Below are 72,089 nucleotides of genomic sequence, written 5' to 3' on the forward strand. Positions count from 1 at the left end.
GCCTCCAGGCTGTGCAAGAACTTAGTAGGAGCCTTTGTTCCTAGAAACCAGAGACCACATCCTGAGCCATAGCCAGGCTCCTGCTGAGCAGCCAGGTGGGCACCATATGGGGCTGGTTGAAGAGCTCAGGGCTGCCCACCACAAACTCCAGCCCTCAGCTTGGCCTGGAGGCAACAAAAAGGGAGGAGGCAGCGAAGACCGAGGCTGTGACAGGTACTTGAAGTCTATTCCCATGTCTGGATGGTCTGTTTAATATTCAAAAGAAAATAAATGGACGTTTTCTGGCCTTTTGGGAACGACTTTACCATTCCCTTTCCAGCTTTACAAGCCATATTAAACTCAGAATTCAGCAGAGTTCCTTAGCTTGTGAAGCCTTAAACACTTTTCCTAGAGTTTTTGCATAGTTATATAATTTTAGATTTCCCCTCCCAAAGTGCAAAATAAGATTTTTAGCAGGACTACTTCTCCTCTTTTCTTTTTGTTCTTTCTTTAAATGGATCTCACATCCTTCTTTCTGAACATTCATCATTCTTATTGCCCTCGAGTCAATATTTAGCATTTTCCAATCAGTGAATCCTCTTTAAAGTGAACATTCAGGATTCCTGTGGTGTGGAAGCTTCCTGTTTTTCACTTTAGGCTCTGCAGTACTTTTTGCTACTGGTTTGGGCAAAGCTCATCTATTTAATCTACAATCTCCCCAGCAAAACTTGTGAAATCAAATGACTGAGGCGAGGAGGCAGAAGAGTAAATACAAGCCAGCAATTTGTGTAACCTGTTCGTCAGTCTGGCAAGCTCCTTGACCAGAGGTTTGCTGTAGTTTAGCTGGATTTTTCTCCTTTCTCTGACTTTTGCAGTTTTGGCAAAGTACTTTGGGAAAGAAAACAGCTGAAAGAGAAGATTCGCTCTCCTGAAGTTACTCAGAAATGGCAGAGATGCTTTCTAACAGCACATGGGGTGGGTTCTATGTGTCCTCATTCTGCTGCAGGGGAGGGGTCTATGGAGTTTGGAGCTCATTACACAGTTTCTGGCATTGTGCAGAGAGGCCAGGTGACAAGGAATGATAGAGGCAGCCTGGCTAGGGAGATAAGCTTCAGAAGATCCTATGGTTATATTTCCAGAGTCAGTTTCACTTTGTTCTATCTGAAGGTGTTAGTTTCTGGGGTTTCACACCCACATTGCAGTCCCAGGATAAACTGCAATGCTATATCTGAAAAAGAATACCTGAACTGCAGAATCAAGGAAGTTGATGGAAAGAAGAATGCTTTTTTTTTTTTTTTTTTGGTTGGAAAACCATCTTTTTCTCTAAACCATTTTGAAATGCAGTCTTCCAAACAGCCCAGTGTGCATTCACAAGTGAAGATCCAAAGAAAACAACTACCTGTGCTTTCACTGCACTTCTCTGCCCAGACTCTTCAAAGCGACAAGCCCAGCCTGTCTTCATGGCCCAGTTACAAGGAGTGTAACTGATGCTTGTGTTGTGAATAGGATATGATTTGCAGGCAGCAAAAGTTCCTCCCTCCCTCCCTCCCTCCCTCATGTGTGTCTTCACCAGCTGTGTGCTCTAAGAGCCATGGAGCAGTTCAAAGAAGTCTGTGCAGAATCAGACCAAAACCACCCTGGTGGTTACAAAGACTCTGACAGCAATCCTGGTCCCTCCAGACTGACAGCCAGGGGATATTTCTCAGCAGAGACATTTTAGATGATAAACAGCTCCCTGAATCCATTCATCAGCATGTCTGACACACAAGCTACCACTTATTGTCTAGCTGCAAAATAATCTTTGACAGCATAATGCACCACCTTTTCCACGTGGGAAGAGTCCTGACATTTTAAACAACAGAGGTGCCAACACTCTGCCCTGTTTTACAGATGGCAGGATGTGACCAGGCGCTTGGTGTTCTAGGCTGCTGTCACAAAATCAGGGCTCAGTAAAAACCACTTTATTTTGTAGCTTCATTTGTGTATGTGCATTGAACCTATGGGTGGAACATGGTGTTTCAAACTTGGTTAGCTAGAAAGTTGGCTTTTCAACCAAATTAGATGTTTTGCAAAACCCAGTTCCTTTGGTGCTTTTCCCCCTTCCACAGGCTCTGTGCAGAGTAAAACTGGTGAAAAAGCCCAAAGTTCTCTCACTCTTTGTTAGATAAGTGTATCACTTCTCAATGCTGCTATCTCCACTTTAGGAAAAAAATAGATGTTTTATTCAGAAAGATTCCTACTAAAATATATTTTGGGGATCACTGACTTACACGCAAGTAAGATTTTTTTCTATATCCACTTGATTTCTGAACAGCTTTAACAGCTTTTTAGGCCTGAACCCAAACACATCATCATCATCAGTCAGATCAGCTCCTTAAATAAAACAAACCTTAAGCTATCCCTTCTCTCTCTGCTTACTTGTAGTAGGTTATAGTTGTCATCTGTCAATGGTTACCTCAATTTCACTTAAAAATCATTAAAATATTGATGCTCCAATGTAGAAGCAGTAGGAAAGGAATAGGAAGAGAACTTCATCTTCAGCAGTTACAAATGTAAACAGCTGAGAGGTGCTCACCTGACTTTAAAGAAGTCAATCATCCAGGCTCTGAAGAAGGCAAACATCTCCTTCTATGAAGCCCAGAAGAAAGGAAAAAAGTCTTACTTCCTTAATGAAAATGTTACTGGGAGTCAAAGTCCTGGAGCTGTGGATGGATAAAAGTGCAGCATCATAGGTTATAAAAATTATTTTGAAACCTGGCTTATTAGTCCAGCCACTTCTCCTGGCCTAGACACCTATCCAGTCTTGACATCTGCTGGTTAAAATCCTTATAAACACCTTATTTTCCACCATAAAAAAAAGAATGGATATTGTGAGGTTTATTTTGAAGTTTAAATACTGTGGTCATGCCTAGTTCAGGAAAAAACATGTGTGGTAATAATGGAGTGTAGGTGCATTTAACTGCCAAGGCTAGAGGCAAATCTGATCAGATCAGCACAGTTAGAAATGTGACAAGCTATTATTAATATCAGGTGATTGCCTGGTTTCACTACTGATTTATTTAACAGAGCTGGAAATAAAAATGAGATTAGAAGAATCCCACACCTCACACCCCAGGTGGACTCTATGTGTCCTTTCTGCCCTGGGTTCATACCAGCTGGAATGTAGCTCCAGCAGCTCCAGGCTCACAGGGCTGTGTGCCTGCCAGCTGCTCAAGGCATGTGCGGATTTCACTGTGGATATTCCCAGCCTGATGTGTTCTCCTGCTTTCAGGAAAAGGCAGCCTGGGAGTTGAAGCTGTCCTTGGCTCCCAAAATGAACTGGCCCAGAGGACCTTTGATTTAAAGGGCAATCAGCACCTCCTTTTCTGAACAGGGCTTTAGGGATATAGCCTGGAAATGGCTTGGCCCAGTTTGGTTTTTAGCCCTGTGTTGAGTGCAAGGCTGTGAATACGCACACTCTTCAGGGAGCTCACCCCCCTCTCTTTCTGGATGGAACAGCTTCCTTGCCCCATAATCTCTCAGTTCCCCCTTGGGCCTTGGCAGCAGTACGAATTTATAAACTCCTGTGACAGGATACTTCTGAGGAGAACAAACAAGTGAATGTTGGGATTTTAGAACCAACAGATGCCCATTTTATCACTACAGAGTCCTGACAAAGAGTACTCTGCTCATGTACTTTGCAACAGGCTTTGGAGGCTACACACCTGTCCCTGTTGTCACCACCCATTTCCTCCAGGCAGACCTTTGTGACCATCACTCCATCTCTGTAGCTCCTGACCTACAGAGTGAGTCTGTTCTGGTGCCCTTCATCCCATCTCTGGTGTCAGCAGGACTTCCAGGGGAGGCTCATGCCTCTGGGGTACATTCCTTCTCCACACACACTGCTCTGGAATGCTGGATGGATGTCAGGACCTGCCTTCACAGGCCATTAGTGGGAGCTCTGGAAGAGCTCTCTGCTCTCTCTGGAAGAGAACAGTTCCTAGGACTGAGGTGATCAACACGTGATAGACAAAGCAGGCACTGACTGAATGGAAAAGTGTCTTGTTCACTGCTCAGGCAGTCACAAGGTGGGCTTCACCTCCAAGGGATCCAGCTGATCCAGCACAGAGAGTGCTCAGCTTTTCCATTCTGGGGACAGTCTCAGGCTAGAGACAGGACTGTGGGCACAGAGAGCAAGGAGCTGACTTTGGTAAGAGGGAGAGGTCAGCAGATTTGGTGTGTGCTCTGGCATTCAGCAGAAAAACCTACCCTTCTTGCCCCACCATTTTTTTTGAAGTCTCTAAAAAATATCCCACCATCATCACAGAGCAGCCAGACAAAGCCACCACACTTGCAAACCACAGCCTGCATCTCATCTTTTGTCATTATGTACAGCTCCAGTTTGAGGGGGTACAGACTTCCTTCCTTCCTTCCTTCCTTCCTTCCTTCCTTCCTTCCTTCCTTCCTTCCTTCCTTCCTTCCTTCCTTCCTTCCTTCCTTCCTTCCTTCCTTCCTTCCTTCCTTCCTTCCTTCCTTCCTTCCTTCCTTCCTTCCTTCCTTCCTTCCTTCCTTCCTCCCTCCCTCCCTTCCCTCCCTCCCTCCCTCTCCTACTGCAACTTTACATTAACACAGACATGCCCCCCTTTCATTTCCATTTTAAACATTAGGTCAGGCAGTGGATCTTTCTGCCTCTATGGTTATCCCAGGAAAAAACAACTTTTCCCCCTTTTTGTTCCTATCTCTGAGCAAGGAGATAGCAAAGACCTTGCAGCCACATGTAACATGTTTTTTCCCCTTTAAATACAGATTTTGTTTGAATCTTGCAAAATTGCTTTTATGTCTTGTAATTAGAACATTTCTGTTCAGAGAAACACTGCTTGAAGCTACCCTCATACCCACTCAGACAGCCTCTTGCAAATTCAAATTCCAATGAAATTCGGAAAATTACTCATTCTGGGTATTTCTTTTGATTTGTTGAGGTCTTTCTCTATTTTTTACACTGTGTTTTCTAAATGCAATCCACTAAGAACTGTCTTGTTTCCCTTGTAGGTTCCACCCTGGTTCTGCACAGCAGGGTACAGAGTTCAGACCACTTTCCCAAGTTTGTGCAAATTTTTTGAGGCACTACAAGGTCAGGATGACCCAGGAGACATTTTATTTCTCCCACTGGGGCCTCTGACTTAAAGATCCCACAAACCTTTCTGTATTCCTTGACCTTAGAAGCCTCAAAGCTCTCCCAAATGATACAAACGAGATTCCTCAGGCTTTTTTCCTATATTTTCTAAGAGACTTCAGACATATCATTGTGCATACCAAGGCAGCTTGTGGCAGTACCTGCAGGGTCGGAGCTTCCACCAGGCTTAGGCATGAGAGGAGAGCAAGATGCTCTGTGATTCAGTTATAGATTTCCAGATTCAGTCTGGGAAGGAGTTTTCTCTACACGGTAAATGTTAAGGAGGGCTGCAATATGATAAACAGAACTGAGGGATTTTTGAACATGCCCTTTACTTATTTCAAAGGTGATGAGTTTGCAGTCACTTTTCATATGCAAGTTTTCATTTCGGAACTACTGATGCTGTGGGGAATACCACACAGCACACATGACCACGAGTATGACATACGTTTGTTTGTTGTTAGACTCCCAAGTTCACAGAGAAAATCCTTCAGACTTGGCTCAGTTTTCAAGGACAGAAAACCCTCACGCACTGTCACCAAGTGGTCAAACAAATTGCACCTGTGTTCACCAACAGGCTCAGGGTGAAAGAGGCAGCCTACAACAGGTCCACAACAGACTCCTGCTTCAGTGCCAGAGCTCCAGGGGAAGAGCTACCATCTCTTACGTCCTTCGCTGTAGTGATGAATAGATGCTGAGGCAAAGTCATGTGGCTCTCAGAATCCACAGGTATCACACTACTTTTTGAAAAACAGATTTCGCCACTACAAATGAAGCCTGAAAATGTTATACCCAGAGCACTGGCATCTGTGGAAGAAGAACTATTTTTTCACATGCAGTAAACAAGTTTTTACCCACCAAATTAATTCCTTGCTCCAGAGCTGGTCCTGGGGGACCAAAGCAATCCGCGTTGCTGCTCGCTCGGTGCAAACCCAGCAGAGGCTTTGGCAAGGCTTCCCCACACGGGTGTCTGGAGTGCTTGAAGGGATTCCATTGAATGCACAGCAGGGATTTCACACTTTCCCTCCAGCTCCTCACATACAGCTCCTGCCTTTGAAAGCAGCCCCTCTTCCCACAGGCCACAGCGGGAACAAACCCTGGAGCTGCTGCCACAGCACTCCCCAGGGACATGAAGCCCCTTGTCAGGAATGTGCTGCCAGGGGTGCCAGACAGAGCGAGCTCGGGGAGCACAGGATCCCTCAGAAGGCTCCCAGCACCTCCTGCAGAAGGGGACCAGGAGCAGGAGCGGGCAGCCAGCCAGTAAATGCCTGTGGAAATCACAACAACCCAAAATAGGTTTGCCATCTGGGACAGGCCAAGAAATTACTTGGGATCCAGGCAATAGGCCTGGCTTTTCTTCCAGGCGGGAGTAAAAGGACTGGAGGAGAAATAAGAACTGCAAAGGAAAGTAAGAATAGAGAAATTATCTGAACCAGAATATCTTCTCCAATAGGTAGGAGACCAAGGTATGGAAAGTATGAAAAGATGGGAAGCTTATTGCTCCTGTCACACCATCCCTGTTTAGACTGGGAGTGGAGAAGGAAAGAAAGGGCGTTCCCTTAAAAAACGTAATTGAGTGAGACATAAATCAAGAGTCAGTTCACTGGAGTAAATTAAGGTTGGCTGCTGTGAAGAGTGAGGAAGTGAAAACCTTTGGTTGGCTGCCCAAGGGAAGGGAGGAGAGGAGATAAGATATGAGGTAGGTGATGAAAGGGATGCAGGAGCACAGAAATGTGAACAGGTTAGAGCTGATAAAACATTGTGCTCTAGGTCCTACTTTTCCCATTCCATTGGCTTGGAAGTGTGAGACAGAGTTGACAAAAGAGCCTGCAACAAAGAGACAGAGACACCAGGACCACTTTTGAGTTATAAGCTTTTTCTTTTTTAGAATTCAAGCTTACACAGTTATCTATGCCCACTATATTCATAATTACATTTTAATATCTGCATACAAAAGCTATGTAAAAATTATTTTCTTCCCCAAATATACAAATTTTCTCTTTAGATAGTTTAAAACATTTGTGATCACAGATTTTTTTTAATATATTTTAGGCTGAAAAAATATTACCAATCTAGCATAACTCTTAACACTGTTTGCAAAAAAATACATCATCCAAGGTACTTTGTTTTTTACTGTACGGTGTAATGTTTGTCTTACCCTCAGGGCATGAAACTGATATAAAAAAATAAAACAAATAAGCAAAACCCACAAACCTCATAGACAAAGTAGTAAGACCTCCCAATCAACTTCATAAAAACAAATAAACAACCCAAACCACCCTCCTCTTTTAAAAAATTATGAATTACTAATTTGATGTATTTATGAGCAAACTGAAACTGTAGAGTGCTAAGGAAGTAGGAAAAGAGAAAAAGAAATTACAGTATGTCAGCTAGTTCATGCCCTGATACTATCTTTACCAACATTAAATGTGTAATTAAATAAAGTGTCTTCTAATGTTTTACATTGTGCTCAGTAATTTACATAAATTTAATCCACACCTGGGTGCTGATGTAGATTTACATTTGATTGTCTTGTGCATAAACAAGGTTAGCTTTTAAAGAAGGTAAACTGTGCAATGGACAGTCACAAACAACTTATTACCTGCACAATATTGCTTTTTGAAGGCGACATCAGTCAATGTGGATACACACAAATAATGCATACTCTTTGCGTTTGCTAACATCTATACTAAAACTTTGTGATAAGGCCAAACCTTTTTTTTTTGTTTTGTTTTTAATTTTAAAGCAAAAATATACCATAGTAAAAAAAAAAAGCAAAAACGTGCTTACACCGTTTTGAGTCTTTAAGTGGAAAATAAATCTCTATCACACTAGAATAAAATTCTCTATAAAATTTAAATACAGATCACTTCATTACTATATCAAAAGGAAACTGGCAATCATTTCCAGATGATCACAATAACAAGACACATTTAGAGGCTCTGTTGTCTCTTCCTTTGTGAAAAGATAAATGTTGAGCACTTTCAATTGCCCTCACAGTGAGAGTAAAACGTTCCTTGGTTGTGGATTTTGATTCTGTCAATGAAAAAGGTTTAGCCTTAGGAATGCTGGCTACATCTCAAAGCCATAAGACTGATTTTTAAAATTTATGATTCATGCAGCAAGAAGTCAATATGACACATACAGATTAGAGTTCCATAGCATAAAAATACACCACTAGCAATGACATGCTCTGCTTGTGATTAACAGCCCTCTCTTGGCAGATTTCTGATATAAATGGTCTTTCTGGACAGTTTTTTCCTCTTTTTGATACATGCCTCTGAAGAAGCAAGCAGTCTGCTCAGGTATGATTTTGGACCTGGGAGGTCTAACTCTAACATCTACATTTTGGCAGAATGTAAACAAAAAAATCATTAGCACGCACCATATATGTTATAATAAATATCACAACTTATCTGAGATTACACATGAAATGAGTATCTAAATGCACATGTTACTCAGGGCAATACCATGAATGTTGACAATCAGGTTTGACAGGAAAAACCTTCTGTGTAAGACCCACATGTAGACCACAAAGCAAACATGAGAGCCATGTGGCACCAGGAGAAGCAAGACTCTGGACTGCACTAGAAAGCACAAGTTTGTTACTTCACTCAAAAGGCCAGTTATTACAAAGGGTGTTGACTGTGGCACTGGTGTCACTGGTGCCACCGAGGTGGTCAGTCCAGGGGCTCAATCCCACAATGGCTTAAGACCACTGATACTAAGAAGTATGTCTTTGCAGAGCTATGGTCAGTTAGTTTTGCTCTCACAATCACATAAATCAGCAGTCGTACTGAGGAAGTAAAGGAAATGACACCAAGTAAGACTGGTAGGAGATCAGAGGCCATTAGATATCAGTACATCAAATCTGTCCAACTACAAGCTTAGTTTTCAGTCAAGGACTACTACTAGCTCAGTCTGTTAATTAGTGCCAGACTCCAACTTAACCTGAAAAGCTAGAAAAATATGTTGATGTATATCCTTTCTGCTTAGAGCACTGCCAGAACTTTCTAAGTTAGTTGCCTGATTTTAGGCACTTCAGTCGTTCTGCAATCACCTGAGGAAGGCGGCCTGCTTTTCTGAACCCTGGCTAAGCACTGTTTCCAAACTGCATTGGTATTTTGGAAACAGAGGAGATGTGATGCTTCTTCTCCTGGGCCTCACCTGCAGCACAGTCAAAAGCTTGAATGCCTACTCAAGCCCACATTAAGCAAACAGGTGAGGTACTTGCACTGGCTTCAGGAGGAATTCCATGCTCAAATCCATGGCAGAACAGGGCTTCAAAAGACACACACATTTCTCTTTTCTTTGCAAGCCACTGTGAGCATAGGCACTGATGCCTAAGCTTTTCATATATTTGTCATATATTTGTAGATTTGCAGATTTCTGATACATGGCTGTAGCTCCCACCCCTTTTCCCACCCCTTTTCCCCTACATTTTAGACCAATAAGATAACCTTCTAAGACATATTATGCTACATTCATGAAATATTTTTCAGTCTTGCCTCTTTAGCCAAGGATGTCCTATTTCCTTTTACCATGTATCTTGGACATAATAAATATGAGGCTAGAAACTCAGGAGGGGTCCAAATGGGCAGAACCAAAAAGGGCGATCACTTAACTAAATGCTCTTCTATTTGGACACTATTGTTAAATATGCTAATTTGTTAAACGTATAAAATTGTAAAGTCCTGTATCACGTGTGCATTTTGCCATATTTGCACCTGGAGATCTCCAATTCTGCTTTTATATTCCTTGCTATATTAATACTGTCTTGAAAGTGTGTTGTTTTGTTTCTAGATTGTGAAGGCATCAGTGCAAGTAAGGAATGGGCTGCTTTTCTGAGTTCCCTATTACATGCTGTAAGTACTCCATCAAGTCACCCCAAATCACCTATCCAAAGAGCCAGTTTCTGACTCTTTGTCCCCAAGACAGTGCTCTACAAGGAATTTGGATAGAGATGTTGTTTAGACACACACTTTAAGATGGAGCAAACACAGCCAGCAAAAGAGGTTCTACACCAAATATTTAAGAATTAATCTCCAATGTTGTGTCTTCACTGATACCTGAAAAAAAACTGCTAAACACCCCAATGTGTTTCATGTTCTGACAAAAAAACCCCTAAGTCCTCATAGCTCATCACAGGTGCATATGGTATCAAACAATAGGGAGAACAAGATTCCACATCCCTAAAAACATGCCAAATAGCACTCCAAAGGCTTTATCAATGATGTAGGGTAAGGAGGGTAGAAAGGATTTAACTCCTGACACGCATACATCATGCTCCATCTGTAAGTTTTCCTGAGTATCCTGCTTTCTTGAAGGGATAAGCACATAACATATGGGTTCAGATATGGGCCACGACCTTTGAAAGTCAACACATCCACTCTAAACAATGCCCACAACTTGCTGGGCAAGTGGGTCAATAAATAGCAGAGAAAGAAACTAGCACAAACCAATGCAAAACATGAAAGAATGTAAGGTATGAGGCAGTGCACGAAATATGAACTAAGTCTCTGGTTCCCAGGAATAACAGAAAGATGTTTTAGATGTGTCACACAAATTCAGAGGATGGTTTAATATCAAGTTTATAAAACCCAGGGACAACATCCCTGAATGGAGATGGTGACAGAAAAGAACCTCTACCTACAATGTCCTCATCACTGGCCTCCAAACATTCCAGGACTGTGAGTACTGGCTTGCAGACTTTGTCAGCAGGACATTTTGTCATTGCTCAGTTTGGTTCCTGCTAGTGCAGTTAGTGGAAATAAATTAAAAGAATCAAGAGAGCATCTAGCCTAAGGAAACACATACAGACACACTGTAGGGAGGGAGAACTCAGCTGATCTACATGCACACCTGTACACACACACACACACAGAGGACAGAGTCAGAGAGAAGATAAAAATATGGAAATATGTTTAAGACATCTGCTGAAGATTTGTAATTATATATATATATAAAATTATATATATATACGTGCATATAAACTTTATATATATATATGAGACAAAGGATTACTGCCGAGCAACACTATTTGTATTACTGGGATAAAGCTCTACAGTCTTGAGTGTTATTAATAACACAGTTAGTTTCTGTCCCATCTGAAGGTCACCCCGTATGTTTCATTCTGCTTGCCCTCACTCTGTAAGTCCTCATGTCCCTGAATAACTCTGAGACACTGCCTGCTATCCTGACAGAGAGCCTTCTCCCTCAGAGCAATGGATTTTCCACACATCTCAGAAAAAGCCCCTTCACGATAAGGAAAAGTACCTCAGAGGATCAAATTTCCCTCTTCACTCCAACAGACCTTCCACTGAAGTTACCTGGAGTCTAAGTTTAGTAACTGAAGATCTTAATATCTTACACACATGGAAAAAAAAAAAAGACTCAGTCCCTTCTAATACTCTGCATTATTTTAAGCAGTTGATTTATGGGGCACAGTTAAACTGCATCTCCTGGAAAAAAACCTCAAAGAATGATGGGAACATGGTGATGAAGATCCTAGATCATAGCGGTAATTATTACAATAGAAACAATCACAAAGACCAGAAATTTTGTCTGAGTGAATGCATTTGTTGTACCCTGATAAAAGGAGGTAATACAAGACAGAATTGTCAGGATCAAATTAACAATAGGTGTTTTAACTTAAAGGCCAATTTATTTTTCTGCCACTTCAGTCTCTCTCCCCTATTTTCCAGGCAATGATGGGTGTGAGCTGGTGACCACGCAAATGCTGGTGAATGAGATTGGTCTGTTTGTATTTTCACTGTTAAGCTGTCAAAGCAACCACATCAAAGGACTGAAGAACAAATTGCAATAGTCACAAGTACCCGCATTAAAGGGATGTTTTCATCCATGTGTATACAACTGCCCCCCAGCAACCCCAAAAGAAAACCCAAACAAAACCCCAGCCCCCGTCTCAAGAAACAGAAGACCACGAAAGAAGAACAAAACAGGTGAGAAGAGCTGGGCAACGGGATGAAATGACAGCCAGTAGTGCGACAGGGGTGTGGAGAACCACTTCAGTCTCTCTAATCCTCAAACACTTCCAGGAACAACGGAGGGAACAGTTCTGTGGGGCACTCCACCTTCATGTGCAGGAAGCGGCTGGCATGGCAGGCTCCGATCATTCGCAGGTCTGTCACTTTCATCAGCAGTTTTGGCCAAAAGTGTGCAACATGGTGTTTTCTGTAATTAATGTAGTGTTCAAATGCCAGGAGGAAGCCCTCTTGACATTTTTCTATTCTCTCGACGCAAACAAGGCCTGGGCGATCTGTGGATACAAAGCAGCAGAATAATCATTCTTACTTTTTTGCTTTAATAAATGCCTCATCATAAATCATGAAAAATGGTATGGTTTTGATACTAGGAAAGAAAGGAGAGGGAGCGGGGACATTTGTGGCTCTGCCACAAACTTCTTTCACTCTGGTCAACTCACTTGTTAGTACTATCCCCATTAAAAGAAAGAGACAATCCTTCCTTTCTTCATCCTTTGCCAGCTTTGCTCACTTAGAGTGAGCTGTTTGGGAAATATTTCCTTTCAGTGACTAGAGCATCAGATCCCTGATTTCAGCTAAGGCTTCTATCTACATTTTTCTGTAAAACAACTAATAAAGAAACAAAAAAATTCCTTGTCAGATATCTAAATTACAGTTCCTTTCTATATGTTTTTCTACAATCTGATCAATGGTTTGATCATGCTTTGATCCCAGGTGAGCTCTTATGGAGCATCAAGGAACAACCAAGGCCAAAAATTTGGCTGTCTCAACTGGCACCTAGACAGGGACTGGGAAAGCCCCTTTGACAAGTCACTTTTCAGGAGACACTTCTGGGAAAGCAGGTCCTTTTTGAATTGCCTTCTGAAAGCCCTGCTCCTGTATCACTGTGTAGGGACCTAAAAGTAAATCAAAATGTTTTGATGGGGAAGATGAAGTGCTGTGTTTTGATTAATGTGGAGACCTTTTTATCTCAGATACAGTTAATGCTTGTAAATCACTGACTGTGTATTGTTATTCAGTGCCCAATCTTCAAAGTCATCTTAAAATAAAATCTTGCCAAATCTGCCACTGCCCAAGAATGGAATTTCCTCTTTGGGCTGGCACAATCGCTGGAAGCATATTTGAAAACATACTCAAATTGAGAAGGTTAGAAACTCTTTGGAAAACATAGGAAGTTGTCTGTACTGCTTTTGTATCATGACCAGTTGCAAACCGTCCCAGTGTAGGGAAACAGCACAACTTGTAAATGCCCATTAGGAAGCAGTGGTGCTGTTAATTAGGAAAACAATAGGGCAAGTCAAACTAAACACATGAGACTGGTGGAAATGTGTATGAACGCCCAATGTATAACATTACTCAGGGGAAGAAGGAACTTACCATATGGACCAGTGTTGCTAAATTATAAACTTTTCATTTAAGGCAAACTGGCTCAGAATCAGAACTGATTTCTTCTTGATGATCATCCCTGGCTCATTCCTAAGTATCAAACTGAGCAAGGTGTGTTACCAAAACCACTTTTATGTCCATCTCTCTGAACGCCCTCAATTTTTTTCCTAGTGCTCACCAAAATAAGTCACTGGGGTTTCAAGGGAAAATTTCTCCCACATTACTCTAGTCAGTGCTACAAGATCTGACCAATCTTACTTCTTTTACCAAGGGGCTTGTGACAAAGACCAAAGAGTTACAAAATTGTTTGGATCCCAATATATTTCTGTTCTCACCTGATGACATGAGCAGAACAGCCTGAAGAAGGGCAACCTCAGTGTCATCCAGGTTAAATGAAGAAAGAGACATGCCCAGGTCAAAAATGGCATCAGACACTACGCCAAGACCCCCATTTTTCAGCTGGCCCCTTGTCACCGCCATCTCCCCATTTAGTGTTAAAGTCTCACTCTCAGGGTCATAGCGAACTGCTGCTCGGAGGGACATGATCTCCATACAGCAGCCTTTCAGAAGGATGATCTGGTCTTCACATGGCAGCTGCAGAAATCATAAACAGCAAAGAAAAATTCATGTTTGTTAAACTGAATGGCTTTTGCAACTACAATAAATCCACAAGCACAAAGCTGCAGTTCACAGCCCCACATAGTGCAGCTCTCCTCCAAACATGCAGCTCTGCACAAACCCCCAGGATCTGCGTTCCATCTTTCAGGAACTGCCTGCAGATTAACAATCCCTGGTTAACATCCCAACACACCCTTCAGAAATCTAGCAGTAACACAGCTGTTGGCTCCCTCAGCTTACTACTTATCACAGCAGAATAAACTATAACTGGGGCTGGTGCAGACCTCAGCCGCCCCAGTTAAAATTCACTACCAGCCATAGTTATTTCTTACCTGGCCAGAGGAAAAGAAAGACATTTGGGAGGGTCTGTAAGAGTGGACTGTGTTTTAAATGAAAGGAATTAAATAAATGTTTATATCTAGGGGATATACCCCAATCAGTGGAGCAGTAATTATCACTGCCCATTTTAACAACAGAGAATTTATTAATCTATACTTAATCTAGTAAGTCCATGTTCCCTGATCTCCCTACATTATTGCTGGACAGACAGAAAATCTATGGTATAGCTACAGCTTTTATGATGGTGCATAAGATGTGATCTTCAGGACACGTGTCTTTTCCATGCCATTAACAAAGGCAAGCTGTCCAAATTGTTAGATGTAGGTTCTGTATTTACAGAATATAACCAGGATGCTGACACATGAGCAGAACATGTTCTATAAAGCATGTTTTCATAGGTTACTCAACAATAACAAAACCCACCAAGACAATTTTGAGACTGTTCATGTATGTGAATAGCAAGGTTCCCACAAATGAAAGAGCAACACACTTCTACTTGGCTTGAAAGGAGATGAAAAGCCATTTATTTGTGATTTATATAAAATTATTATATTTACCTGTTTTTCATTTCAAAATGAAACCCCATGAAATATAGGTTTACATGGCAATGGTGTGCTTCCAAAGCAAGAGAATTGATTTGGTGTGAAATGATGCAGAGCTACCTAATACAAGTGGAAAGCAGTTCCCTGTTAGAGAAGAGTTTTAAGCACAAAGCTAGCCATGGTCAGGAAAATGAGTTGAGTCATGCAGCTACTTTTCCAGCAATGCCAGCTTCAGGTGTGAAGTGTTTAACACACAAGAAAATTGACTCATCCTGTTCAGGGCAAATCAGTTTCCCTACCGATGACCCTCAACTCAGCAAGCAGCAGTGAGGGGAAGACTGCACAGGCACAGCAGCAGTCTTGCTACCCAATGACAATTCCACTGTTTGGCAGCAGAGACTGAAGTAGGGAAAGAAACAGAGTTTAAAAAAAAATTAAAATGAGAATAGATGTGTGAGAGGTTATTCACTGGAATAAGCAATGGCAGTAAAAAAAAGACATGAAAGAAAGGAAGAGACAAGGGACAAGAAAAGAGAAATGAAAAAAACACCAAGCCTCAAAATAGAAGGAAGAATAGTAGAAAAGAAACAGATAACAGTTGAGAAGATATTTTGTGATACTTCAGCTGCTTTATTAGTGAGCCATGAAACTATTGAGGATTTCTCTTTCTACATGATCCTTCTTAAAACTTCTTCATGGTAGTGATGGTCTGACTATGCCTGTCCTTCACCCACTTTCCTAATTCTGAAGGATACATGGGATACCTGTTTCACAGATGCCAGGTCTCAGGTCTTATCTGCCAGTAGCAGGAGTTACCAGAGACAGGAGGCTTGAACATCAGTTCTACTCCCAACTGTGCAGATTTTAATGCTATCTACACCCATTACTTGTTGCTACCAGAGCATCTTTCAGTTCAGGATCAACAAATGTGACTGAAACTCTGCTGTGGGTTGATCTTTCCTCTGTCTCTGTAGGCAGAAAGAAACCTGAGGTGCTCACCTCTGCAGGACACGTGCAATGCAGCACCATGGAATTGAACTGAGCTGAGCAACCACAAAGAGTATTTACACAGCTTCACCCACTGTGGAACCACTGATGCCTTGACATTTAAAACTCACACCAAACTTATTACATTCTCCTCAATCTCCATCTCTTAAGCAGAAAGAAAAGCAGGACAGAAACAACAGAAGAAATGATGAGAAGCAAATGAAGTTTTCCTTATACTTTGATTACTCTGGGATTGGACATTTGTTTTCAGGCAGGGGCCAGTGGATGCACACAAACTAAGCTGGGCACTCACAGTGATTTGCTGGCTTCTACATGTGTCCAAAGATGCGAAAAAGAAGGAAAAGTAGCCATGAAAAAATAAGTGGCCATGGATGTTCCCTGTCATGTCCCTCTCACAGAGATTTACTACATTCCTAGACAGATTCTGGAATTATCAACTGAGTTAATATTTAAATGCTCTGCAGGTCCTATGGAAAAATTGAGTGTTTTTTCTTGTAAAAAATCAACAGCCCACACAGTGTTGCTTCTAAGAAAAAGATATGCGTTAAAAACCATAATGTAAACAAACTTAGCAGGAGGGTGCCCCTTCAAAAAGGAGCAAGCATTTATAATTTTCTTCATAATACAGCAAGTGCTATACGACAACACGGAGGAGTTGTTCATGATGTTCATGATGTTCCTCATGTGTTCATGAGGAGATGTCCCTCACGCTGCCATCAGGTCTTGCTGTATATGGGCAGGTATCAGGTTTACACAGTGGCTCAGCTGTAAACAAAACCTGTCCAGCTGAACCACATAACATGCAGAGGTCATGCTCAATGATGCCTTGACTTCTTCATCCATGCTTCCTGCCTAGCTCTGACACAAGTGGGCCCATGGTAGCCAGGAGGGGTAGGAGATGTCAGATGGGCACTGAAGTTTGTGTGTGACTGGCAGAGCTTTCTAAATTAAAAAGACTACCTTGGTATGTCGCTGCAATTTCCCACCAACAAATGCCAGATCAGAGGAGACAGACTCCCCCAGATGCTAAATGCTGCAGGGCCCTCATGATCTATGGACATATTCCTCATATTTTAAAATCTTCATGCTTGGCTACTATTTCACGCTTCCTTGACTGATGGTGCCAATGCGGAGACTGGCCAGGGTGAGATATTTACTCTATGACAGCTATTGATATTTTCCTCCTCTTGTTGTGTACTTTCCAGAGGACACATATAGCTCTCCCTGACTGACTTTTCCTTAGAAGCTGCCAGCCACAGTACAGTAAAATGTTATGGCTGCCTTACCCTTCCTTCCTGGCAGGGTGTTGACCTCAAAGGGTGCAATGGAAGGTGCTCTTGCTGACAGCAGGGGGATTGGAACTGGATGATCTTTAAGAAAATCTTTAAGGTCCCTTCCAACCCAAACCATTCTATGATTCCACGAAAACTCTTTAGAACACTATGACTGAAATATTATTTCAGGCTGCAGTTCTTATACCATTTATTAAATTGGTGGAAAAAAAAATCAGCTATTGCATCTGGTCCTTCAATAAAAATGATACGTTTGTACAAATAAGATTAGCGTAAGGCCTCTGTATCTCTAATGTGCAACCAAATATTTGAATCTATTTACTGTATATTTTATATGTGAGTATACACTTGGAATGACAATCCATTACTTTCACAGACTCTTATCCACAGTCTCCCCATTCAGGAAAACCAAGCCTAGGGAACACAATGAGGCAAGTGCCACTCCTGGACTGGGGTGCTTTCCTGAATTTGAAGATTTTTTTTAACTGCATAGACCCAACTCTACAATACTGTGCCTGCCAAGGAACCAGAAGATACATAGGGAACCATGTGCGAGAAGATTTTATCAAATATATTCATGATGCTTCTAGACAATATATTTTTGTTCTTTGCTTGTTCAAGGCCACCTCTAAAGACATATCTGAGTCCCTAATGAACCACAGTGACTTCCAGATTAACAAATTCAGGGTTTTAGCAATCACAGGAAAAAGAAAATTCATAAAAATCCAGATTATTTTAGTCCCATCGATTTTGAGTGTCTTTAATTTTTTAATTTTAGACACACTGAATTTTTAAGCTCCATGCCAGAATATTTTAAGTAGTTTATAACAACAGGCATATAAATGAGGAAAGCAAGAAAGTCTTCTTACCTCACAAAACATAGGCAACTTTTTGGCAAAATCCACCACTCTTGTAATCGCTGGTGTGATAATTTTTGTAAACTGGCTGAAGGCTTCTAAATCCACTTTCCCACCTTCTGGGGCATTAACTATTGGTGCCTGCCCAATATCTTCTGGCTAAGGATATAAACAAAGATATTTAAAGGAGCAGTCTGTCTTAGAGCAACTATTTTATACTCTAAAAAGTCCTTGGTGATGGATGGTTGCTAAAATAAAAAGCAACACTATTTGCTTTATAAGTAAAGTCCATTTACATCACAAAATGTGAATTTATTTGTAAGGCATTTGAGAAAGAGGTGACTGCACAGATAAATGGATGACTGGTATGCTTGTACCCATTCTTTGTGGACAGCTGGATTGCTGTGAACAGTTTCTTCCTTGTGTCTGTATTCTATGTATTTTATGGGTGTAGCACATGCAGCTTTTGCTTTAAAATACAGGCATGTTTTTCCTTACAGGAGCTGAAAACTCTCAAGTTTCTCTAAATGCAAAGACAGCTGAGGAGACATGTTACCCATGAAACAATGATGCAAGCTTTGCAGAATTAGGCTCTTTTGCCTACTCAAAGCTCAGAAAGTTTCCCCAGAACAGACTGTCAGGTATCACAGGGCCTCTCCAGGCAATTGCCAAGACCAGTTTCCAAAAGGGTAAAACAACTTATGCGCAAAGCTAAAACAACTTATGAGCAAGCACAGGCTAGCCTAAAGGTGCCCTGGATAATATAAATAGAATTTGAAATCATCTGGGTAAAATTTTGGCTGAAAACCGCCTGTTGCATGTTTTCAGCTCAAGGCTTCTCCAAATGAGAAACAAATAATATTTTGAGGATTTCAATAGGGATATACAATGAAATAGTTTCAAGCAGAATCTGTAATGAGAGCTGTTTTTTTTTTTCCCAGCTGCACTTGAACTTGGTTTTTATGCAGCTGGTCAATGTGACCATGTATTTTAAAAAACAGGCACATCAAAGCTGTTTTGTTTGTTAAGTGTGGCATTGCAGTTACAAAACACCTACCAAAAACCACGCAGAGATTTTATTCTGTTCACATTAAAGTAAAAAATTAGATAAAATCCAGAGAGGTAGAATTTTTAGACTGATGGGCCCCATGACATTTATATAGGACACTTAAACAGGGGAGGTGCTGAAAGTGCTGTCTGTAACAAAAACTTGTGTTCAACTTCTTTTTAAAAGAAACACATAATAAAAGATCATTCCACAGCTTTGTAACCAATCTGAATCCAAATCTAACTCTTTACAAGAAAAGACTCAGCAATGTGTTAATGAAGCAACAACAATTATAAAGGAACAATGAAGAAGACTGGGCTCTATTATCTGATGGTTTCTACTAAAAAACTCACTCATTTCTTGGCTCTCTCCCTCCCTGAATCTTGGGTAACTAAATCACATTGTCTATGTGCTCATGATAAACAACTTTCATCGCTTCCAAGCAAGAAGACCAAATGCTTAAACCCACGCAAACCATTGTTACAGAGAAAAAAGAAAGAGCACAGCATTTTCTTGGGAAAGGCAAAGCAAGTCAGGAGAGCCAGCTAAAGCTAACACACAGGAGGGGAGTCCTTTCCACCCAGCTCAAGAGGAGGAGAGGTGAGGACCAAAATGAAGGCCCTGTTGTCAAAGATCCAGCCTCAGCCACATAAGGACAGAGCCATAGCTCCTGGGGCAGACTCTCGGCTTCTCCCTCTCTTCAACAGTTCATTCCCAACCCCAGCCTTGACCTCCCTAGGTTTTATCCCAAACCAGCTAATACCCGAGGAACAGTACTCCTGTCTAAACAACCAAAAGTACTACCGCAGCTGCTTCTTGATCTCCTCACACCTTGCTCCACAACACCCCTGGAAAGTGCTCTCTTGCTTCTTGCCAGTGACGACTGGCTGTGGTTTCCTGACTGTAGAGTACTATGAACATGAGCCATTCATATAGAAATTTACATGGTGTCACTAGAATTAAAAAAAAACCCCAACATTATAAAAGAAATCAGCTGCTTTGAATACATAATTTCTCTTAGCAATTCAAAAGTGAGTTGAAATTCCCATGGTGAATTATGCAGTAGGAGCCTAGACTTGTGAAAGATGAGTGTGCTCTACCTGATTTGGTATACACTGACTGTTAAAGACCCCTGTGCATTTCTGAAATGCACTCTCTAATCCCTCTTCTGTGCTGTACAAGCATTTTGCATTCTGCACTTATTTCCCTTAAAAATCAATTTAGAAAAATCAAATAAATCCTTTTCTTAAGGTTGAGCATCACAAATCACCATTTATTTTCTGACCCTTAGTTATAGTATGAAAATCTAAGTTTTCTTGTAGGCTGCAATCCCAGTGGTAGAGTGTATGTATCATTTTGTTCTCACTGAAATTAATTTTCTTTGCCTAATTTATTTTCATTAATGTATCCACCACTAGCCAAAAGAGGTAAAATCCTTCAGTTATTAACAAAAAATACCAGCTTTCATCTAGAACATTATATTGTTTTAACACTTTCAATATGTTTTATGATAGTCCCTAATAAGGACTACTACCCCTAGATAGAATATATTTTAAAAATACAGTATGCTTTATAGACTGCTTCTGTTCTCAATCAGAAGTAAAACAATTTTTCTACTTTTTCTTACCATAGCACAATAAAAGCGTGTAGCTGAGTGTTACAGCTGAGTAAACCTTAACATAGCAACACACTGTTTTTCTTCTGAAATATATGGTCTGATCAAACACTGAGGTTCAGGCACGAAAAATGAAGTAATAACTACGCAAAATCATCCTTTTTCACAAACATCAGTACACTGGGAATAAAATTTCTTTGGGGCTGCAATGCTGGGAAGGCACTGCAGAAGAAAGAACAGAAACTGGCTCTAAGAGCAGTGTACAAGGCCACAGCCCTTACCAGAAATTTCCTTTTCTGCTTCCAGTGGCTTCCTTGTGCATTGGTGGCCACGTGTGCTTCAGTAACAATTTTGATGAGCTCCCATTCCTCATCTGTTGGCTCTGGTTTGTGCCCAATAGTTTTCTGCAGCTCTTCCCGACGTCTCTTCTCTCGATTTTCTTCTATCAGCTTCCTCTTTGCCAACCTCTTGCTGTCATCCAACACCACTATCAGGGGAAAATATACAAAAATGGCAGGAGGCTCTTAAGACTGTCAGAACTTTGGTCTTTTCTGTGCCTGAGGAACGAGTTGCTTACAAACACCTTAACTAATCAGTAAACACCTTAACTAATCAGTAAGGAAGTACCTTGGCAAGACCCACAGTTGAGACAGTTCTCTTATTTCTCCCTCCAAACTTCATTTTCTCAGAAGAAAGTGTCTCCTTTATTCTATTTCATTGTCTCCTTTATTCTATTTTCCTCTAGACAGAGGGCACTGTTATGCATTACATTAACAACAAAAATACTAAGTTAGACTATTTTTCTGTTGTTTACTGTGCCTGTTTTCCTGTTAGTTCTTCTGCAAAGGATTATACTGGCAACAACCATGAAGGCACAAGGGGATTTATATGACTTCTGGGGGTTTTATGTGACTTCCTCCCATTTGTAGTAATTGAAGTTATTGGTGTAAATTCCTGTGCAACGACAGGAAAAGAAGACCCCTAAGGGTTAATCTTACAGCCATATTTTCTAGTTCTTTAGAATGAGAGTTGAAATCTTTGCAGCAGATAACTTCTTCAGGGCTAAAAATAAAACAAACAACTGCAGGATGATTCATACAATGACATTCAATTTCACATCCTCCAGAATTTTCTAAACAAGATGTTTTTATCACAAGCAAAGTGTCCATCCAGATGCATCTCTCCCTCCTCTCCTCCAAAGAGTGAACATTCCTATTGTTACTCAGCTTGGTAAGGCCAGGAGAAGGTGCAGCCTGATGAAGCATAAACAAAAAAATACAGCCCTGTGAAAGTGGTTTAATGCAATGAGTGCAATTCCCTGGTATTATTAAAACCAGAAAAGGGCTGGCAGTTCTACTTTACTTTACTTTAACCAGCTTCATCAATCAACATAGTTTAAGCAAACACAGACACTGAAAAAAAAATAAAATAAAATAAAGAAAACCAGGAAAATATACTTACAATCTGTTGCCATGCCAACAAAGATACATTTTTTGAAGCGACATTCCTGGCATTGATTTCTTGTTACTTTGTCTATCACACATTTTCCTTCATATTTACAGGAATAGGTTGGATGGAGGTTCTTCTGAATGGTTCTTCTAAAAAAACCCTAGGTGCAAGAAATAAATACATTGGAAAGCATTAGCACTGAGCAATATTTAAAATTTGGGAGCTGCTTAGTTTGTTAGGCATGTACCTAAGTATGAAAGATAACATACTTAATTCCCTGAAATTCTCAAAGCTCTCAAACAAGTCTTATAGTGTATGGCATTTCTTTTGATTTCTCTTATCAATTAAAAACATATATACATCTTAGATACTCACAGGTGCAAGTAATGCTGTCTTGAGGAACAAATACTGTGTACATGTCTTCTTGTAGTCTTACGTTTTTCTATGTTAATTTTTTAAAATGAAGTATTTTGTTTTGAGCCCCTTTTCAAACTCTGTAATAATTCTGAAGGATATTAGAAGGCATACACATAGCTTTAACTAAAAAGCAGCTTCTGCTAATAGTAAGAACGGTGGTGTGTTTGTACTATTAAAAGATTGAGGACAAACAGTTCTACTCCTTTCTTTCCATAAAAGCCAAATAACCAACAAATGAACCAACCAAATCTGGGCAAGACAGAGATTTTGCAAATACGGTCTACATAATCTTTGAGTTTGGTTCTAAACTCAAAGGATCCCTAATTTATAAATTTTTTGTATTTCTGAGAAGCAGATTTACTTTGTATTTACCACAGAATTTCAAAAGTTCCATCACCACCAAAGATTAATCTATCTATCTATCTATCTATCTATCTATCTATCTATCTATCTACCTACCTACCTACCTACCTCATCATAGTACAGATGTATATTGCAAATTTAAACAGATCCTAAGACCATATGAACTAATGCAAACCCACTGAATTGATTTATTTAAACACCCCAAAAAACCTCGCTGTAGGTAACAAAATGAGATAAAATTTATCTCTCAACATTATGGACATAAACCTGGAATTAATTTCAACATGACTTTTATCACTGACTTTTGCAAAGGCTAGATAAACTCCCCAGGACTGCAAGATATGAACAAGACAGGCTGTAAAGCAGGAAATCTAGACTTCACTTTAATTTCAAGTTTCACCATTATTTGAGACCGTCTACATTCAGCAGTGCAGCTTGGGATTACCTTTACACGGAGAACACTGACACCCTGGTCCTGCTTGACTGAGGCTGCTCAGAATGGCTTTGGTTTCAGTCAAAACAATGGCAAAATTCAAGTGAGATTTTACCTTATGAATAATCTCTTCATCTTGGATTTTGTCTAATGAATAGTCTCTTCACTTCAGTAGGTGAAAGGTCTGTTTTTAAATCACGTTAAATAACACCCAGTAAAATCTCACAGCAGTGCGCAATTTCTTTTAACACAGAATGTTGAATTAACATGTACAGATAAGTCTGTATTTCAGCTTGTACTCCTAACTCCTGTGAAGACAACAAAGAGCCTTGTCCTCATTAGAGTTTTATCTTACTTGGTTCAGCTTGAGCTAAGAATACAACTCTTTCTTCCTTAATTACATTAAGACATGAAATGTTAATTAAACTGAGTGGCATAAAGCTTGTGTGTGAGCCTTTGCAAGACTGGGACCAGTTGTGTTGAGATAAAATCCAGGAAATCACAGGCAAGATATCCTTATGTGGGGTTTGGAATAAGTCTCAAACTCTCATCTACTGAACACCCGGTTTTGGTTCTGTTCTCAACCTGTGATGAATTCCTAGAGACAGGATCTGCTCCTCCCCTTCTGGAAGTCCTAAGATGGCTGTGGACAACCAGGGTCACAGGGTTATCAATAGTTACAAAAAGAGATGGAAAAACCTCTAATGAATCTCAGTGAGTGAGCTTCTGTCTTCCAAACCTTTCACGGGACTTAATGTAGCTGTAGGATTATGATGGCAAAGGTCGCCATCACCTCTGCTGGGACAGTCCATTTCACCTGCTCATTTCTTTGCATTTCTCCGAAAAATTTTGCAAAAAACCTTCTTTGTTCATCTCTAGATACATGTTGTGGAAGCTGCTCTCTGTATCTGTCCAAACACTTCACTACAGAAGTGTTATTCTCATCAATAAAAGAAAGCACATTGTATTGTAGGCAATAACTCCTCCTAAACTCCTTTACTATGCACCTATATAGCAGTAGATGCAATGGGTAAAGTCTGGAAAAAAACATTTCACTGATGTCAGAACTCACTGTTCATTTATTTGTGTTTGAATTCCTCATAATTTACTCTTCAGAAATCATGTATGAAGAAAGCACTTGCCAAAGCAAATCTTTGGCTGTCAGTCCTGATTATGCTTGTTACAAAACTAAAGTGACTTTGAGTGGAAGCAACTAGTAAACATCAAATTAATTGAAAATTGATTATATATATTGTGTATTGACATAACATATAACTTTGTTGATATATCATACAACTTGAAATGTGTATGCAGCTCCTCCAAGAAATTAATTACTTTTTCCAAATTGTCATCTCAGTTCCTTGTGCACATAAGCATTATTTTAAATTGTACATCAGACAGAAGAACTGTAAGTGAAGATAAAAGCAGATTTATATGCTATGTCTCTGAAATAGCTGGCAGGCATAAAAAGAACAACTGGAGTTGAAGTAACAAAAACTTTAGCTGGAAAGCTGGCAAGAGATACAGCTGTTCAGCTGGGAGCTAAGTATACTTTGTAATGCCACAGTACTGCTTACTTCCCATTATATCTGCATTAAGTTGCATCCATGCATGTTGTGTATTGTTATCATCTGGTATTCAGGATGTAAATGTGTAAGAATCACTTGTGCAGCTCCACAGTTCTTTTTAAAGATAAAAATGCTTTTTTTCATACATTGTATGTAAGTATATGCATGAAACCATTATCAATATTACCACAAATCTGCTATACATCAGATATTTAGGTCTGTGCATTTCATAAATAACTTAGGGCAATGATGTACAACCAAACAAACTACTTCAACACAAGAGTTACTGTAATGAGGAGCTCTAAAGCCAATCCAAACCCAAAAATCTCAGATCCAAATGTTCCAGACTTTGGGGATGAACAGAATGAGACTTCTGTGGCTTAGTCTCATGACACTAGTCCAAGACATGTGTGGTCCCATTTGTTTAGAAAAACAGTATTTTTTGTTTTCTGCAGGCAAGAATAGCTTTCTTACAGAGTCTCAAGCTATTCAGGCAAATTCATGGCAGTGAAATCATGTAAGATGTGCCTGATTCTGTTAGTCAATTTTTTTTATTTACTTGCCCAAAGCAACCTCTTTTTAAATTTAATTTTGCATGTAGTCTTGGAGATGCATTTTAGGGCTGAAAGCACATTTCAATATGCTTAAGTTAAAGAAGTCAAAATGTTTTTGAAACTATTTGAATTGAGAGTCAAGGCTTCCCAAACTGATGGATGTTACTATAGTATGAGGATGTGGAAAGGATTTTGATTTTTGCTTCTTCACAGAGATGGTGAGAGGCACTGCTAATTGCTACAGACTCTCCATGGCCATAAGCAGAACCTCAGCTATTGCATAAACAGCTTCAGTGGAGTAGCTGGGAACATGATGATGTACTCTGGCTGAGAACATGGCTTAAAAAACATTAAAAAATGGAAATTCAAAAGCTAACTGTTAAACAGCACCAACAACAATCTAAATTTCTTGTTTTCTTTTCACAAGCAAACATGGCAAAAACCAACTATATTCCTTATGCATATGAAGAGCAGCAGCATGGCCAGATATGGCTTATCATCAGTACTGGATGTTCTTATAAGCTTCTAATCTGTCATTATTTGATTTGACAGCACAGTTCAGGAAGTCTGTATAATGGAGGAGCTGGAGAGCTATTTCTGATTCCCACTTTCCCACCGTGCCATTTACCTTGCAACCTTCGCAAGTGATGCAGCGATAATGGTATCCGGTGGCTTTGTCCCCACATACTACACATAGCTCATCCTTGTCTAAGTAACTGGGTATATACCCTGCAAAGAAAAAGAGGATGTGGCATGTAAACTCCATACAAAATTACATGATAAATTTGATATAAAAAGATTGCATTAAAATCCACCGCAGATCTTGTCTACCAGTGCCATATTTCTGAACTCACTGAATTTCCTGAACAAAATTTTATACTGTGTTACAGACTCAATTAAACAGAGTCAACAAGATTTTATATTCTTCAGACTGATTCAATGTCTACTGGTCAAGAGGGAAAAGTTGGAACATGATTTCTCTTTCCTGAGTGAAATACTACATCAGAAAATATTCATTAATTCAAAAGATTTGATGTGAAAATAGCAGTGAAGGCATACAATATATTTCTGTTCTATACATGAGAAAAAAAAACCTCAATATACTTGTACACTGCAGATGAGACTCCAGGTTTCAGTGTGACTGGGGGACTTGGTAATAAGAAATATTCACTGACAGATGGTTTGTTTCAAAGCAGAGAGATACTAACAACATATAGCCCAAGCTGTATTGATCATACCTGACCCGGACATGTTCCACGGGAATATGTAACATAGCCTGAATTTAAAGCAAAATACATGGACATTCAAATGTATGTGTGTGTGTACATGTATGTGTTAGAATGAAATTTTCTCTTCTGAAGTGGTTTACCAGATCCAGCCAGTGAAAATATTCCTGCTGTGGAAAAAACTGGCAATGCTTGGTTCTTTTCCCACAATGACATTTGTTTTGAAAACACAAACATATTTTCAATTTGAGCAAAAAACCAAAACAATTCTGATGGCAAGCAAAAAGTAATTGTAACCACAGGCAACTTTTAAACTGGGTAAAACACAAACCTTTTAAAATCAATGTTTTCATGACTCATAACTAATGGAGTTAGGGTTTGTAACTTTACCTCCTGAAAAATCTCACCGTGAAGGTGTAACATAGAGGTCTCAGATTCCCTTTGAGGGGAGAGGGGAAAGTGCACCTATATGTGTAACTGTGTAAAATTAGTGGAGTGTAGTAAACATTTCACAGAATCCCACAACAGCTGAGGTTGGAAGTCACTTCTGGAGGTCAACTGCTCCAAATCCCCTGCTCAACATAACACAGGGCCACCTAGAGGCAGCTGTCCAGGCCCATGCCCAGACAGCTTTTGAGTATCTCCAGGGATGCAGCCTCCACAACCTTTCTGGGCAATCAGTGCAAGTGGTCTGCTCTGTCACCTTCACAGTGAAAAGAAAATACTATTTTATTATTCTCAGAAGGAATTCCCTGTACTTCCATTTGTGCTCATTGCCTCTTGTTCTGTCACCAGAGTCTGGCTCCTGTCTTCTACAACATGGGGGATCCGGTATTCACATACATTGATATGCCCCCTTGAGCTTTCTCTACTCCAAGCCGAAGAGTCCCAGCTTTCTCAGTTACTCCTCATAGAAGAGATTCTCCAGTTCATCATCTCTGTTGCCCTTTGCTGGGCTTACTCCAGGATGCTGTGCCTTTCTTCTGTTGGGGAGCCCAGAACTGGACCCAACACTGCAGATGTATTTCACTAGAGCAGATCAAAAGAGAAGGATCACATCCCTCAAGGTGCTGGTGATGATTTTCCTAAAGCAGACCAGATGCCATTTACCTCCCCTGTTTCTAGGACACACTGCTGGCCTATATGCAACTAGCTGACCACCAGGAACCCCCAAGTACTTAAAAGCAGTTTCCTGCCAGTTGGGCCCGCACTGCTGTGTTTATTATTCCTCTCCTCATGCAGAATTTGGCCTTTTCCTTTGATGAACTTCAAGAGTTCATCCCATTCTCATCCTATTTTTCTAGCCTGCCTAGGTTACTCTGAATGGCAGCACACCCATCTGGTGGTTCCAGCCACTCCTCCCAGTTTTGCGAGCTGAGCAGAATTTTTGAGTGCAATGAAGGAGAGCCCTTTGGATGCAGCTGCCTGTAACACTATCCCTCACCACTGGCTTGCTGAATCCATCTGTAGCACCACACATAAGGCCAGACATGAAGCTTGCTGTCTTTATGCAGCCCTCACAGCAGTATGGGTTGGTACAGCTTGGGAACTTGGGACACCAGTCACTTGGAGGGCAACCAGCAGCAAGACTCAGGGCAGCAGAAGGCTGTTGCAGGATGCTGCAAGAGGGGTGGCCATAATCTTCCTGCAACTAATATGCCAGAGGATCAGCTCAGTAACAGACAGTTTAAATTCAAATGCCTTCCTAAATCTATGCTTCCAGAGGTTCTCCAGAAAGGAAAGCCCAAATTAGACAAAATACTTAAAATTAACTGAGCTTAAAATGCTCAAACTTTATGGAGGCTGGTGAGTAAATTAGCAGAAAGTGAAGAAGGCAGAAAGTATTTGTATGGCCTAGTTTGAGTATGAGAACCTCTAATTATAGAGGAACACAAACACATATCCCTCTTCTCTAAAAGAAGGAAGCAGTAGTACTCAAAAGCCATTCCTGTATATAGGCATCTCAGGTCTGCCAATATTCCTACTGACATCTGAAAGGGGAGTGGGGGAATGAGCTGAGATCTTAATGTTGTATCAAGCCAGTCTACAAGTCAGCAAATGACCAGATTTATATTCAGGCTATATTTCTCCATGATGAACAAGTTATGTTTGGATAGACTGGTGGGCCATGTGACATTGAGGAATGAGAGACAGCAGGGTTTCAACTCCAATTACATCACAGACTCCTAATAGACACTATGCCAGTGGAGGATTAGCTGAGGCTATTATCTCCATCCTGCCCCCACTCTGCTCACACCTGCCTCTGCACATGCAACACATACACAACATAGAGCTGACAGAGTGGGCAGAAGATGCAGCAAAGGGATGCTGAATTTTCCCCTAAATTTATAATGAAGATCAATGGCTTCTTGTCATCGCTGGTTACTGCTATTCATAAATACAGTCTTTGCACAGCATGAGCTACATCCTCAAAAATTCAGTACCCCTGGCTAGCTTCCTCAAGAATTGCTTCTGAATTAAATGCCTCGATATTTCAATAATTATACAAGCTGGTTAGTGCTGCTCATCTAATGGCAACTTGTTCTACTGGAGGAGCAGGAGACCACTTGTCTAAACTGCTTCCTTAAATATATATACGGTAGGTCAGGCATGTGACCACTGCTGTCCATCTCTCCTTCCTGGAGTTTTGTGACTTTATCTAATATAAAAAACAGTTTCCAATTTGGCAGAACACAAAATCTCCTAGGGGCACTCATAGTCAGAAATTAATAATGGTGTCCTTACATTCAACCACATCGTCAATTTTATTGCATCAGAAGTGTCAAGTGCCACCTACTTAAGCTACCTAAATATTATGTTCAGTACTTCTGCAGACTGAATCCATGTCTGGAACTCTTCTAGTGATTCAACAGGAAACATGAACAGATAAATCTTATTCCAAGAAATCACTGGCAACAAAACTGTGTGATACGCACCTTTTCTTTCTATTACAGTTTTCTATATCTTTAACTCTTCTTCCAACAGCTAATGGGGTCAGAAACAGCTAGAGTGGGAAGACTGGACTCTCAGTAGTATTTTTAAAATATATAATTCAGAGAGAAATCACTGCAAAAGGAGTAAGTGGATTTAAATTCAGTTCTTACAACCACTAATGTCCATTCTAAGTAATTTCTAGTAGTTGCAAATATCCTGTATGACCTCTTTATAAACTCAATACAATTGCATTTGAAAGACGTGCAGATAAACAGACTCAGTACATTTTTTCTGCTTCTCAGTTAGAAACGGCATTACCAGGAAGAAATTCAACACTGTTTACCTAAACATGGTACCAGCACGGAAGAAATAAATAGTGCAGTGGAGATTCTTAGGCAAGCCATGGATGGCAGCAGAGTTGTCTGTTAGATGTTTTGAGGAACAGGAAGAGCAACAGACTTGTCTCACTCTTTGCACCACTATTAGTACCTTGTCTCTCCTATCAACAAGTACTTTTGCTTCATGTATGTGTAGTAACATTGAAGCAAATATTAAAATGCCTGTGTGGAAAAGCAGATGCTGGCTGGATAGAGTATCACTGGTGCTCTCCTACTAAATAAGAATGTCTGGTAAATCTCATGTGAACATCAGGTAGGTTCCTATTTCAGGTGGTCCTACTTTATTGTTTATTTCTTTAGGTCAAAACCCTTTTGAGTAAATAGCTAGAAGGAACTGTTCAAGAGCAACATCAACCTCACTGAATTGTACAAAAACAACCAATATTGCTCCTTCTTGTTTCAAGTCTCTGTCTGCTGTATTATGCATCCTCATGGACTGTCATTTGTTCCATCCCTTATGATCCTCCAAGTTAATTATCTGTCAAGTATGACCTGACATTGTTTATCCTGATGCCCACCTTGGATCTTTGTTTTGAGTGGAGAACAATAGTGAATGACCTTGATCTGCCATGTCTGGTGTTTCCCCTGTAGCCTAAAATAACACCTATGGTCCCCAGACTCCCACCTGCCAGCCGGCCTAATCTCACTGTCTTGGCAAGGCTAAGCACACAGCAGGACCAGTTGCCCCTCTCTAGAAGAATATGTCATATAATCCACTATAGCCAATCTCGAGAGTGATTTAAATCACAACTGTAGCTTTGTAGAGGCATGGCAGGAAACAATTCCCTTCAACATGAAAACGCACAATGAGTCTGCCCCAAGCAGCCGTAGGGACAGAAGGAGATCTGCTAACCTATGCAGTCATCTGAGGTACTTCTCCATTAACACTGTATGCATGCACTCTTGAATTACCATTTGCAGGAATGATGTCTTAAAGCACCATATATGACCCTGCACAGTATTAATGGGCTGGAAAGACTCAAATGAGACACTCAGTGGCTATTCCTCCATGCAACAAGGCAAAGAAAAACGATCTCAATTATAAAAAAACTCTGAAAAATGATAGTGTTTCTTTTTCCTCTGTACCTGGTACATATTAACAACAATAAAAACAAGAAGCATATTTTTAGAAAATAATCGATTTCAGTTTTGTTAAAGTATCATTGCACATACTTTATATCTCCAGATCTGTACAGATAATGTGATATTTGCCTAGGGAATTAATCCACACCTTAAAAAAAACTGTAGAACCAAATGGTATTTGACTACCAAACGGGTATGAGTAACATCGATGCAAGCAAATTATGCCTGTCTGCCAGATGTTCATTATTAGCTTGTTCCTAATCCACCATAGATTTATAGCTTGCAGGCAGAAAATGCCTTCTTTTTGCTATTGCAGAAAGACAGTTAAATTTCAAGACCATTATTCAGTATTTTAATTTTCACTGCTCACTGACAGAGTCATGTATTAATTATACTCCCTGAAATCTTTCTTTCCCCCATGTGGTATGGTTTGCATGACTAGAGACCACTCACTAAAATGAGGAGTTAGGATTTACCAGTAAGCTGGTATTCACTTACTAGACATTGCAGTACAAAAATGAAAAAGATGAAATTAATTACTACCTTGAGAATCCTCAACTGTATTAAAACTGAAATGTAAATTTGTACTGCTGTTCTATTGCTTTCATAGTCACCTTGAACTCTTTAGAAAATATAAAAAATTACAAGGACCAGCCATGCATCATCCTTGAGATACTTGTGTAGAAAAAGCTTAAATGGAGTGTTTCTTGGTGAAAGCATAGAGCCGACAGAGAAAAAGCATACTCCATTCTTGTCTATTATCAACATTGATCTGAAAGGCTGGGCAGACACACTGATCCTTGTTTCCCACTTTCTTTAAATTACTCCCACTGAGAAAAATGGCTTATTTCTCCTTCAAACTTGGAAGCACCGAGAATGTTGCTGAGCAGATTCACACTTTTCTTGTTAGCTAACTGGCTTGCATGTCCTCAATTTTTATCTTTGTTGACATTCTTTGATTTACGAAATTACCAAAATTTGGGAAAAGATTCTGCAAAGATTGAATCTGAAACATTTTATAGTCCCTTTTCTCTCAATGACTTTTCAGTGCATTACCTCTTAGTTCCTTAGGTTGAGTCAGAAACCTTATCAGCAACAATTCTCTGCTTTTGCAGAGAATTGGCTGAGAACATTTTAGCCCAAACTGTGCTGTCACTTAAACTTCTGTGATCAGTACTGTACCTGCAGCCACTGCCAATCACAGGTACAAAATACATCACTTTAAGGGTCAGATCATGAAATTTCCCCACCCCTTCAATTATTTAAATGTTTTTAGAGACAATATCTTAGTACTGCAAGAAAGTTACTTGTTTAGAAATCTAAGCCTCACTGAACAAAGCAGAGTATAACTTACTTCACTTTCTCATCCTTCATCTGGTGTGGAAAAGTTACAGTAAAGGAGATGAAAACATATTATTTCCATTGACTTTTGTTTTGAAAGAAACGTAAGTCCAAATGCATAACGATTTATGCAATGGATTATGCAATTTTTCTTAGTGCTATTTCCTGAGATGGGTGGTCAAGAGCAACATTAATATTTTTAAGCCTTGAATAATTGTTAACGTACTGGGAGCTGCTCTGCTGCAAAGGCCAGGATGACAAATTCTCAGCGTTTCTGTAAATTGATTATATCCACACACATTCCCTGCATTGATGAGATGATGTCTTGGCATAAGCTTCATCTTACTTTTTCTTAGCTATTTAGAAAGTACCCTAATGTTCTCACACTGCTGAGAACTCAGTTTGGGCTAATTCAGTTGCATACTCTAGCACTCACACACTACGTATTCTCAGCTGCATGTTAATTGCCTGAGAAAATATAAAGAGAAATAATTATGGCAAATACAATTATAAAAATAACAACAGTAATAGCAACTTTCAAAGCCCCATTCTCCCACCATACCAGGAGCCCTTCAAAACATGGCATTAACCTCACTGGTATATGGGAAGCAAGGTGAGCTGCACGGATGAGAAGCCGGCTCTGCTACAGCCTAAACCCAAGTATTCCCCCCTGCAAACCCTTGGTTTGGAGGGCAGCCTCTGCTTACTGCTCTCTGTCCCACAGAATCTGAAGTTAAAGCCCAACCTCACAGACATCTGTGGACATCCTTCATTAACACTGTCCAAGAAATTACCATGCAAAGGAAAGTGAAAGCCAACTCTCATCCCAGTTTTAACTTTGCAGACCTTTCTCCCATGCTGTCCAAATGTCCAAAACACTGTGCAGAGACCAGCTGTGGGAAGACTGAGGTTTCTGAACTCCTGTACATATTTCTTATGTGCCTTCCTAACTGCATTATCTCCTCCCTGTCACTGGATACTTCTCACAGCATACGTGGTGTGAGGAGATCTGGGGACATTTCTGCCTGTCTGCTCAGCCTCTGCACAGGGGCAGGGTGGCACAGGCTCCCCCTGAGCATCCCCCATACAGCAGGCACTGATGCAAGCTCACCATGGCTGGCAGCACTGTATGAAGGGAAAAACATTCCAGTTTAAGCTCCCTGGGACAAAACTGAGAATAGCACCTCGTTTTCACTACGATGAGCTCTGTTCTGCTTATCAGATTTCACAGCATTATGCAGAACACAAAGTGTATCAGGCTGCCCGTTTCCTAGGGCAGGATCAGGTCCAAAAGGGCTTCCTTAATAAAACAGTAAGCTCTTGCACAAATGTTGTGCTGTCACCTTTTAACAGCGTACGCCAGAGCACAAAAGGTAATGGAGCAACAAGTAAATGCAAAGCCAAACCCACATCTGCACCTCTTGATTTTCTGGACTACAGTTCTTTTCTTTAAAAGTTGATTCTTTCATCAGAATTTCTGACAGATAGTCAGGAAATAATAGTTTTTAATGTACTGTAATAACTGAAGCAGCTTTCTGATATTTAGAATAACTGGCTGTGCTTTATAAATGCTTATTTTTTCCCCTTAGTGACACATTGCTGGGATCTTTGGTTGTTGTTTTGCAAGTTATTTTCTAAATTCTTTCAAAGTAGCATAAAAACAGAGAAGTAATTAAATACCTGTTCACAAATTATAAGCTTTTCAACATATAAAATGCTGATATTTTTCTTCCCAGAAGGAAAACAAGACTTTAACCATTTAGTAACTAGCAAAAGTTCTGATAGGAAACGAGTCCATGTGCTATTGTAAAGTACAATTTAATTTGAACAGCATATTATTGAGATTATGACAAATTTCAGGGGACTAACAAAAATACCAACTGCAACAATCAAGACTCCTCATGAACACCTGTTTAGGGACTTAATTTTGCTTTAATGGGCTATTACCAAGGCTTCTCTAACAAACTCACTCACTCCCCCAATCAATTCTGGATCAATACAGGCACACATGCCCTGTGAAAAGCCTTCTGTTCTTAGGACAGGATTAAAAGATTCGTTAGTTTTACGATAGCTTGCTTCTTGCTTAAATGATGGAAATTTAAAAAAAAAGAAAGAAAGAAAGAATGAAAAGAGAAGATGCACATGTTCCACACAGTTTAGATCTCTTCTGCCTAACAAACTCAACATTTGCAAAGGTTTGACAGAAGGGAGGCCACTTTTTATTGATTATCACAGTAATAAGGCTCTAAAGAATCCCAAAACACGTTGCTCAGTCTCTGTGAATGATCAATTAAAAGCCTGTTTGAAAGCTGGCTTCCACGGAAATTCACCGTCATTTCTCAGTGAAACTGAGGTGCTAGAAAACAAGGGCATACAAGCAATTTTTAAAAACAACTCTATTCTTTCAAACAAACAAGTTCAAAAATCTTTACACAGGGCAGATGTTGGATGTCTGAGTACTTGAAATAACCTAAAGCTCTCGTCTAGGTGTAATAACTATTATTTATAACCTTTAACATTATGAAAAATGTATTCCCTCAGGGACTTCGCAACAGCAAGTCTTTATTTTTTCTAAGTTCATCCTGAGATAAATTTTTTCTTTAACCAAATATAAGACATGGGAAAAGTCTACAAAAACTATTAATTCATTAATTAAAGCCCAACAACAGATAAATAGCCTTAAAAAGCATTTAAAATATTGCACAACACAAAAACCTGCATTATCCACAACTACATTTAGCCTACAATTGGATCATGTTGTTACAGCTTCCAAAAAGGATTTTTAAAATAATTTTCTCTATTATGAAATATGATGCTGTTTAATGTACAAAATTAAGACTTATTCTATAAATCATACGGATTTACTGCATCAAGGCTAATGCATATTTTCTGCCCAAAAGAAAATATTTCAGTTTTCTATGTAGTTAATAAAAATAAACAGCCTACTTTTCACTAGAAAGATACTTCAAAAGTAACAAATGGTGTTTTCTCTATTTCTCTAGTTACATCAGATTCATCTGGATTTTGGAAAACTGCAAACAGAAAATCTGGTCTGATCAGAAAAGGACAGTATTTTGGTATAACATACAGTTTATTTTTCTTCTTTAATTATGTGATTTTAAAGAAACACAGAGAATATATACTTTGTATGCGTCAGCTGGGTTACCGAGTTCAAAACAAACAACACTGAAAACATTTCCAAGGGTTTTTTAGTATTTTGGGCTCTTTTAAAATTTCCTTTGCTTACCTGAAAGCAAAAGAATAAATTCTAAAAACCGGCAATGACTTAACCCCTAGGGAGCAGACATTGCACTTGTCTCACAAACATATTGATTAGCTCAACCTTTTGGATGCAAAGTCATCTTTCTTGCATAGATACATACAGTCTTGAATTTTCAGTCTTTTTTTCTCTGCATAATCAGAAACTCGTGGTTTTCTCTTAGAATACAGTAACTCAAATACGATCACTTTCCCATACATATTTACAGTCCTATTTTCAAAATCTTTTGCCTGAGCAAACAGAGTTCACATTTACTGAAAACACGGACTTACACAGTTTGTATGTAACCAGAAACATAGCTTTAAGATCCAGAATATATAATGACGACATTTCAGGAGAGAAACTTTCTGATCGAGCTCACTGGTGAATAGCAAAGGAACTTAATAGCCCAGGAAAGCAGAAAAAAAAGCAATATACTTGCACATGCCTCTTATAGATTGAGAAAAAGTGCTTGGAAATCCTCATCGCTCACCAAAAACCTTACAATCACCTAGCAACCTATGTTACTGCTGCTTTCAATTTTGAACAGGCAGCCTTCACATTCAAAGATGCATCTGAGCCAACTGATGCAACTGTAAGTTTAAAGCAAAACAAAAACAAAAACAGAGATTATTCTTTTTTGTTATTTAAATAAAATGCCCCTACCTTTCTTCTGAGAGTACGATGGCGACTGCACTTGAGAAAAAGTAGGTTTTTCTTCTGTGAAAAATTCAGGTTGGTTGTACTGATTCAGGGCCATGTCCATGTCAGAGTACTCGCTTTTAAACACGTTTCCAGGGTAACTACAGGTATAAGGCTGATTCACCGCCCAGGCCTGTTCCATATATATGTTGTTACTGTGCAGGACCTGAGCATCACAACTGCTGTAACCCTGATTATCTTCGATATATGTGCAATAATCAGTGGACTGCATGTAGCAATTGCTGCCAGCAGCTGGGTGCACTTCATATATTTCTTGCATACAGTAGTTCATTTTGTTAGCCTATCTCAGCTTCTACTTTACGTACACACACACATGCATACACACGCAGGCATGCATACACATGGATCGGGAGAGGAGCAATGAATATACACCAACAAAGTCAACTGCAAAACAGCCCGTTTTACTTCAGAGCAGCACCTGATGTGCTAAAATCCTATTTATATTGGGACGGCTTGTGAACTCCCCTGCCAGTCAAACATATTGGGAAGCAGATTTATGACAGTCAAAGGTCTTAATCTGTGACTGTAAGTTAATTCCAAGGGAAGATGGCAGTCAGGTAGCAATGACCACCAGACAAAGAAGCGATATTCTGACAACCCTCCTGTTCCCCCGTTTGTCTGGAATAATCATTTTATAAACCATTTCCAGCCTTTTCCAATATGATTAGAAAACGATTACTAAGGCAAGGACACAGTTATGTCACTGTAGTTGTCAACTTAAGTGTGAAGAATTATTAAGACTGCTTAAGAACTCCCAGAGGGGATACGCTGAAAATCCTAAAATCAATAATCCTGTTTTTCAGCATTAAACCACAGAAAATCCAATAGTGCTGTGCTGATGACCCAAACAGTAGTCTACTTTTACAAAATTTAGCAACTTAATCTGTCATCAGCTTTATTGATTTTGTTTTACAGAATTACATGCATGAATCTCCCCAGCTTTCCACACATACACAGTCCTCCCCATTGCCTTTTAATGAATTTACTGGAAAGCAGCTTTTCTAAACTTCAGTGATTTCAAGAAGTAATTTCTATTGAGTTCAACAGGTGGGAAACTTCAAAAGAATATAATCAGAAAAAAGGGCACTGTTTAAATATTATCAATAAGCTAATTGTTTTGCTATTCTGCTTTGTTATCTTTTCTGTTCCAGTAATGAAGTACTTTTAGAGAGCATTTTTTTTCTGAAAACAGAGTGAGGAAAGGAAGGAATGTTTTTTGTTCATTTTGGCTCACCTATGAACTATGAATATGACAATGCCACTAAAACAAAAACTGTGATATTTTAATTGCTTAATGCACCCCAAACTTTAGTACGGTTAATACGCCTTCTTTAATCAGCCCTTCCTTTTTGATCTAAAAAAATTATTTTACTTTTAACTAATATTAGCTGTTATTTGTTTTTTACTAGGAAAAATGTATTTTTTTCTTTACAGCACAGCTATTATACAGTAAAATTTGTGAAGTCAGTAACAAACTGGTATCCCTTTTTAATATCTGTTCTTATTATTAGGGAGCTGAGTTATTACTGATTTGATAATGAGGACTTTCTTATTTCACTATTTTAAGCTAAAGGATTGTGAACATTACCATGTAACTTGGCCCTTTTTCTTCTAGGATCTTAAGAATACACCTAACAATCTTGATGAACGTACTACTAAGCAGTCCTCAAAAGTTCAGTGCAATAGGTAAGAACTGGGCATGATATATCCATATATTTCCCTATCTGATATTACTAAATATATCAGACTAATAAAAACAGCCAATAGAGAAACATTTTCCCTTCCAACATACAACTATAACTAACCTATCTAAATAAGCAGCATTTCCAGTTAATGTCTAATTAACTTTCAAATCCAGGACAAGTCTTTCCAATGATCAGAGAAGTTAGAATTCATATTCGGAGTTCTTCTTCTCCCTCCAACTATAAAAGAAGCATCTTAGACATGCATTTCTTACTGACTTGCTCATAAAATAATAATGCATTTGGCAAGTCATACTGAACTTTGTAGAGATCAGTGTTACTTAAGTCAATGAAGTTGCCTCCAAAATTAACTTGTTCTCCCTAAAACTCTAATAATTTATATATTTTATTTCATCAGGATCACAGTTACTGAAATCCAACAAGTAAAACCCTAATGAACCCTCATTAATTTATCACTGTCTGACTCAACAAATACCACTGCAAAATACAGTATGAAAAAGCACACAATAGAACTTAATTTTTATTTTAGATCAGGCCTATCTAGATTTTACAGTGAGTTTGTCTGCAATAAAAAGCATGTCTCATGAAGGATCTGATTTTTCAAAAGTGGTTGTTCAGCACTTAATGAAAAACACCTGTGTTTCATTCAAGTAATTCTGCAACAGTTGTTTATACTGAAACCCCCAAACCATTCCCACTGAGGTGATGGGTTGGTAATACTCTAGTGTATGTAACTCATACAGCTTGCTGAGTTTACTTCTCCACACTCCCAATAAAACATTCCCAAGTACAGTACCTGGGTTGTTCACTTACCACAAAAAGATCCCCTGTACCGCCAACAGGAATTTATGTAGAGCTTGCACAGACATGAGGCTGTGTTTTACAGGTTAGCAGAGCACAATACCTAGAAACTTTTACACCACCTGGAAAACCTTCGGGGATCTGGGCTTTAAATTCTTAGTGAGAATTTCTCCCGTGTGGATTTGCTTTGCCAGAAAAGTCAAAATTCCCACAAATCTTTTATTCTCTTGTTTGCTCCCCCTCTGCCTGGATTTAGGTTTGCTACTGAAAAACTAAACAGAATTGAAACCTTGTGTAGACAGAGCTGTTCCAGCCAGGATGGCATGTAAGGAAATGGTATTTTTACATGACACAGTCTGTGCCTTTCTGTTCCAAAATAAATCCCTCAAACATGTCTTATTTTCTATTGCTATATCAATAATGCTTAGAAATGTGTCACATGTACTGTTTTTGTCAAGAGTTCCTTCAATACTGCAAGGAAATTAAATTACATGAAACTGTGAAGCATGGGGAAAAATAAAAAATGAATGTAAGACTTCTCCAACAACAACAAAAAATGATGAACACTGCCAGGGATTGTGGGTTCCTTACCTGTGATATGCTAATATTAAAGAGATTCATAGCTCTGCAGATTGTTGTTCCCTTGGAAACAAATCAGTTCAAAGAACACTACAAAGATTTTAAAAACTGAAATATTCCTAAAATATTTTCATTTTAATCTTTTAGAGTCCAATCCTGTTTCATGTATGCCTTTGAATTAAATTGTCTGACACAACAGTCAGACAGTGTCTTTATCAAAAGTCTGAAAGTGTAGTAGAATAATATTAACAGTGTTTCTTTGTTTTGTATTCTGATTTGAATATTTGTGTCTTTACATCAAGTTATGTTCAGCTTTTGCTGCCTCCAGCAACGTAATATCACACTTGGAATTTTATTAGTTCACACATGTCTGATTATGTGAACACATAGAAGTTAATCACCATAAGAATAAACTCTTCAATTCAAGCAACAGGCCAGGGATAAAACAGAAATTTTGATACTGTAACGGCAGAGGATCCAAAGCTCAAACCTCTCACAGTCTAAGGTGTTAGTCCATTATTCTGAAAAAGGCAGGAATTACTTGTTAAACATGTGTCTGCAATGCCCCAAAGGTTTTTATATAGTCACCCTGTCGTAAATCAGAAGTCTAGCATAGTCAGTGATATTAACTGGGTAGGCAGAAATCAGGATGAGAATGCCTGAAAGGGGGAGTCTGCAGAAGAGACCACCTTGCACTACACCATTCAGCTCTTCATTAACTCCGGTTCTACAAATTATGACTAAGACTTGTCATTACAAACAATGACATACCCCCATTAAGATGCACTTACTTCTTATGACTTAGCTCCTCAGCTCAGTTACAAAACCTACCAAAATGAACCTACAGAAATGTTAAGGAAAGACAACAATCCCGTGGATGACCCTCCGATTGCTACAGCCCCACGAACAGAGGTCCCTGACACAGAAAAAAGAAGTGTCACGCAGTGCAATTCAATCTGCTGTGGCGTATTACCTGCAAGAGTCCTATTCTCCTGACTTTTTCCAAACTGTGCACCCCTGGTCTAGAGTCCTGGGTATGCCAATGTTGCAGATAGGGCCCCTGCACACCATTCTAAAAGATTTGGCAGTGTTGGTATGTGGGAGGTATTGCAGAGCATTCAAATCAGTCAGGGCCACTTGTGAAGGACCAAATGGAAAGATCTTATATCGGCTGCTGTTCAGACTTCATGCATAAAGATGAATAAAAATCCAGGTTTTAGTAAAAAATTTTGAACATTTAAACATGTATTTGCAAAGATTAAACATATCATTCTGAACTCCTCACACTTTTGTATGCTTGTATTATCAGTTCCTAGTTTTGTAAAACAAAATTTTACACATTAAAAAGTAACTGTTATATTTCCTATTTATAGATTTTATTGTTGCCTGAATTGTCTTGGCCACCTCTGATGGTTTTGGGGAAAAAAATTAGATCACTGCTTTTTTGAGTAAACACAAATCTTCACTTTCATAACATGGGCTACATCCCAGACAGATCTTCTCATATCATAAGGAAAATTTACTGAAAACTGCAACATCTTTTGAGCAAAACTACTAATGCAGCTTTTACAACATACATAAGTTGTCAAATACAACTACCTCAGTGCCCACACAATGAGTTACCATCTCTCTTTATTGTATGCATTTGCACCACCTCATTCATTCACTTTATGCGCTATGATCAAAGACCCACAATGGTCCCTCAGAAGTACGACTATGCAAAATTACTGTTAAGAGATTAAGCTAAGAAAACTTCAAACATCAGAATACAAGATAACGACAAGCATTTACAAGAACAGAAAATTAACTCTTCATGGTCTTTATCTTGAAGTCTATATCTTGAAAACTCTACTTGTGATTAAACCATAAGGTAGCTAGGATTATAGAATTCTAGTGCTGAAAAGTCACAACAACATTTGAAAATTTCTGGAGTATGTCTCAATGGAAGATAAGACATTTAAAAAAACACCATTTTGTCTATGCTACATTTATAATAGCAGTTGAAGGAAAAAAAGCTAAATCTTTCTGACATAAAATGATTTCCTTGGGTTTGCAACAGATGCAGGAAGATACCAACCAGCTGCCCTGTGGTAAAAACCAGACAAAAATTCTACTTAGACAACAGCACACCTCTTTTCTCCAAGTGTACTAAGTCAGTTATTTCTCTAAAACTGTTCCTCTCACAAAACCCACTGCACCTCAGTTATTATATGACACTAAATTTGTCTGTGACTCATAAAATGCCAGTATGATGTGCCTTTTATTGAAATACTTCAGACTCATTAGTCTGCTTGAATAATAAAGAATGTCATAGTTTATATTTAAACGTTCATATTCACTACAATTCCAGCTATCCCTCAAAATATTTTCGACACCTTGAATAAATTTGGTAAAAAGAGAATGGAGCTTGTTCTTTTCCGATCAGGACTCCACCTTGGTTTGTGCTTTCTTTTTCCTGCACTATTCACGACATGGGATAGGCAGCACACAGTCTCGTCAGAAAGCACTTGTTCCTTGAGATGTTGGCCAACAAATGGGCAAACAAAATTCTTGAATAGTTTTGACAACTTTTAACATGGTCCCTGAACAAATATTTCTAAGAGCAATTACAGACCTGTGACCCAGACAACCCAGTTTGTTAAGCCTCCCCATATATCATAATTGGAAGACTCTGTTAGCAGACATCAGTTAATTACAGAGCTTATCTCTTGAGAAAGTAATGGCCAATACTTAAAACGTGTACCTTTTTAGAGTCATTCCCTCCCTCAACTTCACATGAAAACACCAAGGTAAGAAGTTTCATTTGTTCAAAAATAAAACCAAGCAGAAAACAGGCTAATTTAGCTTGACATAACATTATTAACAGGCTCCTGGATGGGACTGTCTGGGTTTGGTAGCCTCCTGACAGCCCTTAGTAAGACGTTAAAGCGATCAACACCTGACATCTGTTAGCAAAGAGGCATTCTGAGGTAAAGCACAACTAAATCTAAAGAAATCAGGTACTTAGACCAGTTTAACTTTTTCATGAGGTGATATCCTGCCTGACACTGTAATCTTTCTTCCTGGAGTGATGCAAGACTTAAGTAAAAGAAAACAACTTGTAATCCCCCTTCCCAATATGCAGCAATTATTTTTTTAGGTGAAAAGCAATGAAGAACCATTTATCCAAGCTTAAAGAGGAATAACTTAAGCATTACATTTGTGCTAAAATCTTAGCAACTGTGATTCTTAAAAGGAATTCCTTCAATGCTGTGCTGATGTGAATAAAACAACCTACCTCAGAGAAAATGGTTTATTCTCCTGACTAGTGAGGCAGACAATATTCCTAACTTGAGCCCTGTACATGCACTTACTGAGGCTTTGGGTATGGTTAACAATAAGAAAGAAGGCAAACAACATAGTCACAGGTGAGAGCTGAACACCCTGGAAGTAGAAAAGAACGCTTTCTTTTGTCTTTTCATTTTTAATGTCTCAAAGATATTCTTTATTTAAAAAGGCTAGGTTCAGCTTATAAATATCATAAAGAGAGAGACAAATATTTTTTAAAAGCTCTTAAATAAGAGATATTATTGTATTAGGTATCACACAGAAAACCCCAGTAAGTACTCATCACGTTGTCATAAGGGCTCTCCACAAAGCTATTAAATTTAATAGAAGAGAAAGCTAAAAAACACAATTATCACTGATGAAAAAAAAAATTAAAAAAGGTTGGTAGCAAGAAAACATCCCCACATAATAATGCTTTTACCAATGGCCAAATCCCTGACAGTAAACAAAGACATAACCTGTTTTTGCTTTGTTTTGTTTTTCTTTGATATACAGCATTTTCTGTGCTCTGCATGACAATGTCGGTTACCTTTACACTTTTTTTCTTCTTTTTCGTATTCCTGTGCACTTGACATGATTTGAAAGTTTGTTTTTGTATGGCCTGGCTGTAAAATTGTACTAGTCCAAGTTGAAGCATGTAAGTATTGCAGAAGCTGCTGTCCATTCCTCTGGATATCATCATTTTTGAAGTGTCTTTTCCTACAGAAACAATTTTCTGTTATGCTCACTACATTCCATTTCTGATTTCTGTGAGGAAGGTGAATCAGTCTGTCCCACAACAGGAGGTCACGTCCTGGATGTTTGGCAAATCCTGCAGGGCTACAAACTGTTGGCTTTGCCAAAATCTTGCTCAGGTGTGGAGTTTTGGAAAGCAAGCGGTTTCCCAGCTCTCCTGATGCTGCGGTATTCCCATGCATCTCCACTGGACTGTACTGATACGATGAAGAACCTTGCAGCCATGCCCATTCAACCACCATAGTTCCCCTTCGGTAAAAGTGAATATAAAATTTTCCTGTCTGAGAATCCTGAAAAAGCAGGCAGATCTATGTGGACAGGCTAACGCTAGATGTAACTTTCACAACATCACAACTACAACATGGGCCCCAGGGCAAGTTACCACCGATTTATTGCCTTGCTCATATGATCATTTGAGGTCTTGTAGGTCGAGGCTGGTCGTGAACAATTTTCAGATACTTAAAACACAAAACATCAAGGATTCAGCCTTGTTTGACTTTGCTCTTATCGTAGGCTGACCTGAGGGACACTCTGTTACCTAAGTGTGACATTCTTATGTGGGCATGCTTAGCAGTTCCGCTTTTGCTACCTACTGCCTTTCTCTGCCTGTGGTCACAGTGAAGTATCAGAGATGCTAATTTTATCACAGGAGCACGGACACTTGGCTCCAATGTAGATAATGAAAAATACCAAGGCTGCATGATTTTATCTAATTGGTTATTTCTTATTCTTTGGTATAAAAGAAACTGAGATACCACTAGCTGACAAATTTGTAACACTAAATATAGCCCAATTTCTATTTCTGGGTGGCAAAACTAAATTCAGTAGAAATGACCCATCAAAGGTCATATTCCATATTTAAAGATATTACCTTATTTTATATTATATGTAACAAAATTCAAATACAAAATAGCTGTTTAACTTGCATAAAGAAAATAGCAAATTCCAGACATTTGATGACTGATACCCACAGTAGTTTTAATCATAGTAAGATTCTGCTGTTCTCATTACTCTAAGTTCATTTTACATGCCACTCAGTAAAGTAACATATTGTTAAGTAAGTGCATGCAAGTCATTAATTTCCAGAAAAAGAATGATCCAAAGTAAATTGTGATTTCAGTTACCAGATTTATCATAACATTGCTGGTTCTGAATCCTTTGTCTTAGGACTCCTCTTAAGTGGAATATTGTTAGTACAGGACAAATTCAGAAAACTTTATCATGGTTAGTTTTAAATACTGTTATCCTATGTTAATTCCTGTATGTACATACAGCTTTCCTCAATATGTTATTATTTTTAGATACAAACACTTTTTTTCTGCTAGGAACACAAGCTCACCTGACATTTGCAGCTACAAGTCCATTTCTTCTACTCACTGTATCTGAGCTGGACACCAATAACACAAATTTGAGAAAGTACCTGGCATCACGGACTTCAATGCAAAGGGCAGGTAAGTTACTTATATAATTCGCCCTTACCTACTTAACTTCTAGCTTTAGAGATCTGCTCTTAGTTCAGACTTGATTTTCTAAGTAAAATTAAAAACTAATTCTAAATGCAGGTAATACGGCAAGAGAATATCACTTGTAGGAGGATAATCAGTTCAAAATAGAATAGTGTAAAGTAATCCAGAAATACTAGGCAATTTTTTAAAAAAGAACAGAATATAAAACTTTTTTCATAATTTGAACACTTTGATATTATCTTGACTTCGTAAATTTAAACTCAGAAGGAGAGATAGGATTTCTCTGATAAGACCCTCTGGGAGCTGAGAACTTCCCTCTAAGACCCATATTTAGACACTTCATTTTCTACAGCACAGAGAAGAACTGTGCACTACAAACCCTCCTTCTTCTAGACTTAGCATAGCCTCTAACAGCATACCTGGTTCAGTACAAGGCTACTCTCCCCTGAGTTCCTTCTAACCCTAATTAACTCCCTGCATGGATGATATTTACTCTTCACAAAATGTGAGTCAGACATGTGCAATACATAAATATTAAAAATACAGGCATTTCTATAATACACTCCTAAATATATCCATGCTTTGTCAGCTCCTTGAGCAGGCCAGTGATGTAACACAATTCTTGAACTTGTTTAGGAAAGTCGGTTATATCCTCAGTCACTCAGGTCTTGCTATTAGTCCTCAAGGTCAGTGATTCATAATCCAGGCTGTTCAATCTCATTAGGGAAAAATTTCTGTATCTTTTCTCCAAATTTATCTTTGATATTAAAGGCCATCTTTGCTTATGAGGATTTGTGTTGCCTTTGATTTTAATTAAATTCCACACATTCATGACTACGGTAAAAAATTCCGTTCCCCAAGGATTCAGAAAGGATGTCACACAAGGCTTATAGATTTTACCTTTAACAATGAACTCCAAAACCCTTTGCAACTTAAAAAATAAAATCAAAACATATTTTCCAATTTCTCTGTTTGCAAAGTATCTGTGTGACTTTGAAATATGATTATAGACACATTTAAACTTTGAGGAGAAATTGATTCTATTACAGTTTCCATCATTTAAAATTTGCTCAGGCAGAGTTTATCAAGGCTAGACAAACATCAAGAAACTCCATCCTCTCTTTTCCTTTTAGTTCACTCTGAAATTTGTCTCACTATTTTGCCTGCCATGTTAGCTACAGTTCATTTAATTTTACAAGTTTCCACTTTATTTCACAAATTCTCCTCAGTCACCAGGGACATTTCACATTCAAGTTTTTTTAGTCAAAGATTAAGTTGCAAGGAACTACCACTGAGGGCTCTAATATTTTGTCTCCTTTTCTTGTACTTCATATACCGTGGCACAGCAGATGTTTATTTCTTAAATTACTATTCATCTTATTATAATGCTAAATTAGTTTCATGAGAGGACTACATTATTTATTCTATTCCATTGGTTCTAACATATACTGCCTGAATTTCTCAGGCTTCTTCAAACACAGTTGAAATCTCCTGCATCTGCTCTTGGTCAACCCAAAATCTTTGATAAAAGGATGAGAATGTAATTTTGTCTCCACTCCTGACTTGTAAGAGAAGCATCTCTCTCTCCCTCTTTTTCTGTTCAAATGGCTATAATCAAGGCAGGAAGCCGTACAGCCTACTGGGATGAAGCATGACTAAAACCACAGGCCCTGTTTCAGAGTTAAGAGGGATTAACAAGCAGGGCCAGAGCTGTTCTCATCAAGGAACCATCAAGCAATTCCAAAATGCACATTGTACCAATAAATGCCATCGCAGCAGCCAACAGGTCAAAAGGCTTCCTCAGATTCCCAGCAGAATGTCTTTTTTAAAGGGAAGTTTGTTTTTATAGAAGGAGAGAAGTTTTAGCAGGTGAACTGCCCATTAAGCTTAACTAAAAGGATAGGAAAGGGGAATTCTTCAGAATTCTTTTATTACAGGCCAAAGGAAATACTCCTTAATGGGAAATCATGAAGGTTTGTCTGTTCTCAGACATGCAGCGTTATCTGAATGCCAGTACATAAGGGACTACAAAAAATATGGAACAATTAATTTGTTTTCACCTCATTTATGTGTTTTTTTTTCCCCAATTCTCTACACATATCTGCCAAGAGCAGTTAAAGAAGCAATACACAAAAAGCACTCCCATTTTTAGTACAGCTCAAGTGAAGACAGGCATTAACTTGTTTCCCCAGAAAGACAGAAGGTGATAGCCAGCCAGCCAGCCAGGAGGAGAGTGTTTTCTGCTGGAATGAGCTGTATGCCAAACCTGAACTTTGATCCTGACAAAAACTCAGAGTGCATAAAATAGGACCAAAAACCACACTGAAATAGTGCCCATGCTCACAACAACCTTAGAGGCACTGCAGTAAATTCCCCCTGCTGTGCCTTGAGAGCTACACTAATTTTCCTTCCTTGGGATCTGCCCTACTGCCATCAAGGCTGGATTTGCATTACCATTATTACTATTACTTTATACCACAGTAGCTCCTGTTGACAGCCAGATCCATTGGTGATGAAAGGTGCTGTGACCACACAGGCAATCAGTCCCTGCTCCTCAGAGACTGACTACAGTGCTCACACTTTTTGGGGGAGTGCAAACATTTGTTTTTCACCCCCAGCAACAAGCTGTCACTTAGGCAAAAGGTAAATTAACAGTTCTGGGATGTCAAAGGATTGCTGTTTTCCCAGTTACAAAGACACTTCCTCCAACAATAGAAAGTTATTTTGCATTCCAAAACTGCTCACAGCAGAGTTTCCACTGAAAATTCTCTCCATACAGTATTTCAATTTGCAGCTGATCAAAATAGCGGCAAGCTGGAAAGCAACTTAGAGACTGAATTGTCATTAACTTACTTGATTGCAAAACATATATAGTAAAGTTTCACCTTTTTGGATATTTGAGGTTTACTGAAAAAAGAGCAGCAAAGACAACATCACTTCACTCGTATGGGTTTTTTTTTTTTTTTGCTTTGCCACTGAAATATGCAAGCATATAAGGACACTGAAGTGGGTTGGCTTCAGAGAGATCAACTAAGGCAAATGTAATCAGGATTAGGACTGAGGGGGGCACAGTAGGTTGATGAAGCAGCCTGGTTTTGTATGGACCCAGTCCAATAACACTAGAGGATTTTTACTTGATGACTTGAGGGAAAAAAAGAAAAAAAAGCAATGAAGCTACAATTAAAGGACATGTCCTCAGTAAAGTTAACACCTGATTCATACTTTGTTCCAGCATTTTAAGCCTTACAGACTAACTATATGCAAAAGCATGCAAAATTTTCATGTCTGTTTGTACTGGGAAAGACAATACCATCTGTGCCAGACAAGGCTAAGGTTTCATTTCTTCTCATTAATCTTGCTGCCAGTTCACAACATTTTATTTTCTCTCATTTATTTTGCTTCTTCTCTCCTCTTCCTCTTTTCTCCCATCCTTCCATTTTCTCCCAAAAAACCATAGCATTTTCTCCTTATGCTTCCTTATAAAAGAAACACTTCACAATAGAGTTTCACAACTTTTATATTAAGTTCATATGATAAATGAATAAACAGAAGGATCGAGCCCAGTGCACACAGATAAGCCAGACTCCTCCTTTTAAATATGTAAATTCTGCTTCTATAAATGTGCTAAATAAAACCTTTGAGAATATGTGACTTTTTTGCTAAATTTTTAAAATACAAAAATTACAGTGCCTATAAGAAAACAAAAAGTAGAGTGAAAGGAACTAGCAGGTAGCAGGTAGAACTAGCAATACCTACTGAAACCATCAGGTGGTTTTCAGTATTTCAGAAACATATGCATATGTGGATGCTTGTGGAGGTAAACAGCCAGGGTTATTTAATCCAGGACTCTTGTCCTGCTACTTGCTTTAGCAGTGGCAATATTATAAAATATTTAAATATTACATTTTGGAATATGGATTTCAAGATAAAATTTCAATATTTCCAACCTTTTGGACAAGTACTAAATCACCACGAAAGAAGAGCGCAGAGATAATTACAATAAACTTTGTAAACAGTTTCTAATGTGTAAAAAAAGGCAATATTAGGAAACTCGTAATGAACAGTGTAATAGCTTTATCCTTGTTCTTGATGTATCTTAATGAGCTCCTCTGTGAATCAGTGCAATCAGTTTTTAAAACACGCTAAATTTCCATTAAATTTTAAAATAATACTACACATATACTTATCTCATCAAGACCTGGGGTCGACATTATGCTCAAATTTCTAAACATGAGAAAGAATTAATCAGAGAAAAAGAATACCCAGAAGAATATGACAGTTCATCTGTAAGTTAACCAGAGGCAGGTTCTGAGCACAGAGAAGCAAATGGTTCAGGGCTCAGGGTTTTGGTATATAAAGAGCTCTCTGAAAACCGCTATTTGAGGAATGAATAGGAATTGTATAGACCAATACAGAGCCTTGTAGCATCTACAGATAAGACAAACTGACCAAAGGAATGAACGGCCAAAGGTATATGGGAAAAAACAGTAAAACACCAGGACACACCACGGAACTAGAACAGGGGTGCTAACCAATAGAGCCACATAGATGCTAAATACATTCTTCCCTCTCATAGTTCTGCACAACACACAGGAGGGAGTTTTTTTGAGAAACTGTACTTGAACCACAGGGCTCACCTGGATGCTGTTCTCCAAAGGGAGTCCTAAGTGGATACCCAAGGAAGAGTAAGAACAAAGCAAGCACATATGAGAGTTCCCACCAAGAGTCCTTCAGTTCCCAGCTACTCCTCAGCCCAAAGGACTGCCTGAGCCCTCGTGGCCTTTCTAAAATGCAGCAATATTCAATGAATCTCTCTTCAAACTACAGCCAGTCTAATCCTGTGTACATTTCTTGTGTTCACAATCCCCTCTGGCAAGGAAGCCCATTGTCTGTCTCTTCATGTGCAGAATCATCTCCCTCTGTTTGTTTTAAAACAACATTGATTTAATTCCCCACAAACAGCAGTCCACCTCTGCAGGGCTCATTTTGCAGACTACTGTTAGTGTGAATATGGGAATGCTAATGGTTGTTTACTCTCTTCATGTTGTATTAGATAATTCTTGTAATGCCTGGGAACCTACTAAAATAAAAGTGAGAAGACAAAATATCGTTTTCAGAATATGGCTCAAAATACGTAAAACAGATCTTGAAAAACAAGTTACAGTGAAACCATTTAGGAAATCACTCAAATTACTTCCATAAATCACTTCAGATCACTGCCACCTTTTTCTAAAATCCCGATTCTGTGTATTACTTTCCTCATGAGCTTTCAAATCAATTCACATGGTCTTTCTGTAATCTCTCATTAGACCTCCCACTTCTTCCCACTGGGGAGTGGACTGTGTGTATATTTGGCTGCTGCTTTCTTTTTTCAAGGTGGTGAGACAGTTCAAGTACTTTTGGTTCTAAAACCGCTTAAGGAGATAGCCAGTGTCTTGAAATAACACCTCCCACTGAAGGAGTGAGGTTTGAGTAATGACCAGGTAAAACAAACAAAAGTACTAAAACTAGCAGTCTTGACAAGTATGTAATTTGTTAAGCACAAAAAAAGGTAAATAAACAAAATTTGCCCAAACAATGCATTCAAAGATTCTTCAGTAAGAAAGACAAACTTGAATGTGAGGAGAGAATTCTTTTAACTTCAAACAAACTCAAGCTTGGTACAGATCTAAATCATTTTCATAAACACAACAAAGCAATAGTGAAAGGCCTTTGTATATGGCAACATTTACACATTTCCTTAAACACTTGCTTTCTTTTACAGTAAGCACTGTGGCAAATCTGACGTTCTTAAAGAACATAATGAGAAGTGCATTTAGTGAATGTAGAAGGTATTTTTATATGGAAATATCTGGAAAATGCCCAATTGGTTTGATCCTACAGTTTACCAACAGCTTTACAATTGGCACAAAAAAAAAAATTACAGTCCTCTCTACATACAGGGATCAATACCAAGGACAAGTGTTTTAAGTTCATTGGTCTGACATACAGTTATCAGAAGAACTAAACAGCAGCTGTGGTCAGGTTTTTGAAGATCATAAAATGGCAGGCTGAAACTCCTGTGGCAAGCACAGCAAAGTGCTTTATTTTATTGGAGAAGACTTAGAAAAAATCAGAAGGACATTTTACTCCTTTTAAATAACTACTCCAAAAGCTTCTTGCCTGCAAAATTAACAAGTACATTTTATACTGACAACACTTTGCAGATCTCCTAACCTGATGCCAGTAGTGAAACACAGCTACACAGTCTAAGAATTACACTCAAAATTTCAAATGCATGATAGATCACTAAAAACAAAGTAGATATATCAGCATTAATAGAATGAAATGCACTTAAAATGACTACCAAATGCTACAAAACTGAAAAAAAACACTGCTACTATCAAAAAAGGATATTTTCTCTCTGTTCTTTGTGAAATCTAATCAGAAACCCCTCCTCTTTTTTTTTTTTTTTAATGTGTGATCTTTTGTGGAAAGAACTGCAGGTAAGTTGGAAAGAAAACACAACACATTAAAGAACTGCATAAAATTTGAAACATTACGAAATGTTTCCCAGACAATTTGGCTTTTGTACTTATTACAGCACTTTTACAAAGCACTTTTAAAAATAATAAATTTTGAACAAAAAAAAAAAAAAAGGTAAGATTGACCCAGAGTGTCTGTAACCTCTGTTACAGAGTGTCTGTAACTGTTACAGAGTGTCTGTAACTTAGCAAGTGTGATATTTTTAACTGCATATTCAGAAATACGCTTCTAAGTAATAAGAGCCATCATGGAGTGATTCATAGCTTCATGCAAAAACATCCCACAATATAAATCTTGTTAACCTTTTGAAAATCCCCCAAAAGCTCATTACAAAGCTGCTGAATCCTGGCATAACAAAACCTTATATTAAAGTATTTACTGTCCTCCTATAAAGTCCATTACTTAAAATAAATAATACACTTCAGTTAGTTGGATTTTGTCATGGTCTGGCAGGCAAAGAAGTGTCAGACAGTGATGTATGTCAAATTAAATTATCCTAGGAAAATCATTATAGAAATTCAGGAGAAATAATTTCTCAGCTGATGTTAAACAATAAACTGTTCTCCATCTGAATTAATGTCAAGTTTACAAGGTAATGAGCATTACAGTGAAAAGATTCATGAAGAAAATGCGGTACCTTTCCTATTCTATTACTTTTCCCAGTTCTTGGAAACAAAGTGCAACACCCTTGGAGACACTGGTTTTCAAATGGATTTGTTGCACAAAAACTGATTAATTGCCTTCTCCAAATGAGGGACCTGTTTCAAGAAACATTCCATATTAAATTCTACTTACTGAAAATATGCATTTATGACATTTAAATTATATTCCCCAATGTAAGCACTTAATTTTATTATAATTCCTATCCTGATCTAACTTTACAGTCATTACCAAATAGAACAGTGTGGATATTTGAGTAAAGCACAATGACTGAGTTGATTTTGAAGATCCCAAGCAAAAGCAGAGTAAAACCCCAGTATTACTGAAGTCAGTAAAAAAACTGTTGCAGCTTTTACTGGAATCACTATTACACTCTTTACATTCTCTCTTTATCTGCCATGAAGGTAAAAATTATGAGATTTACTGTATTCCACAAACACTACCTTCTAGGTTTTAGAACCCATTCTTGAATTTCTTCTTCAGTTTTCACTCTAGTAAATAGAGTAAGATGAAAATATGTCTCAAGTTTCCTGCATTTTGGGAGAAAATGTACAGAAGGGAACCTTCAGTGATAGCTATGGCCAGTGAACAGGATGCTAAATCAGACGCTTCATTACAGTGTCAAAACAGAAAGAACTTTTAAAATTATTTTACATATTTATTTGAAAGTACTATTTTCTCAATGAAAAAATAATACCTTCCAACTTTTTCACTATTCTTTTACTCAAATGTATACACATGAAAGAACTTGCTCTTATTGCTAAGATACTACTGATTTTATAATGCTGATAAAGTTTTTTTTCCTCAGACATTACTCTGTGGACAGCAACTGTTGGTGACAACTGTAAAACTGCTGAGGAACACTGTTGTTGCAGCCCAGAAATCCAATCATACCATGGGCTGCATCCAAAGCAGTGTGGCTACCAGAGCAAGGAAGGAGATTCTGCCCCTCTATTCCCCTCTCATGAGCTGGAGCACTGAATCCAGCTCTGGGGTCCTCAGAACAGGAAGGACATAAACCTGAGAGTCCAGAGGAGGGCCACCGAGATGATCCTATAATGAAAACTTGAAAAATTTGAAATTGTTCAGCCTTGAAGAGGGAAAGCTCTGGGGAGACTTTATTGCGGCTTTTTAGTACCTGAAGGAGCCCATAAGAAAGCTGGGGACAAATTTTTTTAGCCTGCAAATGTACTAAAACCTGGTTTTACTGTCAAGGTCAAATTCTACAATCTTCTGTCAGAAAAAACTTCTCTAGATTGCACTAGAACTTGAAGACTTTCAGGCACTGCCTACAAGTGGAAAATACATACTGCAGTAGAAACGTAACACATGGGAAGAAAAATTATCTATCAAAAATACAGAATAATACAGCCTGTAATTTTAGCCAGCTGGTTTGGTTTCATATTAGATTCTGTTCCCATATTCCAATGACTCAGTAGCAGAATCTAAACTTCCATTATCATTCATTAGAAAAGGACTCTTGTCTGGCTCTGGATCATGGTATTTATGAAGTTTTTATACAGTTTGAAAGACTTTCATTTCATCCATGCTTCTCTTCACATTTATGCACATGTAGAGAATGTGATTCCTAAAATCAGAAACAGAAAATATGAACTGATCATAATGAAAAGTATTGTGCTGGACATCTACTGGACATCTGCTGGACATCTACAGCTGTACAGTCATCTCCATCGCAACCTTTTTTGCTTTGTTTTTGCTTGATGATCATTTTCTTTATTTGATCTGCTGACTTCTGTCAAAAGAAATGCAGAAAATATAGGTCCTTCCAATTAGGCTTTGTGTTTCTCTGAGCTTAGCAGAGATGCCCTGCCAGGGGCAAGTCCAGGGAGACAGGACTGATTAGAATGCCAGTAGAAAATCTCCACAAAACCAACCTCCCCAGGAAGCCACAGATCCAACAGATAAGGTGATCACACAGCAGAAGCTATTAACTGCTCCCTCCAAAACCACAGCCCTGTAGTCAAGCCCTGTAGTAAAATGCCATAAAACACAGTTCAGCATTAGACAGGAGAGAGCACAACAGAGAGCTGGAACAGAACAAGTTTCATGCCAGTGCTTTAAATTCTACCAAAACAGGTATTTGCCAAATGAAATCATCATGCCCAGAATGCCTTCAGGACAATGCAAAACCACTCTAGCAGGGCCTGCCAATGAAGCCTAAGGACACTAACTCCATCCTGATCCTCATATGACAGTGATGCTAAGTCAGAGCCTAACACACCAACCAAGGGTCAGTATTCCACCTTATTCCACCAAATGCCTCAAGACATTTGTCTCTGCTTCAAGGGGCAGCAAAGAAACCATAAAAAGACACACCTTTTCATATTATCAAATAATACAGTTTACTATGAATGCAAGTATTTACATAATACTTTGTTTCTTCCAATGAATTTAACCCTCTACCTTTTATGTAGAAACCTAAAGTCAGAAAAGACCATCTTTGTTGGTGAAGGCAGCTGTTACCCCTTGCTGGTCAGTACAAATGGATGGGAGCCTTCTACAGGAAAGGAAAAGAAAATTGATCTGCATAGTCAAATAAAAATAAACTGTCTCTTGGGCAGAACACCAGGAATACAGTCTTGTTAGTGATGATTCTTCCTATGTAGCACATGTTGTACTTTGCAGGTTTTTAAAAGGTCTCATTTATGGATTTGACTCTCGAAGTATACATTGACAAACAGTATCAGTAGAATGTTTTCTTCAGCAAATTGATGAATGCTAAAACAAATTCTGAAAGTCTGGAATTCTCTGTCCTTCTATATGATCTCCACATAATAAGCATGTATTTTTAGACACCCTGCTCTGGGATTAGACACATGGGGGTTCTGATACGGCTAATTTATGTGCAACCTTCAGATGCTTTGCAACTGTCAGGGATAAGATGGTTAAGCAGGCTTAAAATAGTTAATGGTCATGTCAACTCTGGATCTTCAGCCCACCTGTAGACCTATTCCATAATTCTCAGAAGTGTACTTGCCAATTTATGTAAAATAAGTTTGACTGTCTCATTCTGAAGCTCAGGGGATACATCCATGTTACAAAATAAAAGGACACTCAGCAGAAACTGTTACTGTGCTGGCAGCTGCAGCAGGAATGCTGAAGTTGGAATGTACATTTAGAACAAAACACAACTAGGTTCTGGAAGGCAAACCAAGGACAATGAAAGTTTCAAAAATGTTGGGCAAGACTACTGTGTGTCCCACGTCTCTATGCTCTGGATGGAGGAAAGATTTCCATTCCCAGCACCAAAGAATTCGGAAATTCAGGAACTAAAGAAGCATTTTTCAATAAATATTTAGCAATAATTGCTCCAGAAAGGCAAGAAATATTGCACAGATGTTCTTATTAAGTATGATTACCTGACATACTGCTGGGAGTTATGGATATGTAATCATTCTCGTCCTTCTTCCATCACCAATGTAACCTGCGGAAAAAAAAGGAAAAAAACCCTCATGCAATATGTTCACAAATGCTCATCTGCAGAACACCATTAACATTTAACAAAGATGGAAGCTTCTGGATCTTGAATAGCATGGTCCATGCCTGATGGCTTAAGGCATTAAATTCAAAGCACTTTACTTAGCTGCATGAGGTAACAAACGTAAGTCAGGTCCAAAGCATGGTGGACTGGAGGAGCTATGGTTAACAGGGATTTGGAAGCAACATCTAAAAGCTTATGCCTACTGAAGCTGAAAAAAAAAAAAGTTTCTGCCCACTTCATGAAATACTTTCCATTATTTTTTTTGCTCCTTTAAGTCCTGTATGTGACTTTAGGAGCTAACTGGTTTCTATTTTAGTTTCTAATTATATATGCCCATTACTCTCAGGTTCAGTAAAAACAGAGGATTCAAAGGAATTAGAAATCCTCTGGCACAGTTATGCAATTCTTACTCAGTCAATTGAAACTCAAAAGTCTATTTTACAAAGTTCTGTCATGTAAATAGTAATTTTACTCATATGGCAGAAAACTAATTTACATGTACTTAACACTTAACTTTTGAACAATGACATCTTCTATTTTATTAACAAGACATCTGCAGCTGTGAAGAACTGAATCTGGCATTTTAAAGTACTGGTTTTGATATTTAGATTGTGTCCCCCTTTAATATGTCCATACACACACACATGCTGAAATACTAACTATACTCTGTTTGCTAGCGAAGATTGAAGGCCTGCAAGACAATTTAGTGCCAGGGAGAGAAAGTAATGGATACCAGTTATGACAACATCCTTCAGCCACGTCAGTATTTATACCAGCCCTCACGTTTTTCACATGAAGGCATCACAGGCAGCATGCCCTTGTTCAGCCATCCCTGCCTATAACACAGTGCCCAGCTGGATGATCCCAGCCCGCTCCCTAGTTTTAGCACCAACAATCCAACCCAAGCAGAGACAATCCTAAAGGCATTACTCCAGAATAGTGACAAGATCTCATTAGAATTTTTAAGTAAGAAATCCCGGGCCTACAAGTGACCCCAATAATGCCTGAGACTAGAAAACTAGCCTGAGAACAGAGTCACGCTCTCTGGAACATCCCCCCTTGGTGAGGCCATACCTCAAACACTGTGTTCAGTTTTAGGTGAGTTTCACTTCACTTTAAAAAGAACGCTGAGGTACTGCAGCATGTCCAGAGAAGGGCAACAAGGCTTGTGAATAAAACATATCCTGTGAGGAAGGGCTGAGGGAGCTAGGATTGTTTAGTCTGGAGGAGGCTCAGGGGGAACCTCATCACTCTCTACAATTCCCTGGAAGGAGAATGTAGTGAAGTGTGACTGCAGCGAGAGGAACAGAGGAAATGGCCTTCAGCTGAGACAGGGAAGACTCAGATCAGATCTGACAGAAAAATTTTTCACTGTTAGGGCAGTCCAGCATTGGAATAGGTAGCCCAGAGATGTTGTGGAATCACCATCCCTGGAGGGGTTTAAGAGGCATCTGGATCTGGTGCTGGATGATGAGGTTTGGTGGTTTAGGGGTTACTGTGCTAGTCCTAGACTGATGTTTCCACTGGATGATCTAAAGGGCCTCTTCCAACCTTGCTGATTCTGTGATTCTGTGAACAGGAAATACCTCTCTTTTAATGTTAGTGTGGAAGAGATATTTTAGGGACGAAGCAGAACCTCTCTTAAACTGTCCTGATAATCATTCTATGGTAAGAAACCTGTGGATTAACAGACTTGTGGATTTTATTCCTCTCCATCCATTCAGTGCCACAGCCCTGTCCCTGTTTCCTCGCGGCCAGCGTTTCCTCACACAGGGAGCCTTTCCCCTGAAATAAACATCCTCCCCTAGCAGCGGGCTGAACATCGAGCGCATCTGCTGCGTTTAGACAGGGGTGAGAAGGAGAGAGCAGGCGAGCCGCAGTACCGGGTACTCAATGTACCCGAGACGCGGCCCCGCCGCTTCCTTCACCTCAGCCCATCGCTTCCACACCTGAGGGAGGCTGCGCTCAGCTACACGCCCTGTGGGGGAGACGCCCCGCTACTCCAGACGGGGTGTGAGGCACGGCCGTGCCCCGAGCCCTCCGACGGCCGGCTGCGGCCTGGGAGGCACAGGGAGGAGCCGCAGGGAATGGGCACAGGGCAGCGCGGCAGGGAAGGAGCACAGGGCAGCGCGGCAGGGAAGGAGCACAGGGCAGCGCGGCAGGGAAGGAGCACAGGGCAGCGCGGCAGGGAAGGGGCGCCGGGAGCAGCCGCGGCCTCCCCGCCCTCCCTCAGGCGGAACCCGCGGCCCAGCGCGGCCCGGCAGCGCCCCCTGGTGCCACGGCGCAGCCCGCAGCGCCATTCCCGGGCTTTTCCATCACACTCCGTGCCTTCTTCCCTTAACCGGGCAGGTCTGCATATAGCTTTAAACTAAAGTAATTGCTACTCCAAAGATCGGAAGTGTTCATGGTTAAAAAAACAAACAACAACAACCCCCCCCAAAAAAACCCCAAACAAACAACAAAACTAAACCAAACAATAAACAACAACAACAAAAAACGTCAGCAAACAACAACACACAAAACACACCCACAAGACCCAACCATACACACATCCCCTCTCCCAAATAAAAAGAGTAGGAAAATCCCCAAACAAACCCATAATTACACAATATCCGGAGCTGGAAGGGACACACAAGGATCGTCGAAGTCCAGCTCCTGGCCCTGCACAGGACAACTCCAGGAATGTGATCCTGATGGGTCCCTTCCAACTCAGCAGGTCCCATGATTCTGTGATTCTGCGGATGGCACCACGTGCCCTCAGAGCATTGCCTCGGGCTCCTGGAGCTCTGGTAGGCTTGGGACCATGATCACTTCCCCAGGGAGAAAATTTATTTTGTCCTTTCTAATTTCCTAGTAATCTGAAATTATTTCTCCCTGTAGTATATTACATTGAATGGAAATTACTGATTACAGGATATAACGGTCATTCTATTTGCAAAGCAAGCACAGTGCAAAACTTACTGAAGTTTTACAGATGAAACTTTATGTGTGGGATTCAGAGCACTGGAACATGCTGCCCTGGGAAGTCATGGAGTCTCCTCTGGAGACATTTAAAACACACCTGGACAAGTTCCTGTGTCACCTGCTCTAAGTGACCCTGCCTTGGGAGGGGGGTTGGACTGGATGATCTCCAGAAGTCCCTTCCAACCCTAACAAGTCTGTGAACTGTTAAAATACCCTCCAGCATATGTGTGACAATGTGTCTTTTCCTCGTCTTTTCTCCCAAGCAAGCCACCCCAGACTTCATCTGGGCTCCTAGAAAAGATGGAATCTCTTTAATCTTATAAGGGAAGAGCAAATACTCTGCTTGATATCTGCCATGTACAAACCAGACAACCAGAGGCAACAATGCAAGGTCTTTTGGTTGCTGACATCTTGTGGAACTTCAAAATCCTTCACAGTTCGCCAATCCAGATTTGTGAGGGTACAAATTTAGATCAAGCCTCCAATTAAAATCAGACTCTGACCATCCCACCACGTCATGGGATGTTGTGAACCTCAACAATAAGTAATTTCCCAGAATTTAATTGTGGTTTGGTGACTCAGTGACATACAAGCATACTTGAAGCAAACAATTGAGTGTTTTAAACAAAAATTCTGCCCCTCCTGTAAATAATTACTTACTAAACCTAAAATTATTGGTTTTGCACCAATCTATTTAAAAGGATGATAAAAAGGGATAAATACAATGTTCTTCAATGAACTCTGTATAAAGAGAAAAATTCTAGTTATCCTGGGAGTTTTGCCATTTTCCCTGATGAGATTAGGACTTGGCATAAAAGCAGCTGTCACTTATGTAAAAAAACTAATTACAAATTAACTGTAAGAAAAGCTGGTCTTTTGTGTAGAAGCATTACACTAACATATCTGGCTTTGGCAGTCTTTTTGTGTACCACAGATTAAAATGGAGAGTGTGCAGCCTCTTTTACTCCTCATACCTGTCTAGAGATAAAGTTTCTTGGAGCAGGTCTTGGTGTTGCTGTAAATATACAGCATTTCCCCCATCTTCACTAGGTCAATTTAGCAACTGCCAAAAGATACACAGTAACTGAGCCCATTTGTAATACCTGCTTTGTGATGATGATTTTAATAATAATTTTGATGAATATTTAAACCATTAATTAAAATAATAATAAATAATAATTGAAAATAGTGATAATTAAAATATTTTCTGATTTTAATAATCTTCCCAAATGTCTTGGGATGTTTTCTAAAGGATGCTTTTATACCACATTTTAGATGCCAGAAATAATTTCCTATTTTTCTTTCCAAGGAATGTGGCCCATAGATGGAAACATTGTGGAAATACAGAACTATTTATCCATTCTGGCACATGCATAGCACAGTCTTCTGAAGGCACAGCACAGCTTCTACTTCACACGAGCAAAAATATTAAGTGGTGTCCACATTAATTGAAGCCAGTTCCTCTTGAAGGCATAGTTGTGTAAGACATTGAAGGAAATCAGGTTCTTTTTAAGTCTACAGCTGAAAAATACATGTGCAGGCACAAATGGGAAAGATGTGGATGAGTCACAGATGAGTATCCACTACATCAGGCCAGTAATGTCTGGGGGTCTTTATGGACACTGCAGAGTTAAGATTCTTTCTTGCCAGAAGTGACACAATTTTTATGGCTAAGCTTTGCTAACGTCACAGGGAGCAGGCTTTGTTAGATTATCTTTTGAGTGTTGAGCACTTACTTGCCCACAAAAGAGCTACCCAAGGTCTCATGGCTGTGAGTCACAGTCCCTGAGTGTGAAGCATTGATTCAGAGGCTGCTATCTCACATCCTGCATGACCTCTCTGCTAGAGACTTGCAGCAGCAGGCTGGGTACTATGCTCCTTCTCCATCACTGGCGTTATACCCTGCTGGGTTCTTTTTGTTGTTTTTTTTAAAACAAGGTAGTCCTCATGATCATACTGGCTACCTCAAATTAAAGCAGCAAAATGCATACTGCATCCTGATACAGAGTATTGTTTCAGATCTACAGCTCTGCACCAAGAAAATAATATTCTTATACTGCCCCTAAATAAATTTTTAAAAAGAGACATCTTTGGAATCTTCAGCTCCTCCGACCTGAATAGGTGATATTTGGAATTAATTCTCAAGCTCTGGTCTCCAATGCAGGAGCATGGTCTAGCCATATTGCCAGTTACTGCACACCCTTACTTTTTCCACAGTGAAAGGTGATTAACAAATTAGCATTAATCAGTGTAGTTAGGTCTTTTCTCACTTTCACCAAATGCCTCCTCCTTCACATGAATGCATCAGATTAACCGATGACTATCTAACAGGAGTTTGCTGCCCAGGGGATGAGGGTGTTTTTGACCATATTCTGCCGCTTCAGATTTAAATGGTGGCTGCCAGTCTCCTCTAGGTCAGGGCCACGGTAATTTTGTGGTTTGAATCTTGGTTCCTGTTCATACCATGAACCACACACCTTTCTGGAAGGCCTCAGGCTTCCCTTCCCACTCATCAAGCAGCTGCACAGGGTGGACAAGCACTGCTGCCTCCTGTCTCTTCTCAAGGCAGGTGGGAAAAGTGATTTTGCACCTTTCCGAAGCACTGACAAGCTTCCCAGCTCCTTGCTGGACTGCTCTTTGACATCCCCTTTTAAAAGCCAGAGGAAGGGCCATGGGGCAAGCTGGCTCATTTGCACAAATCCCTCCTGTAACCCTACCTGCAATTCCCGGTGTCTCTGGCTTATCCCTGGCACTCTTACACAACACTCTTACACAACGCCTGCCAGGAACTGGGCTGCCTCCAGGAAGGCTGAGAAGAGGGGCCAGCTGCTGGCAGGCCCAGGGACAGGGGAAGCCTGCCCAGGTCCTGGGAGCTGACAGGGGCACTGGGTGGAATAGCAGAGCATGGAGGTTTTGGAACTGGGCACAGGGGGAAAGCTCCATCACAGCAAGAGCCCCAGGACACCAGCCCCTCATGCCTTCCATTCCACAAATTATGGCCCTTTTTTTTTTTTTTTTTTTTTGGAGGGGGGAGCATCTTGGCTTGGGGGTGATGAATTTAGGCATGTATAATCTAAATATTTTTTTCTGTAAACTCCCTCTGTGAAAGTTGCTCTCACTTTTAAGTTCATCTTTAGTGAAAAATCCAGAGTAGCAACTCCAGGTCAGGAAAAATTACAAGGTAGCCCATAGGCTGTATTGATGCCTAACTGAATTTTAAAATTTGTTTCAATATTTAGTATTTCAATATTTAACAGCAAAGCAGAATTAGTATTTTGGAGCAAGTTATACAGAGGATTTTGCAAGTTATACATATTCAGTATAAAATATACTAGACCATGAGTTATGGTATATGATACATTTATCATGAGCCAGCAGTATTTCCTCCCTTGCAAAACATAATGAACGACTGTGCATTGCATGAGAAATAAAGATCTATCTAGTTTTCCAGATATGTTTAATGAAAAGCACCCATAAGAACTAGCTTGTAGGCACAAGCTCAGAAGTAGGCTTTGACTCATGCTTTTTATTGCTAGTATAGCTCAGCTCACGAGGACACAAAAACATGATATTGCATAAAATCAAAACCACAGTGCAGTATCTGTACAAGCATTTGCAATCTGTCCCAAAACCTAAGAACAAAAAAACAAAGAGCTGTTGAGCTTTTTAACAGGAATGTCCATTAATTCTGTGTAATATCCCCCTCACACGGACTCAACTCATGCTCAGCTCTTTGCAAGCATCAGCAGACTTTTTACAGCACAAAAGCCAAAAAATTATTACATGCAGACAGTAAGTCTCATAAAATATAATAGTAACTTTACTGTTTAACAGGTTTTTGAAAGCCCTTGTGTTTCAATAAGCAGATCTGCAGGATAAACACTACTGAATTAGACAGAAAAACTAATTCTTCCTATAGTCTCATTGTAGCAACGCTCTGGATCTGGCATATGGTTTGCAGGACAGCCTGAATGATAAAGCTGTTGATTTGAACATGGCTACAAAAAAAAAAAAAAAAAAAAAAAGCCCAGCACCACAAAATAAAGTAATAAAAGACAGAAGCAAGATAGAAGTTGTTTTCATGATTTCATCAAAACTTAATTACTCTAATGAGGCTCACTGTACTGGGTATATATATATTTTTATAAGTGGAAAATATAATAATGAATTATTATGTATGGAAAATATAATAATGCATTTCTTCATAGGCAAAAAGAAACACAGTTCAGAATTTTAGCATGTCTGTTGGTCTCCTGGTAGCCTTAATGGATTAGAAAGGCAGTTTCATAAGTATCATTGAAAAAACACAGAGGGAGACTGTAATATTACCTTTAAACCACCTGGGCATCAAGCAGAAAATGTAATATGTAATTATCCTCTTGCTCTGTACTTACAGAAATGAGTAATGTTATCTCATTTCCAGAGTATTTCAAATCACTTACTATCACGATCTAGAGCTGCTGACTGCCCTTAAGATGTAAAGGCTCTAAGAAATCTACTTACATTCAGTTTAACACTAGGTCAGCATAATGGACTGCAGTCTTCTCTTCGCTTTACTTCATCCCCTAGTAGAAATGTCAGCTCTCCAGCACCTTGCTTTGACCTACTACATGTGTACACAGGAGGGCATGAGAGGAGCACAGAACTGGAGACAGCCCTGTTTAGCCACTGTTCCGATAACCAGGGCTCTTGAGTGATTTCCTTAACTTGAAGTGTTACTGTGTGAGCTAGCCAGATTTGCCAAATAGTAGATGATCTGTAACTGTGAATTAAGTGATGTTTATATCATTAAAGATTTAAGCCTTAATTCACAAACACCAACTTGAATGAATATCCAGTTGAGCAGGGATCCTGGAGGGCCAAGAATGATAGAAAAGCAAGGTATGTGTGTGTGTGGGGGGGGGGTGCTATACAAAATATCACTAATCTGAGTGATAATTTTGTGGGTTTTTGAGATACTTCATGGCTTTTGTGCTCTTTCTCCAGCACATGGGTGTTCCATTGAGACAACAGCTTTAACATAAAACTTTCCTTGTTTGTCTGTTTTGTTCTCTAAACTCAGGAAATACTAGCTTTCCCTGAAATTTCAACAAGGGACAGTTTAGCTTTGATACTAATTTCTCATATTACTCACTTAGAAGTATATATTAGACAAAGGCTGTCATGAATTACCTACCTACTCTGCAACTGACTAATGTTAATTAATCCCAAAGTTAATAAATTTCAAAGACTCTCCTCGAAACTGGTTTCTTCCCTTAAGATGGAATAGATAACAAAAAAGAATATTTTCTAAATGTCAGGAGGGGAGGTACCTGGATGAATCTTGTTAACATGAATGCATTTTGTCAACACATCTTATATATGCTGCGCCTAAAAATCAGTGAAGCAGAAATGAGTATGTTCTAATCTACAAATGTCACTCTGAATAGGGATAAGTATTACTCTAAAGATTGGTACTGGCATTTGTTTGAGCTATTTTCAGGGATTCAGATATGAACAGCAGAATTAATTCAGCTTTAGGCTTTCTGCTTTTCTTACCAGAGCTTCAGAAAGTCACCACTTAGTTGAAAAAATAAATTCTAAAATGAAAAAAAATCTAAATGAAAAATTGTTATCTGTATTGCAGGCTTTAAGTTACAGTGTGAAAATATATAGAACTTTGCAGAAAACCTTGGAAAACAAAACAAAAGAGATGCTTTTACAGCTGTGGATTTAGCCTCATAGGTTTTGTCTATTGTGTGACTTGATGAGTTTCCAAATTTCATTCTATTTTTCCTAAAAAACTGATAGCTGAATTGACATACCACTGAATTCTGAAATGTTATACACAGATTCCAGGCCTGAAATACATGGCTTAAACTCAATTATAATTTGGAAAAAAAATTGGAGTTGATTTTTAAAAAAATCAAAGTACCAGAACAGAACAAGAAGTTAATTGTTTTCTGAAATCTATATCCCTAGCCAGAAAGAACTATGGTGGGTGAATAAAATCTAGCTAGAATCTGTGCAAGATCCTTTCCACAAGTCAAACTGGAAGACCTGGAGCCTTTGCCTGCCACTGCAGAAGTGGCTCAAGGGAAAAGGGCATCAAAGGGTCGATGACAGTGTGACACACACCAGAAGACAGTGCAACTCTGGATATGTAGGTTCAGGCTTTATATCAAGCAGTAAAGCAGAAAGCAATGCTGAAGGCACATTGAAAGCACACCAGAGACACAAAAAAGTATGACTAATAGAAAGGGAGGGAACAGATATGTAAAGTTAAATGATTATAAGGCTGGACTGACAGATATCTGTTGAGAGTTAACTATGGCTTAGTGACAAGGAAGTGAACACAGGACATCCATAGTCAAAAGAGAGAATCACGGAAGAATGTGAATACTATGGGAAATTTGGTCAAATTATGCTAATGGTTACTGGTGGACATGCAATTAGGTTAGCAGGCAGCTATATTTAAAACGAAAAAATCATGCCTGGTTTTAATTGATATTTTGAAATGGAAAACTTCATATTGCTATTTCTGAGGTTCACCCAAAAGCTTATTTTTCAAAAGAAAAAATTCAATGACTTCAGTAAAAAATTAGGCTCAAATTGGAGAAAGCTTTCTGCAAACATTCTCTCTGAAATTTCAAAATACAAACCACATGTTTCATAGATACATAAATACATTCATAATTATTATAAATAAATAAAGAGTTTCACGTTACCTGGCAAAAAGCTAGTGGTCATAAAATATGACTGTATTAGAACTATCTAAATGCCCATTTGCTTCTGGTTTTGGGCAGACAAAAGTCATGGAAAGAAGGAATAATACTTGTGAAAATGAAGTAGAAGCTCTTATTTCACTCTTAAAAAAAAAAAAAAGAAAATTGCTTGTACCCTCTATAATGGCTTTGTCTGTATAACCAGTGCTCCATGTAGCTAACTGGATTTCAGCTGAGGATTTTCACAGCTCAGAAGGGACTGTTTTCAAAGTCCTATTCCTTTTTAACTTTTTGTTGTAGAGCAAACATATTATGGCATATTCCCAACTAAAAAATTCACTGATTTAATCTTTAAGGCAGGCAGAGTTTCCTAGGAGGTGTGTTCTAATCTCTATCACGTCCCACACCCTTTTTCTTGACCTTACTGGGAACCCAGTGCAGAGAGGAGAGGACAACTTCTTCTTCTCAGAAGATGTATATATACTGATATTAAGTACAAACATCATAGATGTGTGCCTGCTTTTGTGTGCAGACTGGAAAGAAATTATATAGCCTAAGTGTAAACAATGGCCTTTCAGTATGTCTGATAAAACAGTGATTTCTTCTTATTTCTTTAGCCCTCCCTTCTTGTTTGCTGCCTCATTTACAGCTAACAGTAATAGAATTAAGCCCAGAAATTAAATGAAAAAGTTTAATCACTGATAATTTCACTATCTCTCCCAAGCAAACAACAGAAGTCCACAACCTTTTAACCTTTTCCATCCTATTTGCTAATTACTTATTTTCTAATTAACCCATTATGCATCTGTCAGTGTGTTTTAAATTAAATCACTTTAATTGCTAGTAAGTAGGGTTTATTTAGTTCCTGGTATGGCACTACAGGGTCATGAGTGGGGAGCTGTTGAACCACTCTGAGTTACAGGTGGCTCTGTAAAACTACTGAAGTTGCTGAAGATAAAGGGGAGTTAAGCTGCTTTCCTTAGGTGATTTGATTTTAATGTCTAGTGGCATATTTCTAATGGATGAAAGTTTACTGCAAATACAGGAGGGCATTTTTCATTCCCAGTATGTAGATCACATTGGGCATTAATTAGTTGCTTGAAATAATTTTTAATAAAGAAATAATAGTTCTAGAAAATGCCAATACCACAATGCTTACTTTGCTGTGTAGCACAACTATTTGAAATGCAGCACAACTATATATTAACAGCCAAATTTCAAAATAAGACAATAAAGAAGGCCTAAAACATGGGACAGAGGGAGTTTTAAGTATGAGGCTAACAGTCAACCGATTAAAAATCTTCATGCAAAACCCTAGACAAACTGGTGATAGCTTTAAGATAGACATAATGTTTAATGAGGACAGACATAAAAGATTTTTTTCTCTGTAGCTCACCCCCTTCTACCCCTTGCATGACCTCACTCGCTTCACTGACCCTGCAGAAAATACCCAGTTTTTGCTGGGTTAGTGAGTTGAATTACCCCTGTGAGGTGACTGGTGATCACCACAGCTGGCACCAAGTGGCAGGAGACCACAGCTGCTCAGAGGCAAGGGGAGGGAGATGAGGCTCACCCTGTCTCATAGATCGGCGTGCCAGAGGAACGCAGGAAGGGTTAATGTTTTTTGTAATAAACTAGGGCATTGAAATTACTTTTTAATTGTTAAATTATTTTTGAAGCTCTCTGAAACACCTTGGAAGACTCTAAGTCTTGCACTGTGAAAAGAAAAAAACAACCCTAAAGACAACATAATTTATTATAACTCTGTGTTTAGGTCCTTATACACTGAAGAAAGGCACTAAGAAGTCGAAGTTGTATGTTCTAGAGAATGATAGTATGAATCAGTAAGGTCAGTCTTCCCTTTAGCACTAAGTAAGCCATGAATCTACTACTACTGAGGCACGAGAATAAATTTCCAGCAGGAACCCGAGTCCACGTCATTGCTGTGTTACCTAAATGTAACAGTGGGTCAAATAAATAATAAAGACCACATGCAGGAAAGACTTAGCTAACAGAGTAAGCTAGCTGAACTTGCCACACAAACTTTGTCCTGAAAATTTGTTAACAACACTAAAATCCAAGCCCAGTCTAGACGTGAAACCTTTTCTTCCCTGTTTCTACCAGAAAAAAAAAGTGTATGAAATCAGGAGTAAAATGAATAAAATAACAGAATAAATAAAGCAGCTTATGGGGCACACCTGAATAAGACCCACAGTAACCCATCCAAAAGACAATCTTTCTGAGCAGTGAGGAAGCTGCAATTGACCTCTTCAGCTTGCTACGTTATCTGTGCATTTTACCTTCAGCTGCAGGCTCCCAAGACATGGTTGGAAAATTTTGGTGCAGCATTTTGTTGCTGCCAGATTTCTACTACTGTGTTCACCCTGACGCCCTCCTCACTGAGCTCAGTAGCTCCACACCTCCACAGTCAGCATGCCTGGGAAGCTCACCTCGCCATCCCCCGGACTTTGTGCCACTCCTCAGTAGAACACTCCATCCCTGCACTTGCTGTGATTGCACTTCCATTGTGAGACAGCTCACAGGTGCAGAGGAGGAACATGAGGGGCTGCAGAATGATGTAAACAAGAACAGGAGATTTTAATTTTTTAACACAGAGTTTTTGGGCAGCCTTCAGGGACAGCAAAGCCTGTAGAGAAGCCATGAAAAGCTCCACAAATAGATGTACCTGCTGTACAGAGAGTGAGGATATAATCAGAAAACTAACATTTGCTTATAAAAGGTAAAGAATCAAAGATGCAGCAATAGAGATGCAGTAAGACTCAGAAAGCTATTTCTAACAGCTGATTCTGAACATGCTTTAACAGTATATGACCCATCACAAAATGATCCATATTGACCTGTCCTGAGATGATGAGGCTTTGGGCAGGTGTTCTAGAAACTTAGACTGATAGAGAAAGCCAAACCACTGAAAGAAATGACAGCTGTAAGGGTGGCCTGCTTGTAGGTGCACAGAGGCATAGGTACATGCTGGAGACAACACACAAGGAGTCCAAGCCTCTGGAAGGAAAGCATGGAAAAATCAAGAAGGGGAAATTAAATTGTAAGACCCTGTTCAGCACCACCTGCTTCCCCTGAGTTGCGAGTTGCACATCTGAAGCTGCTGTTTTGCTTTCCTTGGTTTGTCAGTAGTTGGATCAGACTTTTGCAGTTTCACTACTCCCTGTACTCAATCCCTATTTATGACTTAGAGCATGTATTTATCAAAGCAGTAAAATTAGGGGTCTTGAAAGGGCAGAGGGAGGTCAGTACAGAAGCAGCATTCTCCCAGTTTTTGAAGCAAAACCCTCGTTTGAGCAGATACATTTTCTCCAGAAAGCACACAAAAAATCACATGCAGAAATCTTATCCCCTCCTTTTATTAAGTTCATTAAACTCTCAGTACCAGAGCATTTAATGATGGCTATGTGACTGAGGTAACACCAAGGTATCAATCTGAGCTTCTTTGCTCCCTGAGTCAGTGCGATGAGCCAGGCTTTTCTTTGAATACATAATTCTGTTCTTTCTCCTCCTTTCCAATTTTCCAATTAATCTCTCCTTCTGTTCTAATTTCACATCTTGTTTGTGTAACTGTGCAAAAGGAAATCTGGATGTTGCATTTCATTCCTGAGGGGCTCCACTACCAAATGTGAAAGCCATGGCCCCGATGACTCCATCTCTGTGTGCTGCTCATGTTCATCTGCTGCCTGACAAACAAACAGATCCTTGAAGAACTGAGCTGCAAGCAGGGGCAATCACCATTCAAGGAAAACTTTGTTTTAAGAAACCCAGCAGAGATGACTTCAAAGGTTAGCAGGAAGATGCTGAATCTCATCTGGTACTGAGCACCAGGGGCAAGACAGTGATAAAGCAGGAAGTGCTCCCAGAGCTTCAGCACACTGAACAGTTCCAAGGAACTGAAGAGTTTTCTGGTTAAAGCTCTATGTAAACACATTGAAGTGGTAAGGGATGGAAGATACAAATGTGGGAATTACCTAAGTCAAGTTACCAGATGAATTTTTGCTGCTTGTCTCAGGAAAGATTGCCCTGAAAATAAAGACAATAAGGAAGCCAGAGAGCCAAGGGAGAAGCCACAAGAAAAATGAGTCCCAAACACAAGACAAGATGGAAACCACTGCTTTTTCAGTAGATTTCAGTCCTCCATTTAGCACCATTTCTATTTAACTAATATGCAGTTTGACTTTAGCCAGACACACAGAGTCAGTTTTTATGCCACTCATATCATCAGGAGAAGCAGAATGGAAAATCATCCTTGTATTGCTGATACATGAGGCTCCCCATGATTTATCTCAACAGCATCACATGGATATTAAAAAGGACAGTGAAAATACATGATCTTAGAAGTGATATTCCACATACTTCCCACCAGGCTTATCTGGAAACATGCTAAAATAAGCATCAGAGACATTCTTTTCCTGTTGCTTTTCATAGTGTCTCAAGCAGAAAAATATTAAGCGTGAAAAGCAACACACCAGTCTAAATTAAGGATGTGGGCATTTTCCCATCCAGTGATGGGAAGGAGCTAATCTATCACAACAATTTTAGAATTAGTAAGCTTCATAAGTATTAATAGATGGATCTAATCTACATTCAGTATTATCCAAATTGCCTTGTGCTGAAAGAACAAGTTCTGTATAATGAAGAGAAACAAGCAGAGCTCACAGAAAAATAATTAAAGTTGGGGAGTTGCAACGGGAATTGGAGTCAGCACTGCCTCATGTTCTGTGTTGAAAGTTCATTCTTACAGTTACCCACTTCCTTTCTTCCATAAGGTGGAGATGATAATACTCGCTTCAGTTCCAACAGTATGCCAGTAAGATCTACAGATAAGCCATCAGAACTGTTATTATTAATATCATATATGCTTGGCATGCATTTCTTACTTCAAAACAGTTTTACAGAATGCATTTCTAGTCTACTCTCAGTGTTTAGTATTTTAGACTTCAGGAAAGTTATCCTCTATTTATTTACAATGTGGGCATACTCTTTGCCACTGACTTTAATTCTATGTTACAGCTTATTAGTTTTATGGGATTCTGTTCTCTGTACTATGTGAGAACACAGGAGAGGAATGATTCAACTACCATCAGTTTTACCAACCAGCCAGATTTAACAGGCTATTTCTTGTTGTATCCTATAAACACAGTGAGCAGCCAATCTGATAGTTAATAATGCAAACCATAAGCAGAGGTAGTGTTTTGTGCCAAGATACAATATGTGGAGATTGCAAAAGCTCATAGTGGAACTCCTATGGAAAAAAAAATACAGCATGGAGGACTCTGTTATTCTGCACAATACAAAATGGAGTATCTCTACTATGAAAAACAGATTAATTAGAAAAAAACCCAAAGATATTGACAGAATGAGAGAGTGCTTTGTATTGTTTGTGGAATCAGATTTCAATCAATTTATCAGATTTCAATCAATCTCCCACTGCAATCAGCTGTGGGAAAACTTTATCAGAACAGGATCCCCCGATTTATTTTCATGCTCTGCCATCCACCAAGAGACTTTGGTCTAAATGACAAAGCAGCTTGCTTATATGGGAAGCACAAAATGTACTAGCTTCTAGAGAGGACTTATTTTTTAGTATCTGTGAAGTTGTTGGAGAATCTTACATAAGAAGTTATTTATAATGACTTTAAAATAGAATTTTCTTTGAGGTATCCTATCTAAATTAGAGGGGAAAAAAAGACTTAAGAAACAGGATGAGATGTGTTTTTAACCAGGCTTTTTTTTTTCTTTTTTTTTTTTAAATATCTTTGTAGGCCTCTCAGAAGGTAGACTGGTATACTATCAGCATTTTCTGAGCTGGCACAGAAGCTATAGGGGATAGCGGACTATAAAATGCTGTGCCTGATTACCTACAGACAACAAAATAAAAAAGAAAATAGTCTTACAAATTCAAAATGAAATAGCAGAGTTAGCAGTAATGACCTGATTCACAGTTTCTGAGTGCTGGAATTTGGCAGTACTGGATCATTAGAAATGCCTTAATAACACAGACATCTCTCCTGAACAAACTGACACCACTACAGTCCATAAATTTCATAACAACACCAGGCTTTATTTCTCAGGTACTGTGGTCAACAGCTATAGCCAAAATATGTGTCTCTCTTCCAGTTATCTGTTATTCAAGCGTATATCCTTTTGCTACATTTTACAAGTATTGCTTCATTTTGATTTTATTAATCCTTACATGTTTTTGTAGAATAATGCGCTACAATCCATGAAAAATCTGCTCAGCTGCTCAGAAATAAGTATTCTGTTCGATCCTTTACGACAGATTAAAGATGTCATTGTCAGCTTTAGGATATCTGTCTGTATTAGTTGTCCTGCCAACTTTAAGATAGTAAGAGAAAAGATAAGGGTCTGCTGGAAGGCCCATGAAGCCAAGGGATTCTTTCCACTGACATCAGCTATTTTGTACCATGTTCCTCTAGCAAGGGATTAGGACACAAAGAAGAGCTTCTCATGCCAAATTCTGTACTTCTTCATTTGCACTCATTTCCATTGA

At 39.2% G+C, this 72,089-nt stretch overlaps 1 protein-coding gene across 3 annotated transcripts; it reads right to left on the reverse strand.

Moving 5' to 3' along the window:
- Window positions 1–12,168: 12,168 nt before the first annotated feature.
- THRB (thyroid hormone receptor beta) lies at window positions 12,169–43,975 on the reverse strand. 3 transcript variants are annotated; one of them, XM_062496283.1, is made up of 7 exons: window positions 43,528–43,975; window positions 26,253–26,353; window positions 22,302–22,449; window positions 21,122–21,327; window positions 18,190–18,336; window positions 13,857–14,115; window positions 12,169–12,410 (listed from the first exon to the last, which is right to left on the reverse strand). In XM_062496283.1, the coding sequence occupies exons 1-7, from the start codon at window positions 43,973–43,975 to the stop codon at window positions 12,169–12,171; spliced, it is 1,551 nt and encodes a 516-aa protein (XP_062352267.1). The 3 variants fall into 3 exon arrangements, with proteins under 3 accessions (XP_062352267.1, XP_062352283.1, XP_062352276.1); XM_062496299.1 differs by having other exon boundaries at window positions 14,028–14,115; window positions 43,528–43,573; XM_062496292.1 differs by lacking the exon at window positions 43,528–43,975 and adding an exon at window positions 36,532–36,859.
- Between the last annotated feature and the right edge of the window lie 28,114 nt (window positions 43,976–72,089).

Source organism: Cinclus cinclus, chromosome 1 (genome assembly GCF_963662255.1).
Source record: "Cinclus cinclus chromosome 1, bCinCin1.1, whole genome shotgun sequence".
Classification (NCBI taxonomy): Eukaryota; Metazoa; Chordata; class Aves; order Passeriformes; family Cinclidae; genus Cinclus; species Cinclus cinclus.

Bases quoted from the DNA above. Each gene is read 5' to 3' on its own strand.
- THRB (XM_062496283.1), bottom strand. From the start codon at position 43,975: ATGGTGGTTGAATGGGCATGGCTGCAAGGTTCTTCATCGTATCAGTAC. The intron at 21,328-22,301 runs GTAAGTATATTT...TTCCCCTGATAG, and splicing joins TGTTGGCATGGCAACAGATT to TGGTGTTGGATGACAGCAAG. The intron at 12,411-13,856 runs GTGAGAACAGAA...TTGTATCCACAG, and splicing joins TGTTCTGCTCATGTCATCAG to ATCGCCCAGGCCTTGTTTGC.